A 72,089-nucleotide genomic window follows, 5' to 3' on the forward strand; every position below is an offset into this window, starting at 1 on the left:
AGCAATACGCAATGTACAATTGTCAAGAAATCCTAGGATATACATTAAAAAGCAAAACAATTTTTGAATTAAAACTACGGGATTTGTAAACTACTTAAAATTAAGTGTCAAAAATGTCTAGTTTTAATGGATTTTATATTTAAAATTAGAGTTACTCTACGATAAACATACGTTTAAGACAAATTTATTTATTCTATGTCTACGGCCAATCACATTATATCTATGTAAGTCGTAATTATCCCAGATTCAAATGTATTTACATTGTCTTATTAGCAAAATAGTAAAGCTTCAGTGTTAAAAGCTAAGACATAGCGAGTTATTCATACATTTACTCGTATCAAATTTACACAATGATCTATTGTAGTGAATGAAAAATTTATACTACCTGAATCGTAAAATTTCTACAATTAATGAAATATAAGTGACATATGAATATAAATTTAACTTACAAAGTGATATTGTGAATTCATATGAAAATGATTTATTCCGATATACCGTAGATATAGGACAATGTTTATTGTCGTACGCCATGTGTAAGCACGGCATACGCTTGTGCCGTATTACATTACTTTCGACATTTAACATAGACGAACATATATATTCAAACTAGCGAACTCTAGATTTAAAACGTAATTATGAACATTGTTTTTGTTTGATTTATTGTATATTTCTGTAATTATTTGTATATTAATTGAGATATACTAATGAATATTAACAAAACTTTACGCCAAAAGACAGTCACTACGTGTGTTTTATATAAAATTTGTGAAGGATGAAATTGTCCAAATTAATTAGATTTATTCTTAATATGTACAAAAATTCAGTGCTTTATAATTACTGAATTGGTTTCGATAGACATGAATAAAAACCGTGTTACGTTTCGAAAGATTGATGATGCAATATAATTTAATAAATCTGAAAATCTTTCTCCCACAGTGCGTTGCCAATGTTGAAGATATTGAAAGCGTACCTCGCTGAGTTTATTATTAATTTTGGGACCCTCATGAAAGGAATTGAGTTTCAATATTTTATATTAAAGATCATAAAATATCTTAATCTTATTATCTTAACCTACTTATTTTATGTAAGTCTATTTTGGCTTTAGCAAAATTAAAATCTTTATCGCAGGCTACATTATGTAAATAATTATTCGCCAGAGAAGTCATTTGTGTTGTGTATGTTTCTAAGAGACAAAATATATTCGAATAAATGCTAATATCTGATAGAGCTATATACAAAAAATTAATAATACATTTACAATTTCTTTTTAAATCTAAACACTAGTTTTAGCTCACATTCATATAAAATTTCGCTAACAAAAAGAACAAATAGGTTTGGATACTACATAAATAGATGTAATAATGCATGTACGTGTATAATAAAGAGAAACTGGATTTAAGCTATTTTTCAAATACATTAAAAAAAAAATTATGATTTTTAATTCAAAAAGAGTCTCTATTCAAATATTTACCTTAAAAAGTATTTATTGTGTGAGCAAAATTTTCCTAAGCAAGATAAGTGCTACTGATTTCCTACATAAATTTCTAACATTTTAAAATCTTATTATCTAGATGAGAATGTTTAAGGCAATATTTAAAATAGTATGAGATTAAAACGCGGCTATTTACAAGTTATTTATTTTATATATTTCTTTTTAAATTAGAGGATAAAGACTTTAAAATTGTTTGTCCATTATGTAGGCTCTTCACTTTCAACCCCACCCGACTTCGCTTGTCCTATACCGAAATCAATAAGAGCTTCTTCTATATGTTTTACCTGTTAAAAAAATAAAAATTAAACTAAAATCTAATAAAATTTGCTTTTTACAACATATTAGTTCACAATATGTTATAACACGAAAAGTGTCTATATAATAACAACAAATATCGAATCGTATGCCCGTAGATCAATTATTGGAGTATCAGAAATGTATTGAGTATTAATAATGAAGAAAGAGAACGATAAAATACAAGGACAGTCGTAAAAGTGGAGGTAATATCTGTTAAAATGAATACAGAGGTATATATTTACCTGGGGCGCATTTGGGTCAGTCCCCGGATGCGTGTATTTGTGCAGAAAATAGCATGTTCCGGGAATGTCCTTAGGGAACGAGTTTGGGAGGCACGAGCGGTCACGAGGCTCCATATCGAATCCCGGGAAATTTACGAGCCACCTGCGACATAAATTTTACTGTTACTTTTTAACCGTCGACTAACGAATCGAAAGTATTGCATTTATTTCAGTTTTATATTTATTTATATTTTTCATTTATAGCTTGAAAAACATACAGAAATTAAAATATGAGCAGGTGTAAACTAGTTGATTGATAGACATTGACAAAATTTTCACTTATAGTATTCCAATAGCTCTTTTAAATATCAACAAAAAAGTAAAGCCGCTCTAATGAGATTTAAAACTTGGGTTATAAGTAAAAAGCATTATATACGACATAAATTATATTACAATACAATATAAAAGTGAAACGGCAATAATTATATATATATTTTAAGTTTTATTTAATAATTAGTTTACACCTCATTTAGATATTTAAATCCATTAAAGCAAAAAGTTTAAAAAATTTCTAATAGATTCAGGCGTTACTTTGCGAAAGTCCATCCTAAGTAAGAAAAAGACTAATATATAGCTACTTCCGCTATGTAGCAGTAGTCGTGCAATAAAGTGCACCACCCGCCAGCCCGCTGATAAAGGCGCCCGCGGTAAAAATGCGAATTACAAAACTACCACCGTTAAATCACTCAACACGTGTTTCACCCCTCCACGGGGCATCCTCCGGAGTAATGTTATGCGGGCTGGCGGGCGGTGCACTTTATTGCACGACTACTGCTACATTGCGGAAGTAGCTATATATTAGTCCTTTTCTTACGTATAAAAAATCGTCAAATATTATTTTACTTTAGAAAAAAAATTTTGTTAAAGCTTCTTACGTGTAAGTGGTAGGACTGACGTTAATCTTGAGTGGTTCTGATCCGGATTCGAATTTATTGGCCAGCGTGACGTTATGTCCGAACAGGCAATACTTTAACATCGTTTTTCCGACAACTCCTGCCAGCACTGTACCCGTATGAAGACCTATACGCATCTGTGTAAGGAATATAGATTATCAAACCATACTTTTGTAATTCTAATTTCAATTTTGTGGTGCTAAAAATTATGTAAAACTAGACTTAATACTTCCATAAACACCATGTGATTCCGTGAACAAAACTGGAATCCGTAGATTAGGTATCACTTACGGTTATTACTTCTAGATTTTTGCTCCCGGTCTGTTCTCAGACTACAGTCTCAAACATTGGTCTTGGTATATGGTCTCAATCGCGGTATTTGATTTCAGTTTTTAGGTCTACTGTTTTTGGGTCTTACCCAACAAAAAAAACCATTAACAATACACGTCATTATTTTGTTATCGTATTATTCGTTGTCGTTAGTTAAAATTTTGATATGTAATATTACTTTAAAGCTCAGATGTGACTTAATCACAATTAGAAATAAGGTTATAAATCACATTAATCTAGTTTCTATGGTGTTCTCAATCCGGATAAAGAGATGCTTATGAACAATAAATTCGCAGATAATAATGCTACGGTAATACTTATCTTGACAGCTTAAAGTAAAATTAACTTATCAGCTGATGTAGTACTTACGATTGCGATAACTTTAATATATTTATCATCATCATCATTTTAGCCATAGAACGCCAAGATTTCTGATAGAACCGGTTGAAAGCGGCCTTCATCCAACATCTTTCGATGACCTTAACAAGTTTGTAATATGTAATAATTATGCAAAAGAAAAGTATGATTAAAACCCGACACAAACATCCGAACCATTCTACTAATTGCTTTAAAGATTACATCATTTGTACCTTTATGGGGTTTCCCTCATGCGTAAGATGCTGCGCACAAGTTTCAACCATTCGTAGGGCCATCCAAGCAATTTGCGGAGCATGAGTATCGATCTTCCTGTGCAGTCCACTGGCCACGCAATATGCGTCGCCTATTGTTTCTACCTAAATCATATTTTTCAAAACTGATTTTTATATTTTTACAACTAATGATTAAAGTGTACAAGAACTTTCACAACTCTCTGTTATATCTTAAAGTATACGGGATGATTACAGATTTTAAAGCTTTAAGGCCTATACACCAATTGTCAATCACTCTTGATGATGTAATCAATTCAGGCGAGTAGCTTTTGGCAGTACTAAGTCCGCAGGGACATATAGTAAAGAATCATTAGTTTCATTTGATTACTGAAATATTAATAATGTTTTTTCTGCGTTATTTGTTTTCACTATATTATCATTAAATTATTATTTTTGAACACAATGTAAATATTTGTTAAAAGCTAATGAGCTGTACATTCACCCTACAACCGGTAAACTAGCATCGTTGTCGTGTTCGTTCCTATCCATAGAGGCCCACTACAAGGCAGTGTGATATTATGGTACGCAAAGGAGGCTATTGCTTATCCTCTGGAAACTTCTTTGTGAGCTATGGCAATTATATACATAATTCATGAACAAAGAGTGAATTATGTAAGATTTTTTCCCGGGAATTAAACCCGCGATCTCCAATTGCAAGTCTTAGTCCACTAGTGCTGGGCAACGACTCCTCAATCAATAAAATATATAATATATGTATATATCTTTTCATATACATATAAATATGTATATATATAATGCAAAAACTTGTGTATTAGGTAAACAGATCCTTCTTATACATTTATGGATATTAAATATACCCAATACTAAATAGAATATAAAATGAAAAACACTATGAATCAACAGAAAAACAACTTTACGGGATTGTTTATATAAAAATAGACATTTTGTATATGCTTTATAAGCAATATACTAAACAAACAAATCACCACAGCAATAATGTTTATTGTTTTTGCGACTGCGAAAATTTTACAGCTTAATATATCACATAATTATACCCAGACTTGTAACAAATAGCTGTGGATCGCATAAATATTGGACTCGTAATGGCTCAGAAGTCTAGACGCTTCATAGATCGACCCTATTTGTACATTGTTTGATAGATAATTACCTTGTAGACGTCGAGTTCCTCACAGAAAACATCAAATACGCTGTACAAATCCTCGAGCATAGCAATAACCATCATTGGGGTGGCGGTGGCGCAGATAGAAGTGAAGCCGACGATATCGCTAAACAACATCGTGACGTCATCGTGACTCTTCGCTTCGATTTTCTCTCCTGAAATATTTAACTCATGCTACTCGGAATTTCTCTGAGTATATCAAAGAACTCACCGTCTGCAAACTTAAATTTAAACCAAAGAATATCAAATCTATTTTATATTTATTATGTATAAAAATATAATATATAATAAAAATGAATCGGCAAATGTGTTGCTAAGCGCAAAACACGAGAACGGCTCGAGAAAATCAGCTAATTTCTTTTTATGTTTTTCATTAAGGCACGAGAGTTCTTGCGGAGAGAAAAAATATAAGAGTAAGACAATAAAATTAACATTTTTATTTTCCTACACAAACCTTAGAGTAAATTGAAACATCTGTCTCTTGCTATGAAACATACGACGACGCATTAAATCAAAAAAGGTTTTTTAGCGTTATAATCAAACTAAAACATCGTGTATAATAAATCATTATTACTAATTTTTTGTGAGTAATCATTGTATATTATTAAGAGCTTAAATTTATAAACAAAATCATCACGCCATAATACGTTTTCATGGTAATATTTTTTTTCTATTGCACTGCAACAGGCTTGTAACTATCGAAAGTTGGAAGTCTGTTGGGTCATTTAGTATTTATACGTAAAAGATCTTATTTGTACGATCCAATTAACTACTCCAACTTAGCGTAAGCTAAAGAGAACTCATTCACAACAAAATCCAATCCTGGAATATCGAAACGTCGTCTATCGAATCAATGAATTCGTATTGAAATTTAATGAACCTGTAAATTCTGGAATGAATTGCAGTATAGTATATTTGAAAAAAAAACAACTGTCGGCCATGATCAAAAAAGGTTCTAAAGAGTCATAATTGTAATTCTAAATATGAAAATCCGTTTACGTTTCTTATAATTGGTTTCCGAGCTTATTATTACAAAAGATAATACGTGTCAAGGTATGTATGCCCGGCTTATAATTATATAATTTGATTTCTGTAATTAGTAATTTTATTACACCGGCATGCTTATTTGTTTGAATAAAATTATATAGAAAATTAATTACATGTTAGTGAGTTAGAGAGTGGATAATTTAGATAGTGTAAAATTAGAAAGATCCATAAAATCCACCAAATATAACTAACTATGGATATCATATCGACATTTGCCTCTCTTTAGCATGATCATAATCTATCTCTTAAATCCCATGCCGCCGAGGTTTCTGGAGAACCCTGTCTGAGTAGATTCTAAAAAAGGTTTTTAAAGCCCCTTGTGATGATTTTAAAAATAACTACACACAACCACACTATAAGGTATTCTGTGCACACAAAATATACTGCGATGTGTGACAGTTATAGTTATATGTTATGCTCACGGTATACGGAATTTAATCCGACTAGCAATTGAATGTAGCTAGGTAATGTAGGATATGTTTCTATAGGTTTGAAGTATGCGCTCTCGGTGTTCTCCTATTTGAACCCCCAGAAACTGTGAAAGCCTATTCCACCACTAACAAAAATAATTCAAATAGATCATGATCACTTACCTAACCACAACCTTTTTGCAATGTGCGGCGGAAATATTAAATGTAGTAAGCTGACATTCTTTTCACGTTCTTTATCGACAGCTTTACTGGCTTCTTCGATAGAATTCTTTAGTTTGTCCATTCTCCTTCTAAGTCCATCCTTAAAAATATATTTTTAATTACTTCAAACGATCATTGTAAAAATATGACTATAATATCAGATTTATTAGAAAAATGTATATTAGATTAAAGTAATAATTTAATCATTCTAATGTATGAGTATTACTTGCGCTCTTGCTTGTTCTCCAACTAATATAACATCTCTGGTGGCATCGTGTAAAGGTATGTCAGAAATGAAGAGTCCTCTTCCGGTGAGACCTTCAAGTCCATCGAGAAACGGTGAACCGACAAATAGTAGTGAATCTGATTCGGAACAAAACACCATCTGCCCTTTTATTTCTAAACCCTGCGATAAATGATAATAAATTATATTAAATTTAAAATAAAATACTTAGAATCCTGCGAATAAACATAGTAATATAATCATTAAATTATTTCCTAATGATGCAAAAGCTGCCATTTTACGCTCTTTAATTCAATCTTATTATGTATTTATACATAGCTAACATTTTATGAACCTTACATTTAGTTATAAATCGATACAAAATACATAACAAGATACATAAAAATAGCTGCTTTAGATAAATGAGTCTGTCCAATGCATCGTATCATATGATGGGCGTTATAAGGATGTATCAGACAAAAAGGCATTAACTATATAGAAATGTGTATGACTATGCATACGAAATCGTTCCGTCAGTAGTCCGTCGACTAACACAGTCGAATATTATGTACGAGGCGGCAGTATATTAATGAAAATCTTTATTTTTACCTCTCTCTAATATCCAATACCAAAAAAATATATTTATGTAAACAAAAAATGGGTACAACTCAAAATTTGTGCATGTTTAAATGCCTGATACGTTCCTGTTATGGTTATATTACGATAAAATGACAGTCTATTTTAATTCCACTCTTAAAAATCGCAATATATGTCAATTATATATCGCAATATATGTTAATTATAATCAAACCAGCCATGGGATTGGACACAGGCCTCGGAAATTTCGAATAAGACCCGTAGGGAGCGGTCTACTTCCAGCGTTTCTCAACGCCATCTGCCATCTATCCATCTTGCGGACGAACAATCTCAAATTAAAATTAAGATTCCACCGGCTTGGAATAATGTCACGTGCACTTTGTGGCCTACTCACTACCACTTCGAGTTACTAGTCCGTATGATTATGTTTGCTATTTTTTATTTCTACTAACTTTCTTATTCTTGATTAGAAACCGTAAATAAATCCTGAGCATGGACCTCTGTATTTCTCGTTAAGCAAAGATAGCTTGTTAATAGAGCCTAAAATGAGAGGCCACATTTCTTTGCAGTTAATCACTGCACATATAGCATTAAAAAGTGCTATAATAATGGTACACATTACAAAAGCATTCATTTTCTTTATAATAGTGTGATTTAAACAATCATCGTGTATATTACGTAATTTGTAACGGAACCTTTTATGTAAAATAAGGCTTCCTAAGCCGGTTACATACTGCGGAATTATCCTATCGTTACTTCATTAGTAACGTTAGATTGAAAATGTAAAAGAATAAAAAGCGAAATACATCTCGCACGAATAACATTACGCAAACCGATCGAGGTTTTGTTCAAACACTATCTCATAATCTGGAACGCTTCCAAAATTTGAAAGGGGATATAGAAAATGAGATTTAACGAAAAAATCAACTACAAAAGGAAAGTTGGATGTAGTCCTAAAATACAGTGAAATTTATAGTGTTGACAAGTTTTGTTAACAAAAGTACGTATGTGGTGACAATTCAAAAGCAAGTAATTACCTACGTAGTTGCAATAAAAGTTATTATATCGCATATACGAGATATAATACAAGTGAAAGCACGTGCAATGTACACGTATAAACAATGTACAAGTAGAATTTATAAATAAATATTTTATACAAAATAAAGTGGTAAATAAGAAAATTAAATCTCGTTAAATGTACGGACGAAAAAATTTTACCTTCAGAAAAATCATAGTGTCCGAATTCTGAAAATTACCTCAATAATAAGTGCCTGACATGAAAAATATAGCAATATGAAATGAACAAAACCAATTACTCAAAAAAACCGGTGCTGCTCAGAGAGATCATACACGAAAAAATATGAGCGCGGAAAAATTATTGCGTTTCGTTGATTTATTACTTCGATTTTTTTTTCAAAGCCTACGTATAAAATTTAATTATATAGAATTTTATTTATATGTATGTTAAATCGTAAATAAAAAAATAAGATACGTATCGCAGAGCAATAACCACAGTAGTGTTTTTAAGGACGACATCGCTAACACAACTTCGGTAATTAAAAATCTACTCAATAAACAGGGTAACAATATCTTCAGAGATCTGAACGCTCCAGCGGTTCAAGTCATAACACTTTCTTCGCGCAGTCGTCTATGCGTTTTCATTTATTATCACCAACAAGATAAAAATAGATTTCATCTACTCCCAATAATTGTTTTTTAATATTTAATTATGCTATTTTACATTGTATTCTGGTAACATACAACAATATATTATATTTAATAATAAGTTAACAAAGTAGGAAACCAAAAAAACACCACCGAAGCTAATTATGTAATCTGTACTACTACTTTGGTCATAAATACTGTAATATCTTAAAATAAATAAACAAATTACTTTTGAATTTTCCAACTGACTTTTCTATATGATTGTTCATTGTGTTTTTTTTTTATTATTTTCGCGCCAATATAGTGTAATACATTTTTTTATATTATGATTATGAAGCGGGATGGTGATAAAGAAAAAGGAAAGGTCAGTGATTGCATAGCATTAAGTAGTTATGGTGCCAAAAAGGATTTTTAAAATCCTCCATACGCTTGATAATAGTTAAATGTTAAGGACAGAAAAAGAAAAATGCGATTAAAACAATTCGAGGAAGAATTCGAAATTTTAATAAATCCTATCCGAAAGTAAAAGATTTTATCTCGGGATATATAGAGAGCTCCTAGAACCGTGTGGCGTATTTTAAAAGATAACTAAGGATTTGCTGGCTATAAGAGACGCTCTGGTCATTTTTAAATGGTATCTGATGAATTTTCCAATAAAAAGAGTGCATGCTGCTATTGAAAAATGACCCTAACGTTTATGGAACTATATGCAGCCAATCGATACCACTTCGTATAAGTTTTATGTATTTTTAATGGTTTTGTGTTAATGCATTAAACTAACACACTGTAAGCGTGATAAATGCTAGGTGCAATAAAAAAATGTTTTTCTATTGCAATTAGCGAATTTTACCTTTTTCCTTAAAACAATATTTATGGCAAGACCAAGATGATTTTTTTAAAGATAGATTTTAGAACTGCGTCAGAAATTTATCCAAGGTCAAACTTACAAAAGAGCTGAACGTTCTTTACTCTAACTTTGTCTAAAAAATCCAAGAATAAGTTCTATCAAAATTGCCCGTTAATCTTTTAATTTTGTCATCGTAAAATTTAGTGCTTCTTATATTGTAACGTAAAGTTTTTTTTTAATTCTCTTAAAAGTGGAATCTATGTTTTTAACTTTATATCGATCGATATAAATCCGGTAAAGGATGGTTGTATCAATAAAAAAATTGCAAAGAGTTCCTCATTGACTTATTTATTTATACATTTACACGTTTTAGAAACACTCGTCAAAGGGGACTTAATGTTTATTCTTTATCAGTCAACACTAGATTTCTCTATAACGATTGACAAGGTAAACAATATTAATTGTACGTAATTTTTTTTGGTATTCTGACTAAAAGTTTACAAAGGACTATCACTTCAAGTTGAAGTGTGTACTCTAACCCGTCATCGGTAACAAAGGCATGTATGAAAACGTTACAAAAACATCCCTTTTAACAAAAAAGATAACCCTTTAATGAAGAGCGGCTCTACGATCCTCCAAAATTATAATAAAAATATATTTTCTTTATATCAAAGGTTAAATTAAACAACATTATCAGTGTACATTGTTGTTGATACTGTTGAACACTTTATGTGACATGTTTTAATTTATTTTTTTAATAATGTTCATGATTTGATACTAATATTTTCCCATAAGAGGATATTAAGGCGTATTACGCGTCCCCTTTACTCTGTCCAGAGAACACTACAGTAATATTATATTTTTTGAAAGTTTCAATTTACTAAAGCGAAAAAAGTCCTGGTACATTTACCGATATTTTTTAAGCGTAGAAATATTATAGGACGCCCACTGCAGGGCCAAAAGGTTTACAATAGAATCAGGAGGAAGAGGACTTTAACGCTTGGGGGTACGTGGTCACCACACCAGAACCTTAAATCCCCAGAGGTAGAAAAAGTACACCTAAATTTTAATTAAGTCTTATTAAATAATATTAAAGATGTGTAGTATGAAAACCGGTATTAATAATCGTAAACATAAACAATTAGAAGTTGGAAGCGGCCTGCACGCAGCTTCTTCAGATAACTTTAAACAAGTTCTTTCCGATATTAAAATTAAGTAATGTTTAATTTAGTTGCATCTTTAATACGCAAATGAATAAATTATTAATCAAATTGCAAATGGAATAAAATTTGTTAAATTTACTGACCTCAGCGAGTGAAGCAGAACCAGGAATTTTGAGACAAAACATGAATGGTGTGTTAACTCTTTTTAGTATCTCACGAAAATCCAGCGACACACCCCGGGGACGTAATAATCTGAAATAAGTGCCGAGAGCGGACCCATGCGTCGCCAAGTAAGTTCCAAATAATCTCATAAATCCTCCTCCTGTCAACAAAGTACAGTTTATGAATAACACACGTTAACAGAAAACACACAAAACGGACAGAAACTATGTGATAAAAGTGATAGAAGTGTCCTGATGCTATATCTCATCAACTACCTTAGATATAAAATTAAAATCACACAATTACTTATTTATTTTCTTAATATTTTTTATAGTACACGCTAAAAACATAGAAATAGTTTTATAATAATAAACAAAAAAGTACAATAGCCATTTTTAACACACGAGGCATTTCTTCCAGGCAACAATGGCATGGAAACAGTAGAAGTATAAATAATGGGTAGTTAACATCTACAATATATATATAGATATATAACCATACATACACGTGTACGTAGAACATTTTTACTCATTTCTGTAATCTAAAAGTCTTAAAGGCTATCTTGAAGAAAAGTGTAAGGGTACTAAAAACTTAGACAATACGTAGAAAGATTGATTGACCACAAAAAACTCGTCTGTATTTTTTATGGGATAATGGCGCGTTTAGGAATCCTCGTATCTTTAAGTTTTCTTCTTCTTTTGAGGAGTTGGACGCCCACTGCAATTATATTTATGTATATGTATGTATAATTATATGTTTTAGTGGGCAGAATAATGGTTTTAGTAAAGTCTTGTATGTTGGAATAAACAACAGCGACGGCATGAAGCCCCAATCCGGTAATAAAATAGAATGTAGTGGAACAAGCCATGGCCCCGATGGAGGCTTTGAGCCTTGTGACCTTTAATATTTGCCTCTTGATTTAGTCTAAGTGCTGATCTTGATTCTACATTTATTTAAAATCAATAAAAATTAGAACTTAAACTTCAATAATATCTAATAAAAGTCCTACTTTAAGTGGCAATAAAGTTTTCTGAGAGCTTGAATTAGGAATGTGGGGAGCCTAAGATTAACGAAAGTAACTGATATACCCCATCGCATCGACAAGTTGTTAAGGCTGTCGTAAGACGCTAGATGCAGCCTTATTACTTGAATACAGTGAACAACTTGAGGACCTAATGTGTAACGTAATGATTCTTCAAGAATTTTTAGAACATTAATTTTAACCTTAACTTTTGTCACATATACTATAGTAAACATTACAATTGTTTCAAAGTGCTAAATAAATTGATTAACTGAAATAACCTAAAATATTTTTAAGCAAAGAAATAAACCTCAAAAAGGTAATTCAGAGGACCAGAGTAAAACTTTAATTATGTAATCCAATTTACGATGCATTACATACAAAAGAACAAAAAAAAATTAAAAATGAGAAAATATGAAAACGGTAAAACAGTAAAAGATAGAAAGAAAGTAAAATTGTAAACAAAACACCGGAATAAATAACATTAAATGAAATACCAACTGTGATAATATCTAAAAATTTAAATTGTAAAAATTGTTTAAGCGCTAAATCAATTATGATAAAAAAAGATTAGAAACCCAGTACCTGTGATATTTGAGAAGTAAGGTGAAGGATGAAAGGTGATGAAATGGAGGAAACTAAAAATGGATGAGTGTGTAAGATCATGTGAAGTATGTTAGAAAATTAAATGAATGATCTTAAGAACACTGAAATAGGAGTAAAGACATAAAAAGAGGAATGTGTAACAATTAATTAAAAATTGAAAGCTCCCTGTCCCTAAACAAGATAGGGGAGAATTAGAGGCCTCCAATAACGTAGGCCATAACAAAAAACATAAAAACAAAGACCTTTACTCTTAGCTTGTCTGTGTCCCTAATGCGATCAATATCATGTGCCACATCACATGCCCATATCATAGTCCTTTATCGTATATCTAGCTATTACATTTCCACCGTATCTTGAAACGTTTAGGGGTACGACAAGCATCCATTCTTTTGTAATGGATATTTCTTACGGGCGGGTAGCTCCATCCTTCATAATGCGTATAACAAAGATTGAGTATAATTTTCCATCGTTAATTTCTGGTTGCCTTAAATAAAATATATACTTACTAATAGCTAAATTCATTTTATTATTGAAGAGTGAATATTTTCGTAATGCGGATTGTAGTTTTTTGAAGAATTATTAAAAACATGTTCTATTCGTTAACGGTCTGACCGTTCTATCGTTATATTGATTATAAAGCCAGTTGAGGCATCAAAACTCCTATAATATAAACGTCAAAGCTTGTTTAATAGCATGTATATGTACTTACGATGCCGAGATTTATTTATATACTTACTTTATTGAAGATAAATAGTAACAAAAGGCAGTGAGAAAGTACGAACTTAAAAACATGAAATTATAGAAAATATAAAATTAGTTACAATTGTTACCTTATAACTATCTCACTAAGAACATTTAATGATTTATAGTCAAACAATGACAAAACAAATAAAAACATTACTAAACAGGCATTCTGCATATAACACCGCAATAATTACGAGTCACAGCAAGCCGTCACTTTCCAATGATGTTTAAATTGTATTGTGTGTACTCAATAATTTCGAATGAAATTGTCTTTTAAAAGATTTGAGAGAGCAAGTTATAACATCAATATCACTAATATATGAATACCGATATACACAACATACCGAGCAGATATCCCCATTATAAATGACAAAAGTGATGCTAGAGTTACTTCCAACTCTTTTCTTAGCGCTAATGCTCTCCGAAATTGTAGTAAAGAGAGCTGTAGAAATTCTCCAAAAGTTAAGCCGCGGTATGGACCTCTCGGACGACTTCACATTATTATCTACTAATATTAATTTACAGTACAACATCATAGCCTAATTTAAATTGTAAATACTAGAATCAGATTGAGTTTATATATAACTGGGGTAGCCAACCATCGGCTTGCGAGCGATATGCGGCTCTTTGAAGGAATATTTGTGTATGAGGTTTTTTTTTTAATTTTTGTGAACTAAATATTATCGTGAAATTCAAACATCGATCAATATTGCAGAATATAATTTTTATACACATATTTTGTATTTTTTTATAAATGTTATAAAAGTTAATATATTTTCAACATAAATAATTTCTGTAAAAAATTGTATCTGTTTGTATACATTTTAATTTGTGGCTCGCGATAATGTTAAAAATTTGAAAAATGGCTCAGACTATAAAATAACTCAGCAACCCCTTCTATATAACTTAAAGCAACGAGAGTTCCAAAGGCGTCCTGATTTGAGAAGAGCTCAAAACAATCTCAGACGGAGTTTTTGTGATCACTTTCACAATATCTTTATAATACTGTAGTAAGGCAAGTCATTCCCTACAAAATCAATACAGAATAAAAGCCATCCTCTAGGGAGCAAGGACTTAGTCAATCGTTTGCCTGAACGATCGTTACTTTTACCGCTTTGCAATCAAAGGAAATACATAATTTAAAAGCTACACATTGTTACGTCACCATTTGTCAACCAGAAAAATCCAATAATGCGAAACTGGGTGTCTTAACTCGATAATACTAGTTTTCTGAATAACAAGACAGTTTAATTTTATCTTTATATTGAAAATATTAATTATCATAATTAAAAACCTATATTAGGTATTTTTTTTATATGTATCAGATGTAATCATCTAATCAACTTAGCGAAATGGGACAAAGATATCATCTAAAGGATATTTTACCCTCATTATGGAGAATAGCGACGTCATTTAGACCCTGTAACGTCTAACAAAATGGAGGCTTCGCGGTGAAGGCGACTATTAGTTCTTATCGAACCATTCACTGCCTTAGAAGTGAAATTTTTTTGCTTAATATTATCTTTAACTGACATAGCTCAGGATTCGCCGAATTAAAGTGGCAGTGTACAGATTACATAGCGTACATAACACACTGCCGATGGGGTCCTCAGTGTAGCATCCAATGTCTACCCACCAGGCAGATAGACGACCTATTAAGATTGTCGGAATTCGATGCAGATCGGTTTTATTGGAAAACTATGTACTCGTACTATATCCAACAGTGGACGCCCTCGATGCGATTCCGAACTGCTAGGAAAAAAGATTACAGAGAGTAAAAACAGTATCAAAATGACTCTCTAATAAATGACGATAAAGATAGGCCTGTGTTTTTCAAATACTGCAGGGTCATAGTTTAGGATGTGATCAAAATAAATAGTACTGAAAAATAAATCAGGTCGGGTAAACATGTAAAAACAGGAGGAAATGAAAACAATAGTAAACAAAATGTGAAGATTGTAATAAAATATTTATAAAAAAATTATTTAATTAATTTAAAACCTTGCTGTAAAAAAATGTGATAACGATTATAAAATAATGAAATGAACAGCAAATTAAAAATGTAAAGCCCATTTAAAATTGAAATCCAGATGCGTCGTGATTGAGTACCTACTGCAGATAAACGAGGGCTATTATTATAATTCAGAGTTTTTTCTCCTACATTTTTTTATCTTTCTATGGTAGAAGTCTGAATCTTATGAAATAGTTGATACTTTGTTGGTAATGCAAAATACCCATTAATGCAGTAGTATTTAATGTTAATCATAGAAATAATATGACTACGTCCTTGCCATGACACCCCGAATTTATTAATATAATAAATATAATTTGTTCATCACATACAATGTTCATGTTTCTAAATCTTTTCTCTTTATTCTTTATATATTATTATTTCAATATTCCTACTGTGGCCTATATATTTCGGATAGTATTTTGAACATTTACAATAACAATAATTTTCCAAAAATAAGGGACTATTAAAAAGTGGCTGTACTAAATTTTTACCGCAAAAAGGCTCTAATTAATTAGTAATAAATGGAATCGGATTTTTTAATAAAATTCTGTACAAAATTATTGTACTTCCATTAAAAAACTCAAAACGTAGTACAATCGTTTTCCTTTGTTTTATTTTATTTTCATAATTATATTTTAGTTCATTCCTAATATGTGCTTTTTAAATTCTTAGTTAATACCATGTCGTCACGGCATTATTTTAAATGCAGGTTGTTTTCGTCCGCGTGTTTCCGTACCATTATAAAACACTGTAAATTGCTACTCGGTCAAGGTCCCCAACTTCTATGCAGTCATAAAGTGCGCCTTTAAATTTTACAGCGTTATATGCGCTTGACACCTCAAGGAGATACGCCAAGGGATATAAAAATGTATTCTAGAATATTTAAAAATCAAGATAGTTTATAATTTTGTATCTTCATTTCCAGTATTCGTACATGATAATAATATGAATACATATTTTGCATTTATGATAACATATTATTATGTAGTAATGATAATTAATATTTTTTTTGTATTGCCTCCTCGACTAGCCATGGTTGGCAACGAAATACGGACAGTACATTTTTTTTTACCAGAAATTTCGCAATCTCTGTATGATACAATCTACACGCATTCGTACAACTAAACAAATTACTGCTTTTGTTTTTGGCAACCTATTTTCAATACGATCAGGTCAATACTATTTGGTACAATGCTACATATATATTTGTAAATGCTACAGAAATTTTCAATTGCTCAAATATTTGCTTCAAACAGCACATTCAGTGCTCTGCTTTATTCTTGTTTGAATCGGAATAAGTGGAACGTTTTCAGCTGAATAAAGTTGCTGACATTAATATAGGTGCTAGCTTACATCATTAAAATATTGTATTTATATTTTAGTAGAAAATTTCTACGAAAATTATTTTAGTATATAATTTCATTTGTCTTAGTATAAATTTTAAATTTTCAACTTGTTTTATCGATCTCTTTAATTTAGTATTCACAAAAGTATACCAGAAAAGTTTTATGACTGAGCCGGTATCTCGTATGTACAAATACGTAAAAGAGAATTAAAAATTTTGATGCGTTAATGTACATTTTAGGTAAATTTGTCGGCACTCTCATTTTTTCATTTGAATTGTCTGAAGTAGAATTAATTAAAAAGTAGTTTATAAGTAATATAATTATTGTCGTCTTAGTCGTTTCAGCATCGATGCCCACTGCAAGGCTAACGCCTCTTCCAAAGATATCTATAGGGATACACAATAATCGCCATGCTTGGCAAAAGCGTTGATGATAGCAATGCGGTATTATTGTACGCAGTAGATTTGATGCATCTTCTGAAAACTTGTTTGTGGGCAATGGCAAATATGTATATATAATTAATGCAAAAATTATAAATCATATAAGACTGCATCCCCGAAATCAAACCCGCTATCTACGATCGCAAGTCTCAATTCTCTATCCACCACTGTTCTATATAATTATGTACTTTCTTATTCACAATTAAATTCCATTAAAATATCTTTATTATATGGAGCTATGTTTATGATCGTAGATTCTAACAGCCTTAGGATTTACAAAAATAAATCTTTCTTCCATTAATCACTGAAAACCGAGGCGTGAGAAATGCTAATTCTAAGTGAAGTTCGAGAGAACGGCGAATCCTCAGAGTGTTATTATGTTAATCCAATTTCAAGTAAATCGCTCGAAAACTCGATTATAATTATAGTAAAAATGCTAAAGTCGAAGTGTGTTGTGTAATAGCTTATTGCAAAGATATGAAAAGACGATGTTATAATTTATTGCCGTTATAAATAACTTTCTTTCCAACTTTAATATGATATATCGACTCATGAAGAGAGAATATAAAATAATACAAAAATGTTATTTGTGGTTTGCTTTGAGTCATTGAAATGCTTGTTAGTATAGAAAACACGATTCGATTTAAGCCTTCGTTCGTTTTAACGATCTTCATAAAACCTCGAATACGCACTAACATTAAATATTTATTTAATTATCTAGAGCATATCTAGGCATCATCTATAATGCTGCCTAAACTCCCGTACCACGCCTTAGGAAACCTCGGCAAAGTGGGGACCTAGGAAAAAAAGAGCAAGAGCGCTGCCGCCCCGTACGTTAGCGGCGGAAAGTTTTCAGCGATCTTCATAATTTTTATGCCCTTCTACTTTATTAAACATCTACAAACCTAACCAATAAATATCTTTGTATCAATAACAAATACAGGGAACTTCAAAAGTTATTGATACATAGACAGAGTATTCTCAAGGTTTATCCAAATATGTTTTACAAAATTCTTCCTGACAAAATACTCTTGTTGGTGAATACATTTTAAATAAAACAGTGTGAGAGAGTAACAATTAGTTAAGCAAAGCGTTTAATTATTTTAAATACTTACCCAATTGCACAAGCTCTAGCCGCTTATCCGTAATAAAGTGCCACGGAAATGCCTTACAAAAGCTCGCAACGCCAATGCGTAAGTCTGATACATTGCTCGATGAGGCGACACAGGCGCTGTCACCGGTCGCTTCACAATTATCTCCTTTAGGTGTTTGCAGTAGAGGAACGGCGTTGATTTCATATCTAAAAAAAAATTATTTAATTTATTAACATTTCAACTGTTTTCAACAACCCATTGTTGGGTGTCCAACTCATTGTTGAAAACAATTCTCGCCCAAAGACTTCCAAAAAGACCAGTTGGGAAAGGCTATTCAGCGTATTCCGACTACATTTGCAAAAGCATCTTGGTGGACATCCTACAGGGTTATCTATACATCGACTCAACTCCAAAACCTTTTAATTTCCGACCACTACCATTTTCATTTTCCAATCAGTTGCGTAATGTCGACTATGCGTGAAAAAATATTCACAGCATGCACATGTCATTTATTGTTGAAATGACAGAAAGTATTTAAAGGTTTTCCTAATAATTGATGGTCTACGTAATATGATTATCATTACATTTCCTAAAACACTCGAACAATCCCAAGGTTAATTACTTCTGCTTATAATCAAAAGAAGAGAAATAGAAAAAAATCCTTGAGACAATATATCATGAAAATTGTGTAGCATTTGTATGAATTACTCTTATTTGTATCTCCTACAGGAATTCAATCATTATCACTGCGTATTTAATGCAGTTACATATAACAAATTAAATTTAAGCTAGCTTTTCAATTAGAAGTAGCTTTTTACAAGCCTTATATTGTTAAAACATTTTTAATTTAATTATTCTAACAGCTACAAATATTTATTAATAAAAAAGAAATAATTTTGGGTTTACCTTTAAACATATTTTTACGTCCTACATGTTGACAGACTTAATGCAGCTTTTAAAACTGAATGTATGATAAATAACAAAGGTATACAAACCTAAATCTCCTCGGATCGTTTGTGTAGCTCATCAGTCTTATGTCGGCTTGAGTTTCATAGAGGCGTCTAGCTATCGCTTTCAGGCTTCCAACTAACAAATAGGCGACAGGCTCGCATTCTGTTGTTAGGTATAACTCAATTCTACCTCTCGACGTGGTGCATACGAACGCGGCTTCGTATTCAACAGATTCGTCTTTTAATACGTCATCCTAAAAATATTATTAGTATGACATAAGGGTAATTTTTTATTCCTATTGAATGTATATTTTAAACTACTGGTTTATAGAGTAATTAGACTCCAAAGTACTCAGTGAACAATCACCCACACAGGTCAGATTATCATCATCATCATTTCAGACCTAGGACGTCCACAGATGGACATAGGCTTTCTCTCTTCGATTTCCAATAAGGCAACTTGAAAGTAACCTGCATCCAGCGTCTTCCGACGACCTCAACAAGGTCTTCTACTTTATGGATAGATGTACCAGCTGCGCTTGCCAGTTCATGGTCCAAGCGGTCAGTCCTGCGACGCCATATAGCCACTTGCCAATCTAATGGGCTCTGTCGTCTACGAAATATACAGTTCCTGATTCGATTTCAAAAATCTATCAAACTAGACAAAGCAATATTTTCAAGTTGCAGAGTTTGAAGATTTTGGTTTTAGTAAGGAATCAAGAACAGTAAACCTAACTACAAATTTATCTCAGATCTAATTGACATAATTGCTGTAAATATAATGCATTATTGACGATTACATTATATAAAGAAATATACAGTTATACCTGGTCGTGTAAGACGTCGTGAACACTGTCAAGCGTTGTCAGAAACTCCGTTAAATTCGTACCAAGACACTTAAACGCTCTCTCCAACCGACAGTTATGAGAAAACGCAGTTAATATTAAGTATTCGCCTAATTTCGCCATAAAATCTTCCGTATTCAGACCTGTGGAAGCAATAAATCTTTAACAATGCCGCCTTCGAATTACTTAACAAATATTATTAGCTTCATGACAAAATTTTAAAATAAAAGTGTTTATTTTATCTTGAACCAATTAATTTAAGACTATTTTAATGAGTGTGTAACTTTTTAATATATTTAATCGAACATGAGATGCCTTTATCAATTTAAATTTTCTAAGGCCACACAAAATATTTAATTAAATTATGGTACGAAGCTGTTATTCAGAAGGCGCACAATTTTTTTACTACATTTAATTTTGTTAACATACAAAATATATATTTCGCTTGTAAATATGTTGATAAGCCCCTGAAAGTAGTCTTTTATGAGGGCCAGCACAAGTTACGAAGAAAGTTTTACGCTAAAGTTTTTTTAAAACTTTTGTCGCACACCTGAAAGCTTAGGAACTTCGACTAAGTAACAGAACGCTTTCCACTTCCTTAAATATCTTATTTTAGTAAAAAAAGTACAAAAAGACAAAAATATAAATTTTCTATTGAAAATTCGATTTCAGAAAATCTAAATTTAATCGATTCATAAAAGCATACTGTTAATACGACCTTGCGGTTTATCTGATATTAAGCAATCCGTGCGACCACAGGGAACCGTATCTATAACTGATTATACATACGCACACACATATGTTTACACGTAAATTTATTCATATATTGATGTTACATTTGTTAACATAGTTTAATGCTCGTTGATCTTCTTCGATAAATAAATTTTAAATTACATTCATACATAATTTTCGTAAATGTCTAAATCTTTATTTAAAAGTTAAGTATATACTATTTTGCGTTTCCTCACAGCAGCAATCTTTACTTAGGTGGCATTTATAAAAGAGCTATCACATTTATTAATCGATTAATAAAACCGTTTCATTCCTTTGGCGATGACAAACAATAGAGGCGTGAACAATTACGCTTCAATACATTTCTGCCGCCAAATAGTTAACGATATGTAGGACAGAATTGTATGCTAATGAGGAATGTTTAATATCTCGCATTCAGATCGAATTATTCAGATGATACTGACCTAGAAATAAATATAAAATGCAAATGAAGGAAGGATTAAATATTAAATATTGTTTACCGTGATATAATTTTTAATTAATCGTACGAGTAAATTATTACTCGTACGATTAATTATATAAAGGAAAATCCTTTTTCCTTTTTATCCAGAATTTGACCTGAATAAAATATGATAGATATTGTAGACATAGCTCCAGTAAATACCTACTAATTTAATAATTCACGTAACTTAATGCTAAATTAAGATTAGCTGATCATTTTCGTGACATCTTTAGATCATCATCACCTTAGATCCCGGGTTCGATCTCTGAAGTATAATGCTATGAGATATAACTCAAACTTTGTGCATTAATTATATATGATTGCCACTGCTCACAAACAAATTTCCAGGGGATGGGCAACAGAGCCTTAATCGTACCAATACAACACTGCAATCGCAAACCCGCCTGTCAATTGTTGCGATTATGGTATATCTCCCATAGATATATTTGGAGAGGGCCAATGCCTTGCAATAGGCGTCTATGGGTTGAAACGATGACGACGACGAAGCTTGCTAAACTTCAAGGGCAAGTCAGAAAGAAGGAACGAAAGAAACAAAGTCAATACATTTATGGGATGGTATATACAAAAATACAGACAAAGAAAAATAAATAAGTAAATCATTCTTGGCTTCAAAAAAAATGTATACAAGTTCATGGTTATTAAAACATTTTAATTAGAAACGTTTAATGCCGTAATATTTTAAAAATAACTTAATATACTCACTATCAGTAGCACGAACGGCGTCATAAATTTCTTCTAAATAAGCATAATTCCTCCATGTTTTAACGTCATCGGGCAGTCTTCGTCTGTACAAAATTGAGCTGTTTATTCATTAAAAGCAAAGTAAACACGAATTAATGTCATTTTTGGATTTAAAATATTTCACTCTATATTAGCTAACAAGCTACAAAAATATAAAATTGACTCGAGAATATTTTAGTGACTTAATTAAATTTAAAACATTCGTTACATTTTTATTTACTTACTTATTTTTAGCCTCAAAGCATCTAATTATAATTTACGTTTTTGATAAAATATATATTTTACTATGTAAACTGTTTGTAGATAATTATTATTAAGTTTATTCATAGAACTATATGAATGTATTTTAGCTGAAAAGTAATAGATAAGTGCGTATATCATTTACGAAATAATGACTAACATCAACAATAACACCTCAAAGCAATAGTTTGTGCATGGGCTCATGATGACGTAATCAAGTAAGAGCTACACCAAATCAATCATATAATACGTGACGGTTTAGAAAATTATGAATTAAAACAAATTTTTATATTTCTGACGTTCCGAGAGCTTTGTGGTGCCCATGTTCAAATAGAACTACGCGCTAAATATTCAATACCTAACAGTTACTAAAAGTTACATAACACAAAAATAAGTACAAATGTCCTTATGATATCTATCTGAAAATCTAAGTAGTCCTCGTTGAAGATTATTTATAATCTTTATACGATCGTATCTATTACAGTTCTATGAGTCTACGGTTCCACGTGAAGAGTTAATAAAATTGCGAATACTTACAAGCAATTGTACTTGTCATAATGTTCCGCTTGATTTTTTGTTAAGGACGTTACTGCAGCATGAAGACAATCATTCTAGTAAACAAAGAAAATATTGTTTAAACAAATATTAAATAAGTGCTCTTAATTTTTAATATTTAATAACGTTACTAAAAATATTATGACATTTTTCCATAAACAAAAACAAAATTAGTATAAAAACAAGCAGTAGTCCACATCTAGCGGCCAAGAAAAATTTTGGAGATTCGCCAAATACAAAAAGGGTCTGCTGTAGCATAATTGGATCACGTCCGAACGTTTGGTCTGTGCCTACTATTTTAAATTTAATAAACAGACGTACAAAACCATTTTTAGTATAATACCAAATAATATTCGATAAATTTTATGTTAGGAAAAACTGATACGGTGAGCGCACTTACCTTATTAAGTACACTTTACCTGATACAATTTATAGAATATAAGTATAAATAGCCTTTCCTAGTAAGGTTATATTATTATTAAATAAAATCACTGCTCGCAAACTGTGAACTAAAAGAAGGCGAAGAAAGATCGACGTGATTATCCATTTTAGAAAATACAAAATGATCACTTGTGTACGACATGTGAAGAATTCCAAAAAAGCCCAATGAAAACTAACTTACGTGGTTCTTAACGCGCCCCTTATCTAAGAAGAGCCTTTAAAAAAATCAGTAGGCGTTTTTTATAAGTGTATGCTTAAACCTAATAAACTTTTAAAATTAATGTCGGATAATAATAATTCAGATGCATACAAAAGTAAGTTTAGTAGACTCAATTTTCAATAGAAGGCCGTTAGAGTTAGGGTCCGTAGTGAACGTGGTAGAAGGTGAATAGAGGACCTTGTTACAGTCGTCGACCCTTGTTGCAGGCCGCATCTTACCAGTCTTATTGGAAAGGTTTTATAGGTGCCTATGTCTTGCAGTGCCTGTGGAAATAATAAAAAGACGATACCTTCTAAGAAGGCACATATTTCATTTTATTTTAAACCAATATCTGAAAGTATTGAAGTCTTTACAAACACACTGAACACGTGGTGGGTTAAACCTAATATCTTCCATTGAAGAGGCACTAATATTGACTACATTACAGGGCTTAACATATGTAATTCTGACAGGATTTGGGATATGATATCACAAACCGTATCGTTTCGAATCGAGCATAACTAGATAGCTTATTTTTTCATAACAATTTCCAAGTTAGAATATACATATTAATCTAGAATTCTGCTATAGTATAAATGACTGCCTAGTTTACAGCTTACTTTAGTTATTTTAGTTTAGACGAAACAGACATTAGGAAGAATCGTCGTTGATGCCAGACTATGTATACAATAGACATATAAATACACACAGATGTACAAGCATACTAAAAGCACTAAAGTTATCATTGGTCAAAGTTCTGAATGCATTAGGTCCTTAATAAATTCATTTATCTAAGTAATGCTTTTCTTGGTTGTACACCAGTCATTATATAACTTGGTCATCATCAGAAATCATTGTTTCAGCCATTGGTCATCCACTGCTGTAAATTGAGGACGCCATTCAATATTAATAATAGAACCAGTCGGTGACGGCCTGCATTTAACGTCTTCCGATGACCTTAAATAGATCGTCTGTCTACCTAAAAATATCATCAGAAATATGTTTCGTTTTATTTAGTTCTACGAGTTTTAAAGAATTTGAATCCTTATAAATAACTAATCCGTATTAAATATGTACCACTGTAAAAACGTACATCTTTTATGTACACATATCGAATTATATTTGATAAGTCAATCGTAACAGCTTGTGTTTACCCGTGTCAAGATTTATAAGCACTCTTTAACATTAAAAGCGTAAATAAATTTCTCGGTAACATAATTTAATTTTCTTTATCATTGCTTCATTGGATACCAAATGCTTGGGTCCGGAACGATTTAGGAAACTCTGTATAATATTATTATCATTTGTATGATAATATTATTTAGGGTTCGGTATAAATATTTAATAATATTTATATCACTTGATCATCCTTTTTTTTAAGCTTTGCAAAAAGTTTGCATTGTGGTGCCATTTAAGATATTATATTTAAAAATACAATATTTTGGTCGCTTGCCACGTTTATTAAAAGGGGGGAACATCTAAAACTACTTACGATTTATTTTCAGTGTACCCCGTAAATAAACGTAAAGCCGTAACGCGATTATAATGCAGGACTTTTTTTTTTCAAACAGATACAGAAATCACATAGTCTTATATTCTCTATCTATTGCTCTAATTTTTGATCAAAATCTAGTAACGTTAATCTAAAATCTGACTGGTATCGCTTGAGTAAACACTTGAAAAAATAATAAAATAAGTATCAAAAACGTGTAACTTTTTGTTGTTGTAAATGAATTTAAGTCTAATATGGCAGAACTTTCCAGGATATACTTTGACTTAGTGTTATTTTTATTTGACAATCAGACTATTGCAGTATGATTTTTCATGATAAAGAAAATGTGGAGGAAAAAAAAGGGTGCATTTGTACGAACAAATACGAAGTACTGCTTCCTTAAATTTTCATAATGTCAATTATTTTATGACATTTCTTACATGACACGGTATTTTAATTGATTTTCTGGTGAAAGCCACTGATTTATGACGTTATCTTTATTTTTTTTATTTGCATACATGATTTTTTAATTTATTTTTAATTGGATACATACCTAATTAACTTTTCAACACCAGCAGTATATTTCAGCTAATTGCAATCACGTAAATTATAGGAATAATATTATTATTATATTTTAACATCATCCTATATATAACAAATTTCTACAAAATATCTTAGACCTTACTTTTTTTAGTTTAAATATAAAATTAATAATAATTTATTGAAAATTCTAAAAGCATTCAAGTGTTTTATGTTGATCGAAATGTGTGGAACTTCATTTGTTAACTCATTTACATAGTTAATATTATAATGTATAAATCAAACATATTTAAATTTCATTTGAAGAGATCAATTATTAAATTTATGGCAAGGTCTTTTTATCACGCATATAAACTCAACATAATTGAGAATTCAAAAGTGTGTTAATGTCTATTTAAATAAAGATTTTCCGAATTTTCAAAATAATTAAATTAATAAAGATACTAGATTGATATCATTACATTTATTTTGTACCACTGTTAAGCCTCTGATAGCCAGTGCTGTATTTATACGGCTTCTTAATAAGTAGCTTGTGAAGACTAGAAATTCCTCCTACTATAGTCATTTGTTTACATAATTTTTTTTATAAACGTTAGTATCAAGATTAAAGTTCAAAAACATTAAACCGTAAATCTTAAAACCTCTTACAGATTATCCCTTACAAAAGATTAAAATTGAACGGAAACGTTTTCTTGGCTTTGTCATTCTTCTAGTATTTTTAGCTATAAATTATTATTTTTTATATGTAGCAATTATATTTTGGAAATTAAAAGCTTTCTCACTTTTTGATTTATTACGTTATTTAGTATTTCTGAAGTCGTGGAATTTTAGATATAGTGTAATGAATGAATTTTAGATGTAGTATATTATATGCTTATTAACAGCAAATGAGATATACATTTATCTTTTCAAAGCTTTTACACTTGGAAGCAATCACTAGGTATATTTAATTTATCTGGCTATATGATTACAAGCTCTTGCTATGTTTAATTTGTTTATACATTTCAACATTTTCTTGTTACTAAGTTATAATACGAGGGTCAAACTGAAAGTTCTTAGAAAATCAAAAACTAAGCATTCTAGCAAGTTATTAGTTTTATTATAACTTTTCAAAATAGCGTCCATTTACATCAATACATCGCTGCATTCGATGGAACCATTGAGAAAAGCACCTTGCCCACTCGGCCTTAGGGGTCTCTTCGACGGCGTTTTGAAACGCAGCCACTGCTTCTTCGGCGTCCATAAAATGTTTTCCTTGAAGTTTTTCTTTTATTTTCGGGAATAAATAAAAATCGCAGGGTGCGAGGTCGGGGTTATACGGCGGGTGACCCAGTAATTCCACGTCTGAGGTCGCCAAATAGTCGATCGTTTGCCTGGCGGTGTGCGACGAGGCATTGTCGTGATGAAGGAGGATCCTGCTGCGAGGTCGTTTCTCTCGAACTTTTTCCAAGACAAGTGGCAAACAGTTGTTAGTGTACCACTCTGCATTAACCGTTTTCTGATCCTCTAAGACAACTGTCGCGTAATGACCTGTCTTTCCGAAGAACGAGGCCACCATCTTTTTTCCAACACTTCGACCTCTCTTCACTTTAGTTGGCAACTCTTCGGAAGGAAACACCCACTGAGCAGACTGTCTTTTGGTTTCCGGATCATAACAGTAAATCCAGCTTTCGTCACCCGTTAGTATGTCGAACACAGCATTTGAGTCACCTCCGTTAAATTTTTGGATCATTTCTCGGCACCAATCAACACGGCGGAGTTTTTGAGCCTCGGTCAAATTATGCGGTATCCAGCGGGCACAAAGCTTCCTGACCGCTAAATGTTCATGGAGGATTTTGTGCACTTGATCGACTTTGTGACTTGATTGAGGTCACTCTTTTGTCAGTCTCTATCATACGCCGCACAACACTGATATTGTCTTCAGTCGTCGCTGTAGAAGGCCGTCCCTCACGCAAATCATCGGTGAGATTAGTTCGACTACGTTTGAATTCATTAAACCAGTTGTAAACTGTGGCACGAGATGGGGCTTCATCGTGAAAAGCCAATCGAAGTCTATCATAACTTTCTTGTTGACTTATATGACATCGAAAGTCATAAAAAATCATTGCACGAAAATTTTCTCGGCTTAAATTCATTCTGACGTGCACAGACAATTTTCAATTTGCCGCCAAATCGTAAAACAAATGACAAATGAATGAAATGTATACTCAATATTATTGGTAAAGAGTTCTATTTTCAAAATTTAAACTTATTTTTTTAAAATAATGCTTTTAAGTTGCCGGTTCTAAAAACTTTCAGTTTGGCCCTCGTAGTGACTCGTGGTAGCCCAGTGGTAGAAGACTGAGTCTTGCGATGGGATACAGTCTCATATATAATTCACACTTTGTGTATATTAACATTTAATTGTCACTGCTTACAAACAAGTGTTTTGAGGATAAATAGCAGCATCTTTTGCGTATCATAATACCACTCTGCGATCGCCAACCTGACAAAAGAGGCTATTATGGTATATGCCATAGATATCTTTGGGGGTGGCTGATGCTCTGGAGTGGGCATTTATGGGCCGAAACAACGAAGCGAGAAAATATTTTATATAAACGCGGCATTAAAACTAAAATTCCAAATTTTTAATCTTGGAATAAACTATTCCACTTCATATCTGCATCTTGTACGATCGTTTTTTCTCAAACAAATAACTTATAACGTTAACACGTCAACTTAAGTAAAAAACATTTAATTGAAATTCACATATTCAAAACCAACATTAAAATACTATTTTAAAAATTACATGTAATAAATTGTTGCACGTAAGTTCTCATGTTCGAAATTAATTGAAGGCCTAATGTAATGCTGATTTTAAAATAATATAATTCGGTAAAAGTATTTGGTAACTAAAGTAAACATGACGTAATTTATGTTAATTTTATTTGAAACTAAATGTTGAACGGACAAAATGCCGGCATAAATATGCCGGTCATGTCCTAGGTCGCCGAAGGTCACGTAACTGCTAACGTGACGTCGCTATTATTCCGCAAGTTCTTGTTTGAACTAATGACGTTACTTCCTTTAACAAAAAAAATACTAATTTATAATACTGACTTAAATTTTCATAATTAATTTCTTCAACTTTTCTAAAGGTTATTCTAAAAAACGTACTAAAGAGAAAAGGCCTTCAAAATTTTACTGCATTAATTTCTATTTTTTAATATTTTGAAGGCTTAAAACTGTCTTTTTAGACAAAGTTTTGAGTACAATTTTTTTTTTTTAAATTGTATATTATAAAAGGATACAGCATAATAAGCTCGTGCAACCAATGGCCATTGAAGCCGAAAGATTCTCAAGTGGTGACCACGAGTCAGTAGAAGCGGCGTGGCGCCCCACTAGGTGGACCGACAATATAGACCGACCGATTATCGCGGCGATCTTTAAGGTAGACCTGTGCCTCTAAGAAGACTGCATAAAGTAAGAAAGGGACTAATTTATAGCTACTTCCACTATGCAGCAGTAGTCATGCAATAAAGTGCTCCGCCAACTTGCTGATAAATGCGCGTGCGGTAAATAATGCGAAACACAAGAACCACCGTTAATTCACTCAACACGTGTTTCACCGGGGCATTCTCAGGAGTAATGTTACACCGACCAGTGTAGACTGCATAAACACCTCCACCACTGAAAAGTGGCATCTCTCGTAGATTTCCAATAGGAGCAGCCTGCATCGAGCATCCTCCGATGAATTCAACAAGTCGTCTGTCCAGCTAATGGTTAGAGGTCCTTGGCTACGCTTGTCGGGCCGGAGTCACTCCAAAAGTAATGTTCCATGTGATACTGCAGCGGACAACATGTTCTGTACGCTATGTCTACCTACCCATTGCTACTTCAACTTGCCAATTCATTGGGCTATGCTGGTACGTTCATAGATCTCGTCATTTCGGATAAGATCTTGTAGTCAAATCCTGATCAAATCATCCTCCGTGGTCATTATGAGCCACTATATGAGAGAGTTTGTCAACGAGGATCAGTATCCTTTCTTAGATTGCCGAGTGATCCACGCTGCCCTCCACACTTAACTCCTCATTCAGCTCACGATCAGTAACAGTGACTCGACTGTCTCAAGCGCGTTAGCCACGAGTTCTGTCGAGTGCTAATGCAGGTTCGGAAACCCAGATTCTTTAATTTTATATAGTTCACGGACCCCTCCGTTCCGTGAACTCATTTCCGATGAAGCTGTAAAAGCCGCAAGGCTAACAGCACAAACATCTCAAGAGACTATAGACTATAGACGAAAAGATGTTTTGTAGATTCTCGAACGCCACTCAGCCAAGTTGGACTCGATGATTGATCTCTTTCAAGAAGTTCGACTTACCTAATTTGCCTGTTTATCCAAGGTGTACGACAACCGGTCCACAACTTCAAGAATCGAGCCTGCGTCTGATATTAGGTGGGCACGACATGGACGTTTTTGTATTATCCAACCAGTCATAAATAGCAAATATTTGCGTCGAAAATAAAATCTCAAGTATATATTTTAAATATAATACATAAAACAAATTTTAATATAGAACAATTTTTATATGACATAAATCGGCATAATAATGAATGCGATTATGAAAAGAACAGAACCGATTAAATATTATATGTAAGCATAAAGCTTAACGGTGCAGTATAATTATTCTTCGGTAAAGAAATACAAATCATACTTTATTCTTTAAAAAAATCAAAGTAGTGGAAATTTTCTAACAATATCATTTATTATTACTAGGTTGGTTACTCTCCGATCCCGAGTTGGGCTACTTCGGAACTACCTTTTCTGTAACGGAACACCTTAAGTGCACGAACAGAGGGATTACGTTACAAAGGTTGTGAACGCTCTCGAAGAAAAGTAAAAATGATCCTACGTCACAGCATATCGGATGACTAATGGCCCGGATTTCTTGTCACAATAAATGATTACGTACGTGCCATGATACAAAATGGGACCAGTCTAATTTATCTACACACGTGCCTTGCCTAGGTTAATAGCCCTGACTGGAGACTATTATTCTTTATCGTCTAACATTTGTGATGCTTTGTTATGCAGACACTAAAGTGTTCTCGGAACTAGGCTTCGTTTTACGTCGGAAAGGGTAATGGCTGGGCAAAGTTCACTCACTTCAAGATTTATAGGAAGATAAATGTAAAAAGCCGATAAAATTCATTGTGCAAGTTTTTGTACATAAAAATAATAAACTTTGTAGCCCACGTAGTACTTTAAATGTAACACTTATGGCATTCTTTTGTTTGAGGGACAGGTTTCAGTATCGCTAGTGTCGATAATAAAAGCAGCATTGTACCTGGCTGCACTTGATTATAGAATTTTACTTATAATATTTATTATACCCTTATATGTATTATACCTTATTTATTATAAGTGTATATGCTATATAGATATGTAAGTAGATAATAAAGAAGAAGAAGAAGAAGTAGATGTGTAAGTTCTACTGTTTAGATACTAAGGTTATCTGGAATAGATTGCCTCGTGAGATAAGATCTCCCATTGTACTTTTTTGTTTATTATTTTAAAGCTTTTTATGTTTTTTTGTGTATACAATAATGAATATTAAATAAATAAAAATGCTATTAGAGTGTAAATAATTTTTAACTATGCTTTAAAATAAGTTATTTTGGCCGTCATATTAAAAAGGTATTAGTAAAGCCGATTACAAAAAAACAACACGACAGATTTTTTTGTGAATTCTTCTCAGACCTGGCTGCATTGTAAACCCTCATAGAATTATAGGAAAATAAGATTTGATTCTAGTTTGTATTAAATAAGGTTTTTATATTCTTTTTCTCTTGACTTTCACAAGTGATATGCAAATGATACAAAGTGAAAAATATTTTGAATAAATGAATAGAATTAAATGCAACGAATACCAGATAACCATTCAAACAGTGTCGTTTTAATTAATTCAATGAAAAACTTTCAATAATTAATTACATTTACATCGGGCCGATATTAATTTGTGTTGTACGAAAAGTTCAAACAAAGAAAGACCTCTGTGAAGCGTAATTGCTTTCACGCAATAAAACGATCATTTCTAACGGCAGGTCGGCTTCGTTATTTAGCATCGACCGCTTTTAATTAACGGGAATTATTTCAAGGGTCAATACGTTTTACTGTTTGATTTTATTTAGAAATTTATTAACAAATGTCATCATCGATGTGTAAAGATCGTTTAATAAAAAATCTAAGCAAGACCATAAAAAATTAGTTTAAAAATATAGTTAAGATTGTGGGAGTCGTATATATACTGATGTGATGTCTGAATGAATAATAGGTGTAAGATTTTGTGGGCGAGCGTAGCCGACGGGCGAACTTAGTGTGCCGAATTAGTGCAGCGAGCACATGCACGCACCGGTGACGCGGGCGCAGACCTTTTGTTACTTTTGTTTCTTTTGTTTCTTTTATTTCTTTTGCGCCTTTGTTCTATTGCCCGCTTTCACTCGGTCGCGGACCACATTGCGCCCCAGAGTTCCACGACGAATGCACGTCCTTTTTGCTCGCACTCAAGCGCTAATAAAAATTTGTTCGTGTGTTAAATAAATTGATAAAGTGTTACAAACATCTTTTAATAAGATACTAACTCTTTAAGATTAACTATGTATTATAAGTCAATGAGGCTAAACAATTAACATATTTAAACAAACGAAGAATTCAGAACCAACAATCAAATATATTTGCAAAATTTTTAATCAAGGATTATTTCGCAGAAATTACTAAAATCTAAACTGTATTTCAAAACTCATAATATAGGTCAAAACTATACTTCATATGTAGGCAAGGATAGGGATGTAATTAATGGCTGCAGGGGCTTTGAGGGTCTGGAACGGAGACCACGGTTCGACAAGCGCATAGTAGGATGACCACCTGTACGGTGAATAGAAGACCTTGTTCAATTTAACCGAAGACGCCTTATGGAGAAAGTTCCAACTGGTACCATTAAAACTATGGGAAATATCTATGTCTAATAGTGGATTTCCTACCGCTGAAATAATAAATTTGAAGTATCTAAACATACAAATTTATTATCCATTTTAAATTCAGTAAAATGAAACTTTCGTAGAACACCACTATCTCAACTATAAAAAATATACATGGACATTATTTTATAGGTCGACAAGTAAGCAATAATGCTAGCAGTTAATAATTTGTAACTTTTCCTTAAATATTCCTAATGTTAGACTAAATTGTTTTATAGTGAAAAAAATGTGTATATAAAATTTGTGCGCAATATTTTCAAATAAAACAGGTATCAAATAAGTATACTGATAAGGTCGTACCACTTCATTAATTAACCACAAATAAGCTGGTTACCTCGTTTAAATTTATTATTAACTATAAAATGAACCGTTTACTTTGAATATAATTAATACTGGAACAATCCGTATTGCAGTATCTAATATTCATCTAGTGTAATATAATCTATTATAAAATTAATCATTAGATTTAAATTAAATTGAAACGCCTTACATCATTGACATATTAAACTTTATTAAAAAAAAAAAAACGTAACAGAAAAAAAATTCTTACAACAAGGCATCGTCGCTTTTTAATTTTACAGAGTGATTGCTTGTAGGTATAAAAGCCTAAAAAAGGCGAATGTAAAGCTAATTTTCTTTTAATTAATGCATGGTAAATACTATGCGAAAATCAATGGTTTTAGAGATATTAAATTAAAAAATGATGATTATGGGATGAAAAAGCTTTTCCAAAATTCAGATTACTATATAATAAAATGTAAGAAGTCATAGGTCTACCGTTTTTCAATATTGGTTGGAAATAGGTGTAAAAGTTTTGTGCTGGAAAATGAACTATACTTTCACCCTTTTAATACTAATATCAATCCAATCATCATGTTTAATAACTTGAACGGTTATTATAGTGCATTTTGAACTTGTATATCGTGCTAAACGAATAAGAACAAAGGATATTCCGAGTATGCAAAATCCTAAGTTACATTAAAGTAAGTTTGGAACTAATTACTATTTAGAATCAATTAATTTTATTATCTGTTCTTTCACGTCTTTCCCTTTAATTATTATGCTTCAATGAATGAGAAGTAAAATTTAAACGTACTTTATTCTGTCTTATGGATAAAAAATGCATTGCTGTAAAAATATTACAAGATAAAATCGTCGTAATTAATTTCTGTAAATCATTATGAAAACTTGTCACACTTGACAATAAGCTAGTGTCACAAAATATTTATTTATTTATTAACAATTTTTTGTACACCATATACAATAAACAGAGGAAAAAAAGATACAATTCTTATGGTACAAGAGGCGGTCTTATCGCTCGAGGCGATAAATATGTAATTAAGTAACCCGGAACCTATTAGAGAATACCTTAAACATCTATAAGTATTGACGAAGCAATAAAACCCCTCAGAATCGGTCTTATTGGAAATCAAAGGGGGACACCTACGTGCGTGTAATATCTGCAGTGTAATATCTGGGTTGAAATAATGACAATGTGAATGCCTTGCAATAAAAAGTCTATACTTTGAAAATATGTACATTAAAAAATATGAAAATATATATCTTTTTCTTTCTAGTCTAAAGATTATCGAAAGTTTTCTCAGAGGATTGGAAATGATTTTTTTTTCAAACAGATTACATCTAGTTTCTTTGTACAATTTTAGCAAAAACAAATGTCTACCTTGGGTGGACATCCTACATTGCGTTTGCCACTCCGTGGACTTTACTCCAGAACATTATTTCCCTAGCCTTTATCTGTTCTGATAGCTATATGGCCTGTCCACTACTACTTTTGTTTATGTCGGCTAATTTAGTTCGTGTCCGGATTTCCAAATTCCTTACATTCGATCTTGTAGAAAAATAAAATACTTCGCCCTCAACACGTAGTCATTGAACGACAGTGAGCTTGCGAATGAAGCCTGAGATAAGAGACCACTTTTCACTGCCGTAAGTATGTTAATCTGTTATATAGTTACAGTATAATGCCCGATGAGATATATCAACGAAAACTTTTTTTCTGATATTTTTGCGCAGTTGGTAGCTACATGTTATTGACGTAAATATCCAATCCAAAAATTTGAACCAGTTCTGGGAGATCGTAAGCTAAAGACTCTAACCTAACCACAAGGCCACAAATGCTTTCGCCTGTGTTAGCATGAATCATACGGTCGCGCTTATATTAAAGTAACCAGGAAACTCGTTACGAAGAGCTTAAACATCTGCTACAGTTAACGAAGTAATATTACCATCTAAAGTTATCAGTTTCATAACATAATTTAGGAAGCTTGTTGGTTGGCCCGCACATATAGCAAAGACTTATAAATTAGTTCGGATTTTATGCGCAGTAAATTAGGATCTGTTGCAATTACATCGCATTGATTTATTCGTGTGGTTATAATGGCATTATCTCAACTATGTATGTATAAACTCAACAATCTAATTTTGTAGATAAAATGATAATTTTTAATACTTCTCCTTCTATTTTAGCCGATAGATACCTACTGTAAGGTATAGGCCTTAACCATCAATCGCTTCCATGACCAGTCTCGCGCTGTCCGGATGCGGCGACTTTCTATGTTGACATTAACTATGTCGTCCGTTCCACCCAGCGGAGAGCCCACCCACGCCGTATCTATCGCCTCGTGGTCACCACTCGAGAACCTTTTTGCCTCAAAAGCCATCGGTTGCATAAGCGATATAGCTTAAAGGCTTTTTAAAGGTAAACTCTTCCGCAAGCATCTTTTTTTAATTATTAGGTACGCAACCAATCTCGTTGTTTGTCAATAGTGGGCGTCTGTGGTAAGTGTTGGTGGATTTTGACATATCCAAATCATTGTTAACCACGCTTATACGTAGAAATAGCACCAACATAGTCAACAAACCGCTAAGACAAGTAATTAATTTTATTGTAGCGTCTTACACTTTAGTTCATCAGAAATCATCATCAGAAAATGTCTAATTTTATGCCAAATAGTAGTCATTCACGAAAAATGTTTCTTTACCACCAACACGGAAACGCTATGATAGGAAGTTCGGCATTACCCACCATATTTCCCAGAAAACGCTGTCAGAGCTGATCAGCAACACACACTTACGTGAAGAAATATAAAAATTACTTAATTAGTGAATAGCTTCAAAATATGATTTTTTATTCTAGTGATATTTAAGCTCTACCAGATATATGAAGCTAGCAATAAGCAATGCTTTGTATAATACGTGTTAAGTATTAAGTTGCATCAAAAAAAAAACAACGAGACTAAGTTGCGCACCCAACACTATTTTCAATTTCAAACGAAAACATCATAAACGTGAATACAATAATAAGAATAGTTCACGGCTCCGCAAATAAGATTGCCCGTGTATTTTAGGACTTAGTTTCCTTCCGTTACATTATGTTTTGTTTATTCCATCATAATACAAAGTTGTTCACAATTCAAAATACGTATTGATGCCAAAACTGCTGCAATACATTAAATAATACTCGTATATACTTCTGAATGTGTGGGCTGTTTCTGAAAGGTTTTATTTTAAATCTGCCGATGAGGCCTTTGTTTAACAAGAAATGTTCTACGGCTACTATGGCGGTGATGACTATGATAAAGCATAATGAGTTTGTATTTAAACAGCGAGAACTTAGTTGCGCAAATAGCTTTCTTTAAATTAATACGCATCAGGCTGGCATTTCAGGGTGACGAACGATAGTCTTAATTCTAAGAGAGGCATACTACATGTGATTTATACTTTATTGCCACTAGTCACAGACTATGAATGACAAAATAAAGAAGAAGCCAATTTTTTATAGGCAAAACTTCTAACGAAATGTTGTTGACGTCCTTCTAAACACAATTTCTACATGTGATGGATTACTACCCTAACCTCCCCTCTCCTATTTTTTATGCTGCAACATATGTTAAAAACACTCTCTACTCTATGAGTCTACAGGTCGAATTATATTCATATTTATCTTATCAAAATAGTGAGTAGATAAGAAATCAAACGTTTAATGTTTAATACCATACGTATATTGATTACAATTTCGTATAATAATTTTTGTTATTGATCATGTATGATATTTAAAAAAAAACGAAACCAATATTTCTAAAGTACGTTTTAAGCGTTATATTAGTTATTTTAGTCAATTTCTACAACAGACGTTGTTAGTTAGTTTTAAGACATTTCTCTTTCAGAAGAACATTATAAGGCTAATATGAAAAGTTTATCATAAAAGGGTGAACTGTAATAAAACAAAAGTAAGATTAATGTGACTTTGTATGGACCAAGACTTGTTTAGTCGAATTTTCGCGACAAGCATTCATTGCACTCATGAGCATTTACTTTTAACGGTCTAAAAAGACAAAGCATCTTGTGTTTCTAAGTAACATATGTAAACTTGGTGTTGGCTGTATTAGTTTTGTCTCAAACAGAAAATATGTTCTCCACACAAAAGTGTTTTTCGTAATATGCTATCGAGCTTGCTTTGATTAAAGTCGTTGGAATGTTTATTTCTTTAAAAAATTCGAAGTATACAAAATTTCGAATTTAAAAACCGAAATGCATTTACAACGTAGAGAATTAAATCGCAAATCGTTGAGTGTTTGTGGGATCCATCTTAAAAAAAACTACGTTTTTTATATAACCAGTAGTATTTACACACGAAAAAAACAGAAATAACACTGTTGCGTATCACAGCGGTCTTGAAGTTAGAAAAATTCTTAGTAAGAAACATTTCGAAGGAATATATACGTATATGAAAATAAGCTGTAAAACGATAGAATCAAATCATATTTCATACAATAAGTTTGGACGAGCCATGTTCGTATCAGGATGAAATATCCTATCTAAACTTCGACTGTAATAAAACTTAACTGCGTCCCAATAAAACCTTATTATATTAAACAACACTATTGTTGTATCTTTATGCGGCACCATAAAGAACGACTGAAATAAAACAGGCGCCCCTTCGTAAATTCAATGGCGCCGTAAAGACCAAGGATGGAAAGCTATCCATATTTCCGAAAACGTAGACAAGATTATTCCCATATTAAGACCATTAAACATAACGTTAGAAATAGAAACAGAAAATAACTGAATATATATGCTTCAAGAGATTATTGAGCAGTAACACTTGAATATTATGTCTATAAAAGTATTAACAATTGATTACAGTGGACATAACCAAAAACTAAACACAGAGAGTAGGCACAGCATTTCCTTAATATAGTCATAGATAATTAGTGATACAATAAGAATCAGTAATGGATCCTCTTACTCTCAATAGTATATGTATTTTACTGGATACGTTTCTTTTAATAACAATATTTATTAGGCACGCACGCAAGATATATCGTATTCACCAAAGTCATTGTCATCCCGTGGATTATCTCGACTACTTTAAAGGACCTCCACATCCTTGATTAGTTCTCGTAGAGAAGTCAAAACATAGTAGCCCTTTCCATGGCTCGTTGAGCAACAGTGAGCTTGGATATGAGGCTCGAAGTGCGAGATCACATGTCAACTTTGGTAACACGCATTGGTTATAGCACCTCGTCTTTAGGCATCCAGGATAATATTTCGTAATTCGAACGCTGCATTTAATTTTTTTTAAATAAATTAGCACCGGCATCTAAACTAGGCTTGTCCTTTCAGGCCAATTCTTAGATTTTATTTATTCATTTACAAACAGTAAATTTATTAATATTCTTACCCAGAATGATTTAATTAATGTAAAGATTTGACTTTCACTTAATTATTTGTCAAAAGTATACGCTCTGTAAAATTAAAACTTTTGAAAAAGACGCATAGCGTTGACAGTTTATAAAATTAAACAATTAAAATATGTATGAACTAGGTTAAAAATTACACCTCCATTAGAGCTTTATTTTTCATGATACAGAGCCTTTTAAATATTATACGTATACATTTTTGTTTATTGCACGGATTTAAGTCTCTGTCTTCCCTTGACCTCTTCTAAGTTTACCCAAGAGAGGAATATTATTCTACTGCGTCAGAGAAATAAAAGAGAAATCTTTTATAACTGATAAATTAATTAATAATCACTGTAACGTTATTCAAGTATAAAAAGATGTCTTTTTTTAATTTATATTGATCTACCAATGATAGTTACAACTACATTATAATGAAACATAATATCAAGAATCATTATAAGTTACAAAACAGTTTAGTAGTTAAAATAATAGTAATAAAAATTGAATTATAAATATGAAGTATATTCAAATTTAAACAACGTACACGATAAAAATGCATTCAATACGATATATGTCCAAAAATTGTGGTTTAAAGATAAATAAATTGAAAATAAGGACAACTATAAATTATTAATAAGTATTAATAAAAATATAGGTATAACAGATTAGAAACCATAATATAAATATAACCATAACATAAAAATTAAAAAAAAAAAACTTTGCGCAGGTTTGAAGCGTTTGAATAAATTAATGCATGTAACGAAGTTTAAATAGTTTTCCTCTGTACAGGTTGATTATCTATAAGTGAATGTATAGTTCATTCGTTAGCAAAAAAACTTAAAGATTTTTTTTTCATATTCCAATTCCACTGTGTACAAGGCGAAAGGCTAATAGCTACTAGCATTAACGCACGTAGTGATCCGAATTTCGAAAATATTTTTTCTCACTATACTATACGAATACTATTACGTCATTTATTATTTCTGATATTATTCATTTGCAAGGATGTAATGTATATTTTTTGACAAATAAGCTATAAATTTATTCTTTTAACGCTTTTGCAAATATAAATAATCACCTTATACAATCAATTTGCTTAATAATTATAGAAATCTTTTATTTATTTTGAATTCTAAATGACTTAATTACAGTGAATTAATTTTTATACGTACAAAGCGAGATTAGAACATATACTCTATATTCATCGTTTAAGATTGAAAAGAGAGATATCTTCAAATAGGATAGATCTATAACCGTTTAAGGCATTGAAAGAAAGTAATCGGAATACAATAACTTACCGATGGAGCAGTTAATAGCTGCAAAGCTTCGCTCAAATTCTTCAACGTCAAGGTGTTCCGTTCCCCTTCCTCTTCATCCGGCCCGGGAAGATGTACAGACGACTGTCGAGACCGAAACTCCGGTTTCTTACCGCCGGAACTGCCGCCGTTTGCAAACTGTTGTTGGGAAGAGGCGCGACGAAACGGGCAAGTCATGTTTTAACGTATATGTACTATCTTATACTTTTGTGACGTCAAGTCATAATAATTATATTCTTTTAAACTCAGGATTAATTAAATTTTAGATGTCCAGAATCTGAAACAAAAGAAAAATGTGTTTTGATATTATTTTATGTATAATGTCACTAGGCACAAAATGACGAGCTATGGTAGCTTTGTGTTTTTGAAGACGCGTTCATTTTTTTTTTCATTTATAAAAATTATCATCCACTCACATGGCAATATTGTAAGGAGGCTTACTCCTAGTAGCGGACGTCGATCAGCTGACATGATGATCAATATCCACTTAGAATTATTTATAGAGATTACTTGTTTGCGTTATGAGAAGTACATTAGTTCAATTTGACAGAAATAAAATTCGAATTGAGTACGTTTATAGTGACATCCTTCAACTTAAAACTACGAAAATTCCGAAACCCATCCTGATAATTTTTTCTTGTTTTCCTTTTTTATAATCTCTTTCACGAAACGGTTATTTATTACGATCATAGGTTGCGCGTTCTATTCCGGGAGTACCGAGCACTTGATCTTGTTGTACCAGGAATCCATTATTAATTATCAAGTATCGCCATTGGTAACAGCGCGAAGGAAAACATCTAGGGGAAACGATGAAAGTCGAATACACCGAAATTTATTTTGAATTACTGATCTTTTTAAAAGAAGTTCTATTTACTAACATAGGCCTCAAATAAATCAATACCACTGAATCAGTGGCATTGTGTTAGTACTGGTCATCATGGCAAGCTTTTGGAAAGGCCTGAAAAAGAAGTGGAAGCAGTAAAAGTAAAATAAATTACTAAAACTTAGTATAAATAACACATTTACACAACCTAGTAAAAACTATTCTTGTAGCAGCCCCAACAGAAGACTTATATTATTATTAGAAGCAGTTGCTTTAAAAATCAGCGCTAATTGTAAAACTTCTTTTATCAGGTACAGATTTAGCAATTTATCTACTCTTCAGTAGATCACATCAACCACAATATGTATGATATTTGTCATTTTAACCCACAGACGCCCACTGCAAGGCATAGGCCTCTCTGAAAGTTATTTATAGGGGGATATAACACAATCACACAAGCAGTATGGTACCGTCTGCGATCGCAGAGGACGTTGCTGCCAATCCTCTGGCATTGACATTGCAGTGACAATTCCATGTAATTAATGCACAGTGTGAATTATCTTAGATTCACCTTCTACCATCGCAAGTCTCAGCCCTATACTGCTAGAATATCACTGATCTGTCACTGTCCATTAGGTTAGTGGGACTGCAAAGTAATGTCGCTTTCTAAAGTTAAATTCACACGTCTACATTTTTAACAAGTTTTTAATTCTAATCAACAATATATTCACCTTTGTTATCAACAACCTTTCGCTATCTAGTATACAAATTTTCAATGACGGAGTGGTAAAAATCAATCGGTTTTTTTTGTAAAATATGTTGACAAAAATGACATTACTTTCTGGTCCCCCTAATAGTTTAATGACAAAAAAAACGAAAGTGTATTTATTCTGAACCATTTGTTATGAGATGGTTCAATACCTAATGAAGTTTTTTATTTTTTATCACTTTCAAACAGAATACACTATCGTTTGTTTCTAAAGTACCGTAAAAGACAAAAAAGCATTTTAAATTCAATATTCTTTGAGAACGAACGTGTTAACACAAATGGGAAAGTTTCAACATCCAGGGAGAATAATTAATTCGCTAGAAAACACAAAGTTTATTCAACAAGAGAGAAGCTCATCCCGGCGCAGACGCCTGTAATGGAGCAAACAAACATATTAAGTGTTAATTAAACATATGAATTATCACGTGTTTGAACTATTATGGTATGTTAATTTTTTTAACCAAAACTAACAACTTACTTTTGAATCTAAAATACGTAAGTGACTAAATTTCATGAATAATAAACAAACGCAAGAAAATTCGCACTTAATTATTATTTTACATATGTATTTTCATTCTATACAATTTTTGTAATTTCTTACCCATCTAATATTTTTTCTGAGTTTTATTTTATGAGTTTCACTAAACTACTCAATTACGTAGTAAAAACAACAATATAAACTAAGGTTATACGTCTACTTTCCAGAAATTTACATTATTTGCAATAAAAGTAAATTTTTAACTAAACTCTCTGTGATTATTTGAAAATCAAAGATGACGAATATCAGTAATTATTACACACTTCTTAATTTGAGTTATTCTAACTTTACATTATACTTATAGTACATAGTGTATGCTTATGTATAATAGAAAGATAGTCATCATCATTTCCGACCTAGGACGTCTTCTGTTGAACATAGGCCTTCCATGGAGAAGAGAAATTGAAAAACTCCATAGTTATTCAATAAGACCAGTAAGTAGTATCCTATGTTTTCCGACGTCCTTAACAGAGCCATCCGTCATCCGTGTAGGTGAACATTCTACGCTGCGGTTGCCGGTCCTTGTTCTCCAATTCGGAACCTCAAGACTCCAGCGACCATTTATTCTTCGCGCTATGTAACTTTCTCATAAACTGATATAATAGTATTTTTATATACTGATGTATTGATATCTTTGGTCACTGTCTACGTCTTTAAGAGATAAGACTCTCTAATAATTTTAATGTATAACATATGAAATTTACTGTTAAAGATTTAAAAGTCATGAAAAATTACGATTAATAGAAAATTAGCGCTTTAATTTTTTTGCAATATGCGAGCGTGGTAGAAACACTAAATAATTAAATGTTTTCGACTTAAACGTTTTTATAGTAAAAAGAACAAGACATCCAAGGCGATGACCAGAAGGTAAGTGACTTGACCATTTCACTGCCTAATTACGCAGAGCTTTAAAAAATTATATCGCCGGTTGCATCAACTATATGGTTTGTATCTACAGACGTCACATTATCTCCGTAAATTCACTAGCAATAATGTCTTTCAACCCTTTGGCTGCTACGCGAAACAAAAGCGCAGCATTATTTTGTTTCGAAAATCGCGCAGGCAGTGCTTTTGCGCTATGTCGCGGTTTTTTTTTTTTGTTTTAGTGTGTCTATTACTCCGTGGGAGTGAACATAGTCTAGCCTCATGCGTAATTTATAACACGAGTAATTATAAAATAACCTTTTGCCATTTTTATATGTTATAGTTTTTAGATAGTATTATCATAACTTATAAGAAAATATGGTTTTAATTTTCAAATAAAACACATTTTCGTTTAGTTTTTTTTTTCATCATACGAAAAGAATTATTATTAAATTATATAATTATAAATTTGTCTGAATGAGAGTGTTTTATTTGACAAAATCGAGTCAAAATAATCCCGAAGTTTTCGTGTGTTCTTGCAAGAATTGCTCAGCAGTCAAACGATTATATTGGTTAACAGGAACACTTCCGCACATGTAAAAGCCGAAAAAGAGTACGTCTCTATTCGATTTAAATATTTATCATTACAGAAGAACGATAAGGTTCTTCTGTGAAGTTTCTTCTGTGAAGGTTTTAAGTGAACATACTAAAGTATGTACATCCGGAATATTTTGAAACAAGGACAAACTTCCTCCGAAGAGGCAAATGTTCGCAGAAGATCCAAATGTTCCGAGCAAAGCAAAACTTTGTCTTTAGGAATGCAGGCGTCGCTTGATACTTTTGACATGTCTTGTTCGAAATTAAATTATGCACTTAGAAATCGAGGAATTGAAAAGTAAGGACTGTTTGCATGTGTAATATATAATAATTAAAATGTTAGAAGCTATCTTTAAAACATTCGTTAACGTTAAAACTCATGTATATTTCATTGCTATGAAATATAAAAATAAAAGCAAATATTTTTTAATTGTACGACTATTTCTATTGTCCTGAGTAGATCTTTTCTCGTCTTTAACTTTAGTAGCAGTAAAATCTTCATTATCAGTAGTTTTTTTTTAATGATAAATTTTTTAATGAAAAAGTATTGATTAAAAAATAAATAGCTGTGTAAAATAAATAGCTTTATTTCGAGTGAAATACAATATTTTGTGTAAAAGTCCTTAAAAAGAACTGTTTTGAAGTACACAACTAATTATTAGTCGTCGAATGATGCTGGATGCAGGTTTTGGTACGGAGACCACAGATGGGCAAACGCAGCGTGAGATGACAAGAAGAAAAGAGGATGGGAACCTTACCTTATTAAGATCATAAGAAAACTCAGCAAGTTGCTTCCGCCGGTCTTAACGGAAATTGGGGTGACCTGGGTCCAGAAATGGACACCCTACAACTGAAATGATGAAGATATCTGCTATTACAGTCTCTGTTTACTCTTTTATAGCTTTGTAGTATATTATATTATATATTTGGTTTAAATGTATTTCTAAAGATTTATTAAATTTACATCAGTTTAGTAGCTTTATTACTGTTTTATTTAGAACATTATTCAATAAAGCAATACTATTTTTCCACCTTTTATCTTTGACGTGATATTGAATAATTAGTTTACACTTCACTCACGTGAAACCAAACATTTTAAACCTCTTTTCGTAATACTATTAACGCGATAGTTCAAGAATAGTTCCCGGTCGAGAATAGCCGCAAGGCCGTAAGTGGAATCGACCTCTCCGAAGAGACCTTAGTAAGTTTAATAACTTAGGAATGCTATTAATTTCCTTGATATTGCATAGTATACTCAATAGTAAATCCATTACGGTCGAGGTCTTGAATGCACTGGAATTCATTTATGATCGTCCTCATTCTATATAAAATTGCAATTTCACTGTTTCATATACGGGGAATAAAATTCGTAACGTTTTATATTTTCTTTTATTTACGATTTATTTTGCAAGGGGTAACTATTCATTCGATAGAATTCTTTCTGCTCTACAAAACTATGTTAATTATATTTTTGAGTCATTTAATTTTTTATTACTTTTGAGGCATAGAAATGTAATACAGAGGAGGCAAAAATCAACATTTTCGTCACCTGTTCTTCTTTGCTTTTCATCGAGATCAAAAAGCTGCCGTAGCAGCCCAGGGACATTTAAACGTGTAAGGACGTGTCATAGGCGAATCTACAGCACGGAAATGGTTTTCAAAGTTTCAAAAATGGCGACTTTGACGCCGATGACACGTCGTGCAGCGGAAAGTCTTCTGAATTCGATGAATGAACTTCTCAAATCACTTTTGAAGGCGAACTCTCACCAAATCTGTCGTGGCGAAAAAAAAATGTACTGCGATGATAAAACGATTCTCAATCACCTTCATTCAATGAAATTTATCGAAAAATTGAAAGCCTGAGTGCCTCAAAAACGTCAACAAAAAAAAAAAAGAAAGTTCGCATCAAAATGCTGCACAGAATTTCGGCAGCCATTGAGTAGCACACGGTCATGAACAGCACTTTTTGTATCGAAACGTCAGGAAGATAGAAAATGTACCCCGTACATCAATATGAAGCAAAGAAAGGAACATCTAATTTATTGTATACAAAATTTTATAAATGTATATGTAACGCTTTTCAAATGTTAAATATGTTTTTTAAATCAACAATTTTCATAATCCATTTACCGTAAAATAGATTAAAATACACTTCTTAATCTGGCCATAAATACTGTTATAATTAAAATAAACGAAATATTGCTTCTAAATTTAGAATATGGCGCTTTTATATGATTATTCATTGTATTTTCTTTTTTTTACGCTGATAATGTTAAATATTTTACGATATTAAAATAGAGTGACATAGAAAACCGAACCGCTATCATTGCATAACTTAAAGTAGGTATGGTCATAAATATAATTTTTAAAATCCTTTATATACTTGGTATTGGTCAAATGTATGTGTAAGCTATTCGTACGTACAATCGTATTCTGTTTGTGACAAGAGATCGATTCGTAAGGAAAAGGCGATTACACTAGTACGGAAAAGAATTGAAAGAAACCCTATCGGAAAGCAAAAGATTTTATCTCGGGAAATCAAAATAGCACCTAGAACCATGTTGCGAATTTTACAAGATAACTTAGAATTGTCAGTCTGTAAAAGACGAGATGAGACTGGCCATTTCTTAACTGATAATTTAAAAAGAATAGGTCGATAAGATCATAACAACAACTTAAGCGGTACGCAAAGAGAGGTCATAATAAATTTGGTTTACGGATGAGAAAATTTTTACAATTTAAATAAACATAACGATCGAATTTAAGCCGAAAGCGCTGAAAAAGCTTCTCAATTAATCAATACAACGTAGGCATTGTCTCACTTGAGTGTTAGCTTTGAAAGAATTACTGACCCATATTTTTGTGAAAAGTGTATCAAAACTTCGGTATAAATCTATCAAGATACCAATCTTAAGAATGTAGTTAAGCTCCAACATAACCATGTTCAATAATCAATATTATTGAACATTGTTATGGCCCTTTCAGCAAGATCTGGCATGTGGTCATAGAGATCCATTCACTTAGTCTTGGTTAGAAACAAATGTTCCGGATTTCATTAGACCTATAGCCAGGCCCTCATCTTGTCCTGATTTTATTCCACTGGATTATGATTTATGGTTTGTTTTAAAGTGTAAAGCCATCTAGACTCTAAAAAGTGTGCGTGTTACTTTTGAAATCTGGGCTAAGCGTTTAAAGGACTGTATTGTAATGGAGACACATCATATTAGCTTTACATATATTTATAATAGTGTCATATTAACGTAATAAACTTAAAGCAATTAACAGTAATAAATATAACGTACAATAAAAAATGTTGTGCTTCTTTGTACTACAACTGAATATATTTTAAGTCATTAATTTTAAAACATATTTAACCTTTACATTACTGTGATTTAATATCTTATGATATACATATCTAGATCGAAGAATCCATATATAATATCATCGAAATTCAATAATAATTATGATGTTCACGTTTATTTTGTCTATGTTTACGTAACTCTGAAGTAGAAAATCGAACGCTATTTCGGATTATTGCAAAAATAACTCATGATTTATATTTAAGAGAGGTAACCGAGATAATTTTACACGCGGATGACCTCGTTTCTCATACTAATCCATCTTGCAGTAACCTGAAATACTTGTTCGTATTATTTAAAGACGTGAGCTTTATTCTTAACTTGATGAGATACAATAACAGATAGATAAATCCTTTTTCGGTCATTGTTGTCCTCATTGCTGAGGATCGGGATGTCATGGACAAGAAGTAATCTCCATCTTCATTAAGTTGCCCGACCTCTTCGCATCCTTAGCATCGTAAAGCACGGGATGAAGAACTGTGTCAAGAGACGGACGGATTCGGTGCTCCCAACGGAAAGGCTACGACCTCTTGGACGTTTGTCTTCGACTGATCCAGTAACCGTCAGTTGTTCAAGATTTAATCCAACGAAAGACAAATACTTTGTTGTAATATAATATTAGCACTGAAACAATTAGGTTAAAGTAAAACTTGTAGCTTTTTACACGGCTACGTTTCATCACGAGTTAATAAATGGGAGCCAGTTATTTATCACTAACCGTAAATGTAAGTCCAATTTGTAATTTAAGATGTTTATAAAATTACAACTCAATCGACGGTTCATTGAAGAAGTAAATTCTGAATTATGTTCTTTATGTTTACTTATACACCGTGTGGTTGAACAATAAACCTTGTAACTTTTAGGAATGAAATCTATAAGGAGATTTCTATTAAGATTCCCCTGAAGCGGTTTCTCATAATTTATGAGATATTTTATAGTCTTTAAGGAAATGATTAATGGCAGCGGAGAATTAATTATGACCGCGGCGAGAACTAACTTCGTCATAAAACTACAATCAAGCTCTTAGTTGCTCTTTCATCTTTCCATAGTTTAATCACTTGATTTATAATGAGAACTTATTTAATAATCATTAAGAATTCTACTTTGTAGCTTTAATTAATGGTTAATCGCAATTTTTTTCTAATTTTTTTCAATCCGCTGTCATTCTTATTGTAGAGTTACTGTATTTTTACGGATTCTTTAGAAAAAAGTCATCGAGGACTGCGATCACTTTATATGATGTAATAAAAAACTAATAAATGCTTCGTCAAAAAATTAATGTCGTATAACTAAACAATCGCATTATTTACTTATGTAGGGAGTGGAAAGAAATGATTTCGCGAACAAGCCACTCACTAAAACACCCTCCATAATTCATCATCCTTATCTTTTAGCAGGGTCACAGCCATAGCTTCGCACTTATCCGCAGACCCCTATCCAAAGGATTTTTCCCGTCTCCGTCAAGGACTCACTGTAAGGTAACAGCCTTCTACACGAATTTTTGACTAGAAATTTGCTTTGCAATAGATATGCAAACAACTGCATGAGACTATAGAGTCTACAAGACAGATTATTGTTCAAAAATTGTAAAATTTCTGCCGGGGCCATGTTACAGACGGTCTATATAAAGCTAATGTCGGTTATGACCTTTAAACTCAAAATGACAATTATACAAATTGACATGCCATTGTGTTCAAATATTGCTAAAAATATGAACGTCGCAATACAATTAAAAACTCCAATACAATTACAACACTTTATTTTATACAGATTTGAAAAACAATGATCAATCTAAAATCTCTCACTAGCCAAGAAGCTGCTTATCATAATTCCAGTTGTTAAAGATTCTCGTCTATAACGACCTACTTAGCTACAAAGAAACAAGGGGCATCACAATACCGATTTATCCATTCTACCATGACATCACACGAACAGCCGAGAAAAAGAAGACAGGACGTCTTCTTTTTCTCGGAGTTTGAGTTGCGCAATTGTAACATAAAGTTTCAATTGCGCAACTCAAACTCCTCCTTCAGTTGCGTATCCTGCTCGCATCGCGTCACACTCTCCATTGTGAATGCCTTCACCGTCTGGTCGTGGTTTATCCCGTATTTTTTAAGGTAACTTCGCTTGTGTTAGACGCATTTCTCCTAGCCCCACTTCAATAAGGCTAAGGTCAGTACCGGCCACGATTCCGTGCATGTGTCGGTAGTCGAATTGTTTATTTTATTTATAATTTCATTAACTCGGACGAGGCTTAGAGAGCCGCCGTCGGACACGAGCGATTTGCTGGGTAGCATTAGACTGGCCTGCCTTGCTCTGCATGTATAGGTAGTCATTCTTCAGAATGAATTATGTATGTCTTTGTTTACTTTAACTTAGGAGTCAATTCGAGTACAGACTATTAATATGGTTTCCCGTTTAATCGTGGAATATTAAAACAATTATTTAAAGCAACCGACATCAGACTGCAACAAAAGCAAACAGGTATAAATATGACATTAAACACGCTAACATTTTATGTCTTGTCCTATGAACCCGAATCTTCTTCATATATAACCCGAAGTATTCTCAAATTTAGCTTTTCCAATTCAAATATTAATTCTGATCGTGTGTCTTTTAATTAATTTATAATTATCAATATAACACACCAGTCTGGTAAGTTTTAACTAAAATTAATAAAGGTTTAATATCAATTAGCAAAGTGACTTTATTAAATATATCTTCTATATACAACTATTCCGTCCACGAGTATTAATTTTAGGAAATATCTCCGTCTGAAGGTCTCATGTGACCTATTTTCTAAATTAGAAATTCCTATTAGATCACCGTTCGTCTTGATTAATCGATTTATAACTTGATTATTAGTGTAAAGTATTAGATGAAAGTATCTAAAATAAATATAAACTTTGTGTATAGCATATAGGTGTAAGTTAATACTCTAGCAATCAATTTAAAGTGTTATTGAGAAGTTAGCAGGTGTGTAAAAGGTGTGATAAAAGAAAATAAAAGACACATACTTAAATAGGGGGCATAATATATACATAAATTATACATATACTGTATATAACAAAAGTAAAGTTTAAATCTTTCGAGAACAGTTCGAACTTTCTTTTTAAACATTTAACAATTTACTGATTGCAATTCTTAAGTAGGATGCTTTGCTGGATTGAAAAAGAAGAATGAACCCAATTTTTCTTTTTTAATTTTTTTGAATTATGGGACGGTAGTGAAAGATAATAAAGTCGTACAAGATTAATTAAAAACTAGTAAATTATTAATTTAAAATATTGCATGTATTTTATAGTCACGGAGAAATAAACAAGAAAATTAAAGGTACTGATCGGTAATGAGTTTGCTATAGCGTCGTATTGGCTGAACGTTTATGGCAAATTTGGGTTCAAATGAAGTTCTATTTTGTATCTATTTGTATGTTTGACGAAAGAATTTATTTTTCTTCTTCATAACATTTATTCCAACTGATATAGGATTCTATTTGTTTATCGTGAAATTATTATTTATAATATAAATAAAAAATTACAAACATTTCAAGTTTATTATAATTTAACACTGGCCTAATTGTCACAACGTAAGAATTTAGAAAGAACACGCGAAAAAAAAATCAACATTACTATAATTACTCCAAATTAACAAGAGAATAGATTTAAAATCAAGTTTCAAACAACACCGGGTATTTTTAGTAAAAGTTACTTCTAATTTATAACTTGAAATCTGATGAGCGACAGAAGACGACTTTGAAAATTTAAACCTTTATTTAACACGGGGCGGTCTTCTTTAATTGTAATTTTAACTAATTTGTAATATGAACAGTTCAAATGGATTTTATATCATGAAAATAGAATTCTAAATTATAGATAAATGAGCTCTTTCGCTAATGATATATCAAAGTTCTATAGCCGTAAAATTTGTAAACTGGGATTTCTTTATTAACATTAGATGGTTCCTTTTGTCCATTCTTTGACCAAAGAGGTGTTTATTGTAATTCATATAATAGAACCTATTTTTTGAATATTTACAAAATACTATAGTTTTGTAAATATTCAAATTTTTTGATTAATAAAAGTATGTCCTAAAAATGTATAAAAAGGTAAGTACAACTTCGAGAAAGAGGTCAACAGTCGAATCAAAATTAGCTGGTTATCATTCGGTAAACTACAAAATATACTATCGTCCCATATTCCTTAGTCCCTAATAATATGAAGGTGTGATGACTTCCGGCAGTGAAGCTGTCTTGTTAGTAGACAGGCCACATAACGCGCAGTACAAATGACAGCTAGGGCCTTAAGATATTAAAATGCATACAATGTTATATAATTTATATTTTTTGCATTTATTGTATAGGATTGCTACTACTCACAAACAAGTTTCCTGAGGATGGGCAGCAGCATCCTCTACGTACGATAATACCATACGGTGAATGCCCACACGCCTGCCAAGGTTGGCGATTATAGTACAACCCCCAGGAGTTATCTTTGAGGGAGGCCTTGGCACTGGGCATCTATGGGCTGAAACGACAAAGAATTGACCTAAACCATTTACAAAACTAGCGAATGACGAGTCTTTTTTAATTAAATATCATAGCTATTTTAGTATAACATACAAGTCACGTCCCTTTAGTAATTATTATTAAATAGTATTTCAAACACATCGCATGTTATGAACATTACACTACGATTTACTGAAGCGTTTACTTACAAAAACATTAAGGCCAGTTTAAAGGTTTAAGTGGCTCCTGTGTAGGTACCCGACGCGTAATCGGTAGTAAAGTATGTTTCAGCGTTGCCAAATAACTAGATTCAACAGACCTTGAGATAATGTACGCTATTCACATTTCTGCCGAGTGTACAAAAATATTTGCAGCCATTTATTTCAACTGATAACAATACGAAGACACTTTTGGGTTCGTTTTCAAATGTAATTTTCTTTTTCTCTTCAATGTCGAATAAGCGATTTGTAAAATCACTGCTAAATGTATATATGTATACACAAACACACACACACACACACACACACACACACACACACACACACACACATGTGTATCCACGGGCTGAGGTGTACTGCTACGTGGCGCGTCCCCAAGGTTGCGGATAGGGGAAAGCCCGAGAGTCGCAATTTGCGAAACAGGGTAGGGGTGAAATAAAATAGCCCTCGCGGACAAAACACAACCCGATGTCAGTGGTCTAGCGTGCCCAGGACTGGAAGGCGACAGGGAATGGTCGTCGCAAGCGCTCCCCTGAGGGTACCAGGTCCCACCTCAGGCGTACTTAAGTGGCCTTACTTCGGTAACCGGGGCTCTGCCGAAGCGGACTGTATATTTCCCTAGGTTCTCGTGGGAACAGCATGGATAAATTAATCAAAAAAACAAACGAAAATGAAAGTAATATGGAGCTGAAGAAGGCATTACAGCTCCACGAAAATACAATCACTGCCCTGGCGGAGTACATAAAGGGCAAATTAAACGTTCATGGAGAGATCCGCAAACATGTGGCCGCGCTAGGTACATCGTTTGCAAAGATCACCAGGGAAATTGGAAGCGTCGGAAAATCAAACGCCACCACATCTGTAGGAGAAGTGCAAACGTCACCGTCTCTTTACAGATTGTATTCGGACACGACTGTAAAAGAAACCGAAGAAGAAAGCAAATCGGCAACACCGAAGAGCCGAAAAACGCGAAAAGTCAAAAGGACGGAACGCTCTTCACCCTTGGAGATCAGCCAGGCACCGAAACTGCGAAAAGCTAATACAACGGACTTAGCAGTTACGGTAAGGCCAGAGCTGAAGCCAAAGCCGCCACTTCCACACGATCACTCGGAGTGGAAAGAGGTAAAAAAGAAGAAGCAACCCAAGAAAAAAGTAGTAACGCGTCCGAGTGCTCTTATCATTCGCCCAAGCCAGAAGGATCAGTACGCCGAGATCCTTAAGCGGGTCAAAAAAGATGCTTCCGCGGATGATATAGGCAAATGTGTTGATAAAATTAGAAGGACGGCTACGGGCAATATGCTTCTTATCCTAGCGAAAAATCAAAAAGATAAAACGCAGGAGATAAGAAACACCATTTCCACAGTTCTTGGAAAAGATGCTACGGTAGTATGCAAAGTACCTGAACAGGAATTAGAGATTAAGGACCTAGACGAAACCACGACGGTGCCTGAAATCGCAGAAGCCCTTCAGAAAATAACTGGCGGAGGAAGCCATATTTCTGAACACTGCGTCAAGTCCCTTCGCAAAGCATACGGAGGAACACTTACGGCTTCTATTAAAGTAGCAGCAGAATTGGCCAGAACCTTAACAGAGCGGCAAAACATCAAGATAGGTTGGGTCAATTGTAGAATAAGAGCTACTCAAAGGCCTATAAAATGCTTCAGGTGCTGGCACTATGGTCACGTTGCAAACAAATGCAGCAACAAACATGACAGATCGAAGAGCTGCATCAAATGTGGGGAAATAGGCCACAAAGCCAAAGAGTGCGGTAAGGAAGCCCGATGTATCCTCTGTGTGGATAATGGGAATTCCGAAGACTGTGCTCACATTGCAGGATGTGGTCATTGCCCTGTATTTAAAAAAGCACTTCAGATGTTAAGACAGCCTCAAAAATGATCAAGGTACTACAAATTAATCTTAATCATTGTGAGGTTGCCCAAGACCTACTCATGCAGACTGTACGGGAGCTAAAATTAGACATAGTACTAATTTCGGAACCCTATAAGCACATCAGTGGCCTAAACTGGATCACCGATAAGGAAGGAAAAGCTGTCATCTGGGCATGTGGCACTAAACCTCTCCAGGGTAATCAAAATAATTGTTCTGGATTTGTAAGAGCCAAATTTAATGGAATACATTTCTACAGTTGCTATGCACCACCTAGCCTAACACACGATGAGTTCGTCCGGTTCCTGGCCAAATAAGTGGAGGATGCCCGAATGTACTCCCCGGTAGCTATAGCTGGAGATTTTAACGCTTGGGCAGTGGACTGGGGTAGTAAAGCTACTAACACTAGAGGTTGCCAGCTTCTGGAAGCGATGTCACTGTTGGACGTCGCCTTACTTAATACAGGCGATAAACCCACGTTCACAAGAGGCGAGGCGAGCTCAATTGTGGATCTCACTTTCGTCAGCAGTACACTGGCAAGAGGAAATAGCAGTTGGGAGATCTCGGATACTTACACCGCCAGCGACCACTGCGCAATATACTGGGAGGTATCATGTAAGCCAAATACAAATAGAGTACCACACACAAGAACTGGTTTAGTGGGTTGGAGGACTAGCATGTATGATCCCGGCCTGTTCAAGATAGCACTCGAGGATCGACCACTGCTTTCCAAAAGTGCCAGTGAAAAGGCGGTTGAAATCATAAGGAGGCTGACTGAGGCCTGCGATGCAACAATGCCAAGGCGACGCAACAACAACCGAACCCCACCGGTGTACTGGTGGAATGATAACATTGCTGAGCTTAGGAAAATATGTGTTAAGGCGCGTAGAACCTCCCAACGGGCTCGGAAAACACCACAATTCGAGCAGCTCTACGACAAATATAAGGAAGCGCGATTAAAATTAAATAAATCCATTAAAGAGAGCAAGAGAAACGCGTGGAAAATATTGTTGGAAGAGGTTGAAAAGAATCCATGGGGCAAGCCGTACCAGGTTGTAGTTAAACAACTGAGACATGAGAATACAACGCCCACTTGTCCTATTCTACTAGGAAGAATTGTAAGAGCTCTGTTCCCCACGCAACCAAAATCCTCCTTTCAACTAGGGATTGTGGATCCGAATGAAATCCCCCCTATTACCGAGAAGGAGCTAACGGTAGCATGCGGTAGGGTTGTAAACAACAAAGCTCCGGGACCGGATGGGATCCCCAACGTAGCTCTTAAACAAGCTATTGTAGCAACACCAGGAGTCTTCTTGGAGGCCTACAATAGCTGCTTACTGGAAGGGACCTTTCCTACCGCGTGGAAACGACAGAGACTGGTACTTCTCCCTAAAGGTAAGAAGCCACCAGACGAGCCATCGTCATACCGGCCCCTCTGTATGCTGGATACTGCGGGGAAAATACTAGAACGTATTATCCACAGCAGGATCGAAGCAGCAGTTGAACCCCATCTAGCTAACTCACAGTATGGGTTCAGAAAAGGCCGGTCTACGCTAGACGCTATAGAGCAAGTAGTCAATATAGCAAAACTAGCAGTGTCTGGGAAAAGATGGAAGAGAGGTTCGATAAAATACTGCCTGGTTGCCACCTTGGACATTAAAAACGCCTTTAACTCAGCAAAATGGGAGGTCATCATGGGGGCACTTAGCTCACTGAATGTACCTCTATACCTACGTAAAATAGTCGCTAGTTACTTCTCTGATAGGGTCCTCATATACACTACGGAAATCGGGACGGAGGAGTACAAAGTCACTGGAGGCGTCCCACAGGGGTCAGTACTAGGGCCACTTTTGTGGAACGCTATGTACGATGGACTCCTAAAGAAACATCTACCCAGCGAAACTAAACTCGTCGCATTCGCTGATGATCTAGCAGTCGTTATAGTAGCGAAACACGTGGAGGAAGTGAAGTGGGCATTTGAAAGATCCTTCCAAATAATCACCCTGTGGATGAGGTCAGTCGGACTAGAACTGGCTGAGCAGAAGACGGAAGCAGTGCTCATTACTGGCAGGAGAGTTGCGGAGACCATCACACTCAATGTCGGCAGCTGTGAAATCGCAACTCAACCAGCTATACGGTACCTTGGAGTAATGATCGACTATAGGCTAAACTTTAAAGATCAGGCTGAGAGAGCAGCAGCGAAAGCGTCTCTGGTGACAGCTAAACTCTGCCGACTCATGCCGGAGGATATATATAATGTCGGAGGTCCCAAACAAAACAGAAGGAAGTTATTAGCGTCGGTGACTACGTCAGTGCTTATGTACGGAGTACCCATATGGTCCGACGCACTGAGCAAACAGGAGTCCCGACGGAAAATCGCCTCTGTTTATAGAGTCAGCACTCTACGGGTAGCTAGCGCCTTTCGTACAGTATCGGAGGATGCGGCATGCGTGATAGCAGGTATGGTTCCTGTTGCGCTTCTTGCAGACGAAAGAACTGATCTGTACCGTAGCAAAAAAAGCAAATCAGACCCAACTTCAGCTGAACTCAGAATTCGGGAAAGACTGAAAAGCTTGCAACAGTGGCAATCGTCCTGGGATAAGTCGACGAAAGGAAAATGGACGCGTAAGCTTATACCAAACCTAGAGTCATGGGTGAACCGAGATCATGGAGAGTTGAACTACTACCTGACTCAGATGATATCCGGCCACGGCTGTTATCGAGCGTATCTCCATAGGTTCAAATACGAAGATTCCCCTGACTGTCCTAATTGTGTCGGAATGATTGAAGATGCAGAGCATGTCTTTTTCGTCTGCCCCCGATTTAACGAAGCCAGGAGGTCTTGGGAAGAAGGTGTAGGATGCAAAATCTATCCTGAAACTCTGATAGCTACAATGCTATCCTCGCCTTCGGCCTGGGAACTTACGAGCGCGTACTGTACGACGGTGCTGAAGGAGTTGCGTAAAATAGAGCAAGAGCGGAGGAAGTTGGCCTGAACAGCCACTCTATCAGAGAAAGCTGCGGCTAAATCCCCCCCGCGAAGTAATGCCTAACGGCCATGCCGTGGGGACCAGGGATACCGAAGAGAGAGGATTGTTTTTAGTCGGTATTGATCTAGATCGAGTCCGACATACGGGGCACCAACATCAGGCCCTATGATACGTAAAAGTATTTTTAAACCTCTATAAAAAAAAAAAAAAACACACACACACATGTGTATATATATGTGTGTGTATTGTTTATACAAACGTTTACATTTATTATACTTATATATGTATCTATATAGATATTAATATATAAATATATACACGTGTAAAATGACTATGGATTTAAATATAAGCTTTTGCAATTACTCTGGAATTAATTCTGCGACAATTTACTTAAGCATTCATTTAAGATCGTTGAGATTAGAATTTGAAACACTTTTATTAAAATCATCTGACGTTAAAGTAAGGAACGTTTTGATAATTTCAAAGAAGATTATTTTGAAATGAAGGATTAGTTAGAGTATAAAGCCTACTGACTGATGAAAAACGCCTTTAAGATAATAATACCAAGTGATATTTTTTAGCATTCAATTATAATGTTGCAATAAGGTAAAACGTCAAAACTGTCTAAATTAAATCTTACTTAGTAACTGTACTATGAAATTGTTTGATGTTACATTACGTAATACAGTCGTGTAAGGCAAAAAAAAAAAACAACAATTTACAATGGCATATATTAAAGTATGTTTAATTATATTGAACGAAAACAGTAGCAAAAAGAACTTTTTTCAATCTTTATATGCTTTTTTAACAAAAAAAACCATTTGTAAAAAAAAATCATTCAATGAGATTGACACTTGAATTGGAAAATTTTAATATTTTTCAATGATATGCCAACTCTGTTTTTATTAAATTTAAAAAGGGTACTATATCTTCTAAAAGTCTTTTCTAACAAAATAACATGACGTTAATACGTATATTTGTGTACATATTTATATTTAAAACATTTGTCCTTGAATAAACTTTGAAATAGGTATATGATACAATAAATTTTATGGCCTATATTGTGATTTAATTTAGTATCAGAAAGATTTATTTATAAATTTATATGGCACAAAATAGCCTCTATTTTATTATGTTTTTGTTAGGATTTTGTTATAACGTTAATCGTAACTCTTTTCAGTAAATCTGGACATTTAACCTCAAAATAATTTTCCTTATGCTTTGTCGGGTATTAATTATAACAATAACTATATTATTTGTTAAGTTCTATTATTAAAAGGTGTTACGGAAATTGCTAGTTAAATAATGCGCGGCTATCATTTCTTTGTAAGTGAGACGAAGTGTCTGAAGGTGGTAGCGAATATAGACCTGCATAGAATTTTATGTATTAAACTTGGCTTATGATAGAAGATTTAGATTAGATAGAAGAATTCGGCGCCCGGTTTATTTCGTCACTGTCGTGTAAAAACAACATAAAACACTGCGACAATAAAACATGTTATTTTTAAAAAATATAAGCAGTAAACTATTGAGCTATGGTAGTAGATAAAAACCGTTATAGAAAAATATAGTCTCCCTTAAAAAAATCATCGATTAATGAATTGATTAAAAAATTTTCCCGTTAAAAATTTTTATATTCCATCTTCATTTTGGGATTATTCTTTATTGCTACCGATTTTCTCAAGCCAGATCGACCGGGTCGTATTAACCGAGCAATTTGCTTCACAACTAGATGGTATCTGAGAATTTTTTCTCGCTAAGTTTAGCAATGTTCTCCGAGCTACCAAAAGTATTGCCATAAATCACATCCACTTTAATTCATTGTAGACGTGTCTTTGATAAATCGTGCCTTAAAGTCTTAAGTAAGAAATTTCATCTAAAATCATTGGCACTCAAGAAATTTTTGGTTGTGAATGAGTGGTCTTTGTTCGGGATTTCTCGAGATTGAATTAAAAGTGAAAAGGTCTGTAGATGAACAAAAGTATCTGACATAGCTTTACAGATTGGCAAGTTCATACGACAGTTGGCAGGTCACATAACACGCAGGCTTGATGGTCACTAACACCTTATGGTCGTAAAATGCAATATGACCAGAAAGCGCAGTGTGAAAGGGCCGCCCACAAGGTTGACAGAGGACCTTGTTAGGATCGTCGCAAGACGCTGGATGTCACTTCGAACAGATCCTTTTGGATATTGATGAGCGATGCCTATGTCCAGTAGTGAACGTTCTCTAGCTGAAACATGATATTGATTTAAATAAAATTTTTACCAATAATAAAATCCAACAAGCAAAAGTATATTATTTCTATATATTTCATACACAAATTTGATATTTGTGTAGGTTCATTATATAAAACATTTCACTGAATTTAGATGGTCTAGTTTAGTTCGATATATCACTGTTACATTTCTTAGAAATTATTCATCTATCATCATTCCCGTTCTCTGAAGGCAGAATATAAGAAGGGGACGGATTAGTTCCCTAACTTAATTAACTGAAGGGCGATGAAACGACGTTGCTCTTGTTTTGGGGTCCACTTCTTATATTATATCTGTCCTTAGAGCTCTCGGGACACAATGTAATCAATATTTACCATCGAAACAGTTTGACAAGATGTATTGTCTGACGCAAAAACAATAAGAGGATATCAGATTACTGCGGTTATTCACTCTTTACGAGCTCACTTCTATTTACTTTATTGCCTTTTTGAGACACTGGGCAGAAAATTCAAAATGCTTTTTGAAGTTAAAATGAAATTATATTAAAGGCTTTGAAATTCAAAGCTTTAGGAGAAGAGTTATAAATTTTACTAGCGCATTTATTGAAAATCTTTTAAATCAATACGTAGTTAGAATTGCAAATAATTTTTAAAGTAGAAATGGGCATCGGTAGTGATAATTATTTTATCATCATTTCAACTGAAGCTGGCTTATAACCATCAGTGGAATGGATTTCTAATAAGACCATAAAGCGTCAGCATTAACGACAACAAAATATCTTTACTAGGTCTTCTGACCACTTTATGCGTGGACGATGACGATGCACTTGCCAGTGCGTTGTCTCCACTACCACTATAATATCAAATGACCATTGTAATAGCAAGACGAAATTGGTAGTATTTTTTCGAAAACCTACTTACTTTTTAGTAGATATGTTACAAGTACTCTCGTTTACATAATGTTTGTAAAAGTATTAACGAAGCAAGAACTACACAAGCTTTATTTTCTATTTTTATTAAGTCGGTTTTGTACTATTTAGGACGATTTTGTGCTTAATGTGGCAGGATTGCCTGATTAATGAAAATACAGGACTAATGGATTGGACTGTCTTGGTCATAGGTAGTAAAAACAAAGACAGTGAGGTATAGATAAAAAATAATCTATCCTCACAAGAGTAAAGATACCAGTCAAGACAATGTGGTTAGATAATAAAACGGAATAACCCGAAAGCAAACTTAATTTCTCTAGAGACTTACTGGAGTCTGAAACAAGCTTTGAATGCATTTATTTGCTAAATTTAGTTCCGTTTACTCACTCCTTGACAACATCGTGCTGCATTAGAAATGTTTGTGGCTTAAAATTGTGGCTTAGAATTTGAATCTGTTTTCGGTAGATAGTTCGAAACATAGTCCAAGGAGTTCGATTTTTAAATACCGAATTTTCGCTTGATATACAGGGTGATAAGTGATAGGTATAAAAGCTTTATAGGGCTTAACAAAACATATATCAAGAAAAAACATTAAACCTTTACACATATTACCATCCATTTTAAAAACTTGATCACTCTAAAATATTATTTTTTTCAAGTGGAATGCGACAGGCCAATAACTTCAACGAGTATAAAGTCTGCAGGAACAGATAATAAACAATAAATAAAGCTAATATGTAGAAAACACAAATTTTGATGTTTTTCTTACTATATTACTATATACGTTATTTATTTATTTCTAAAAACATTGTTTTTTGGATATGGTGTATCATATATTAATTAACAGCAAACACTTCTCGTATAAAGCGTTTACATGAAAAACCAATCACTATGTAAAACTATCGATTGATCATAAAATTTTACTAACTTTCAAGACATCCTTATAAGAGAATTGAAATAAATAATTTAACAGTCACAAAAAAAGAAATTCGTAAAAGAGAAACCATTTTCGCGATAAAATAAATTATTTGAAAAACTGTGCTAGAGACTTGAGTCCTTGAGAAGATAAGTTCTTCACATCTGAAGCCTTTAAAACATCTCATTTCCTGCTACGTCTTCGCTTTCTTCACATTAAATCTTTCACATTTTTACAAAAGGTGTATGCTTTTAAAAGTTAAATGTTATAAAACGCATTAGTAGCTTTGTACATTTAAGTATCATTCTTTCTACCTTCTAATTATTAATTCATTTTTAAAAATACTGATCAATTGTCTTAGTTGTTTTGCATTAAAGTGACTATATAAATTGCAGCTTAGCTTTTTTAATTATCTAAAAACACAAATAACGAAAATTAAAACAATCTTCACTCGTGAAAGACGCCATAATCCAATCTTGATCGGTCACATTATACTACGAGCGATTCAGTTCATAATCATTTTTACACATAAGAATCTTATTCTCAGCATGTTCTATTATCTCGCAAAATTGCTTCTAGTTCAATTATTATCTTTCATTTGGATGCAATGATTGAAGGTATATGACTTGATTGCGATTTTGGAATATCACAAAACACTTGTAGCGTGTATAATTAATTTAAGTATGCTTGTGTGTCTGGACACATACATTCGATATTTATTATCTATATTCTATTTGCATGACAGAGATAATACATCGCTCTTCCTATTGTTCTCTTATAAGCAAGTAAAAGGTACAAATAATAAGATGAATAAGTGTCCGTAATTGTGAATATTTGAACAAACGCATTCACATATACCAGTTTTTTTAAAGATGATTCCCAGAAACGAACATGTCATAAATTGTCTACATTGAAATCATATGTGTAGTACCATCAACAGTAGTACAAATACGTGTTTACACCGTGCAGGAAATATATACATGTAAACGCATCCTTAATAATAAGCTTTATTTTATCTTGTATTAACTCTCTTCAGCAAATACAGTATAGTGGAACCGCGATATAATAGCGCGTTTAAAAAAGTTTTTTATAAACAAAACACCATAAACATGTCTCTAGCTTTGTCGAATAAAAAGATTAAACTGTATTTAAAAAGTAGAGCAGGAATTCCTACAGACAGTCAACGTGGCAGACAAATAAAAGTTCGTGTTTAATCGTCCGGCTCGAGTGGAAACAGTTTGTACTGCAACAATACGACAGTACGTTGCAGAAGCTTAACATTTGCTGTGACGGTAAGCCTCGTGCACTCATAAGTAGCCTTTATTCTATCGCTTTGTATTTATTGTTTTATTTACGTAAATCTACTTTGTCGTTTATTTGTATCTTCTTTTATTCAGCCCGTTCTTAAGGAATCAGGATTGTGACTTTCGTTTTCCAATGACTCCTGTTTTCATTTTACTTTTGTCACCTGAGAAAAAGTGTGTCTAGAGTTGAGATAATATAGTCTATCCACCGCCTGTGTCAGCATTCTTGTTTAATTTTTTCGTGAAATAACAGTTTAAATGCATACTTCACAGAAAATTAAGTCATAAAATATGAATGTTATTATAAACTAAAAAATAGTATTTTTTATTTTTCTTTCTACACGACACAAGTACATAGTTTGCTGATGACAACAGTTTACTTTTAGGAAATTTTGATTTAAATGTTAAAAAGGAATAAAAATATTCTTTTCAATGTTAAATCCGTGAAATTAACCTATTTTACTTTTTTCACCAGCTCCCTATTACTCCCTATAAATATAAAAAGAACTTTAGATCTTATCTTTATACGTATCTGGTAATTTAATTATGTTATTAGCTGTTTGTGTCAATGAAAAAGTCGATTTCCTTAAAATAAAAGTGTATTCATGAAGAATGTTGATGAAACTTTGATAGCTAATTAAAAAAAAAAACTATCGTTTTGTTAATACATTTTTTTTGGCCTCTAGATCTAGCATGAATAGTAGAAATGAAAAAAGTAACACAATTCTAAAAAGCTAATAGCTGTATAGTTAGAAGCTATTTATAAGAGCAATGGGTTTTCCGTGAGGACAGAGATAAATGTTGTAAACATAATGAGCTGTTAGATAAATGAATCGGTATTGTCAAAGGGATCAGTACAGATAAAGATCAGTTTTTTAAAAAGGAAAATGGAGACTGAAGTCTATTTTAGTCTCTCACTTTTTAATGCATGTTTTCAAAGAATTACATGAATTATTTCTCTTGTCATCCTAACAGAAACTAGAAAGATATTAATCCGATAATAAGAGATAGCTTCAAAGAGGTTTATTAAAAAAAATGTTTATGTGAGTAATTTCACTAACTTGGACTTTTGTTTAGCAATACATAAGCGTATTGTCCTTTTTAAATGGCTTCAAGCAAGATAATTTTTTTAGCATGTACACATATCATCATTATCATTAAAATATTCTGTAATTCACGTGGTATTCCATTAAATGTATATTTTTTTGTGATCAACAATTATTTAATAATATATATCCTTTGCTAGGTTTTAGCACATATATAGGGACATCAACCTATGTCGACAATCAGAAATAATACGTAGGTATCACAGACTTTCAGATCAAGAGAGCAAGAAAATTGAGTTATAAGGCAATCCATTTCACGTCTCAAGACATTGTATATCAAAACTGAATAGTACCACATTGCTATAGCCGCCGTTTGAAATGCTTTTATGTGAACGAACTGTCAGTTTTGTCTTTTTTAAGTATTAAATTAAAACCTAACTTTATTCATGAAAATCATACATTGCTTGTTTGAGATGTATGCTAGCCCAAGGTAACTGCTTTGAATAGGTACCGCGGACCCCAAAGGTGATTGCTTGTATATGATCTTATGCCTAAGGGATTTACCACAGTCAAATTTTTATTCGTGGTGGAGCCAAAAACTAAATCCGGTGTAGGGGGTTGACATCAGTTTGTGCTTACCTATTCCCTTTGCGTTGGTTGTCTTGAACATTAGGTGACTGATTTAGGGTTATTCATAACCCGTTTTCGGTCAAAAGGACAAGGATTGAAGTTGAGAAAAGACGAAAAATTTATTATTCCCAGAAACGATCTTCAACTTTTTTGAAAATTAAAATAATAGAGACCTGCGATAATATTAAAGTGAACCCATAAAAATAACGACGTGAAGTGGTCTCGTTGTGCAGTTGCAAAATAATAATGACAAAGATACTTGAGTGAGAATTTCTGGGCGTCTTTCTCCTGGCGTTTGCGATAAATATATTCAATGGGTTCAAAGAATTAAGAACGGGGTTTCCATTCATAGGTAATGGTATAGGTTCTGGGCTTCACATTAGTTGATTCAGATTATAACCCGCTTAACATCATCTACGGTGACTATTTGTTAACATCCAAAGAAGATTGTCAGAAGAGTCTTATTGAATATAAATAAGAATTAGTTCCTCTACAATGGTATCCTTCAATTTAAAGCTACGAATGTTCCTAAAAGCCATGATCTGTCAAGAGCTAACAATTAACTCAGACAGTTTTTTTGTTTGTGATCACTAATATTTTCTTCAAAAAGTACTAATTCATTCGAGGTTAATCATTATATAAAAAAAATTCTGTACATTTTTAAAGTCTCTTTTACAAATCTTCTCTAATATGGTCCTTAAAATTTATCATCTTTGTTTCACATTATTATTCAAATGAAAATACCCGATACAAACTGAATAAATGAAGTAGTAATGGTCACATAACAGATGGCCACTGGGAACTAAGGGTTCTTGAGCGAAAACCACGGATCCGCAAGCTTAGTGTAAGATGTCCGCCCACAAGGCATCCTATGTTAAAGTCATTAGGCATCAACACGCTGGACGCAGCTGCTTTCGACCGGTCTTATTGAAATTTTGTGGGGATTGTCTTTGTCCAGTAGTTCTATTACTGAAATGATGGTATACATTGTATCTACATGTATTTTATGTACGGTATTTTGCGTAAAAACCAATTTGCCTTTTGTGTGTTTATTTTTATATAAAAAATACAAATAAATATAATATAAGAAAAAGTGCTGTAATAGAATTTGAGGAATTGACAGTTACGCAACCTATGTTCAGAAATTGGCACTGTTCCATTTAATACAGTAGGGATGGCAAATTCCCCGATCGTTTTGCTCCTATAAAATTCACTGCCTTTTGAATACACGCTTTTAGTAAATCTATCTGACAGTATTAGATTTGAAACTAACCGTGGAACTTTTATGTATATCCAATAAAGAAACATAGTAACAATATACCGGATAATTGATTATGAATATAAAATCTACAGAAATAAAGCTGATTTACTATTAAAAATACTAAATATCGTAATGATAAAATTTTATGAAAAAGCGAACTAAAAATTTGGATTACTGCATATCAAAATTTAATTATTGTTTTCTTAATAAACACTAGTCAAAATTTACTTGCAGGAGTTACAGGCCTGTCGTATTTTAATAGGAAATGTATACTGATTTAACATGTTTCAGAGTGACCCTTTTATACAGTGTTATTGGCAAAATTGTAAAAGCTATATCAATATCCAAAATAAAGATCAATAACCCCTCATCTAATGTAGCCAATATAATAAATCAAATAATACTGGAATGTTTCACAATACACGAAGAATCTTCAATACAAAATGTAAAGCAATAATTAATAAAGCTCTTTGATAGGTAACCTAGTTACTTTGATCAATCGCAATTGTTCAGATCCAATGCTGGAAGACCACACTTCTTCAAGTGTATTAATGTAGAAGTTACCACTATATGACAAAGACCTGAAATATTGCATCAAGCCTATTCAACTATACTTTTGCATTAATGTCTGTTCATAAACTCGATTAATATCTACCGAGTATTTAAATTTGTTAAAAAAATGCTAATATACGGGTATCGCTTTGACAAACATGTGTTGAATACTTCGTTTACATTTTTATGGTTTTGTCATCATCGTCTTAAATCCCTAGAGGTATTAGAAACATAAGGTGTCTTTTCTTATAGAAATCTAAAAAATATAGGCTCGTATTTATTATTCTTAGCAAAATAGATGTTTTTCAACCACGAAAATTTTAAATTTGGTATTTTTATGCCAAGTCTTATCAAGGTAGTTTCGAGCAGAAACAAGAACGATTATACTAGTAATGTGGAATTAGTAAAGTCTAGTAATGGAAGTTCTTTGTAAACCGGTATACGCCTAATTTTTTATTTGGACATGAGACGTAGTCACGCCATGTTCACATGACACGACAAAAAATTCAGCGAAAACGCTATTTAGAAAATAAATGTTCTGTCGGTCTAAAACTTATAGACTAAAATGGCAAATTCATTATCAATCAGTTTAATCTAGTTTTGCATTCTTTCGATTCCAATTCCATTTACTTTTTTATTAAAAGGCTTTACTTACGTCTCTTTAATCTAAAGATCATCGATAGAGATATCTAATGAATACATATTTATTACAATTTGTAATTTATTGAAACTGAACTTTTTTATAATACTGGTAGTCTGATGTTTGACATAAATAGACTATAAATTCTGTGAAGTTAACTACAAAAGTCTTAAAAATAATTTCTAGAATAATTTATTGAAATTAATACAACTAAAAAAAGACACAAGTGTTATGAAACACATAGATTTAATTATTTAAATAATTAATAATTATAAGAAAAATACTTACAGGTAAGAGATTTTGAACTATTAAAGGAAATATGCTTTGATTTATTATTTTGCAAAGATTCTGCAAGATTTTTAAAAAATAATGAGGTTGCTAAGAGCAAGTTATGCAGCTTTAAATTTATGCTTCGAGAAACTGCACTTCGCAATTCAAATCAACGTTCGAATCGTAAAATACTCAGAAAACAAATAATAAGAATTTCACAAACGCGTAATTCAAAAATCATATTTCAAATCAGAAGGTATTTAAATATATATAAATAGATATTTAATTTATTGTTATTACTAATAACCGAAACTTACATAACTCATGATATACATTCAAATCATGATATAACTATATATATTTATCTGCATTATGTAGTTGCGTCGACTCTTAATTTTATATCGTAATTATCTGTAATTTTGTATATTTTAATTAAATGAATTTATAAATATTTTGAAATAAAAACATTTCAGTGTCGGGTGTCTTATTTACAAAAACATATAACACATTTTTAGGTTTTTAATAATAATAAAAAAATATTTATTTTAGTAATTGTTTGAGATTTAAATATAATTTAGTTTATTATATTAGTATTATTCACCTTAACAAATTAAAAAAGTATTGCAATATAGTAAAAATATAATGAACACTTTCGAAAAAACCACTAGTCTTACTTTAAAATTTATTAAAACTTACCTAATTTATAACAGCTCCAACTTTTCTTTAAAAGTAAAAGAAATAAATAAAATAAATCACCTATCACCACATTAAAAAAGTTACGGAAAAAAATTATGAAATGTTTACACAAGTCACGGAAAATTATTTACATTAACACGATTGACATTTACAAACAGTTATGTATACAAGACGTAGCGCTCGAAGTGGAGTCTACACGGCACTGCCGCTACGTAGAGAATTTGACGGACTGCGCGCGCTTCGTAGGAATTGCGTGTTCCTTGCTGAGTGCGGCCATGGAAAACTCTTTTCAAGCCAAAGAAAACATTATTTTACAACATTTTTAAGAAGCACTTAGTAAAAGAAAATGAAACTCCGTGCGTTAAGTAATGAATCGGTTGCATATATGTGTTGTAATGAGATGTAATTTAGGAGATTTGACAATGATTACGATTTTCATACATAACTTATAATTATAGTCGTATTTTTATAGTGGTCTCTCTAAGACCTACAAACGCGGATTGGTTACACATACCTTTCCTATTTTTTGTTCAAACTAAATACCGCCTTTCCAATTAAATTCGTTAACAACCACTTATATAATTATTAAAGTTAACTGAAATTAAAATACAAATCATTGTTTTTTTTTCGCATTAGGAACATCGAGTCGTCGTTGTCGCTCAGCTTAGCCACAGCTTTAGACCAATTAAATCAAAGTAAGTTAGAAAAAGTAAAAGTCGCGAGGGGAAGCTGGATACGAGTAGTGCAAGACCGATCATTGTCGTGATCTTTCAGGAAGGCATATGCCTTACAGTGGGCGTTTATCGTATGACATGTTGATGTAGTTAGATAAATGCGATCATTTACTAATTTAAATAGCTAAATAACATAACAAAATAGTAGTTGAAGAGAATGTGTCAAGTATATCGGTGGTTTGTTAATAGTTTTTTTTTAAATAATACATAAATAAATAAAATTTGTTTTAGGAGTCACAGTATATTTTTGGTTATTAGAAAGGCAGAGGGACGGCAACCATGGCCGAAGCCCCATGTGTTGTTACCATCAAGTCCGAACCACAATTATCGTCACAGTGAATAGGCAATGCTCACCGTCATAGACCGGATATAAATAGCGTAACATATGTAGTACGTCATAAACTTTAAAAAAGTGACATGATCCTCAGTAGTGAGAAAAATGACGCAGGAAGAGCTGGTGTAGTAGTAATCACGGACTTAGACTTTCGAACACAAGTAGATACCTAAGTCTTGCAGTAGACATCTATCGACTTAAAAAAAGAAGATAGCTTCGTTAAACATACTCGTTCTTAATTGATATTTAAAAATTATGTTTTAATATATACAATTTTAATCAAATATATAATAATAAATTATGTGACTTATCCATTCTTTAATATTAAATTACAATTTTCTACCACTGCAGCGAAGTATTTAGAAAGAATCACAAAAGGAATTCGATTTTAAGTTAATCCCCAAACTTCTGACATAAAAGATATAATAATATTTAAGTTAGGCCAATTCTTATGATTGTTGAAAGCCGTATAATAATAGGTTAAGCATTGTTGTTATAATTCGTTGAAGAACAAAAACCTTTCAAAAGAAAAAATGGGATTAGGTGTCTTTTAATTAAACTTTATTATTTTTTGTACGCTTTCCGTCTTTTTTCGAAAGTTTTATAAAATTTATTATTAATATTGAAATTTATTGAATGGTTTAGTAATAATAATAAAATTGCGTAATAATTTTTTGTAATAATTTAAAGTAGTTACTTATGACATAATTTAAACATGACTCTGTCTAAAAAGACATTCTCTGACATTTTATTACGTAATAGTTTAAACTATTTCTCAAGTTTTATTTTGTTTATTTACATTTTTATATCAGAATGTTTGAGACATTTTGAGTAATATGTTCTGTCTTATTGTGGAACTGCTCGATTGTATTAGAATTAATTTTAGGTAATTTTTATTCTATTAAATTTTCTATTCCATATATAAAACATAAAAAACATATGTATATGTATAACCGTAATTTTTAATGATAATCAATTCGAATAGTTTTAACTATTACTTTAATATTATAGAATCGGCGCAAGACTCCTACATTTCATTTCTGCTACCAAGCATAATGTAACGATATAATTTAGTTTTAAGACACCTGCAGCTAGTTACCTAAAATGTTCCGTTTTATATCGATAAACGACAGATTTATGAATTTAAAAGCCAATCTGCCTTTTATTATAGTTGGGTCATTTATTTTATATTATTATATATTTATCGCTCTCATTTCGATGGCCCGAGGCAATAACAAAATTATGAACGAAGAAACAGGAGACTTTTAACTTAAACTTGCAGGTATACAAAACTTACAAATATAACTTGCTGCAATAACACTAGAGAGTAAATAAATACACTTATATGTAATACATATTTAAGTGAAATTATGCGCAAGAAATCGCGGAATACATTGACACCGAAAATTATTTCATCTGGGTTTTTGGGCCAATTTTATATTTATTTCTGGGTGGAGAATTGTCAGTAAAATCAGGTTATCGCAAATATTCGATTGCTTGTTTAACGACATTTTCGTAATTACTAATTTTTCATTAAAACACAGTTTCAGCAGTTTCTACTTATATTGGACTAACAGCTTAATATTTTTACGTTAGAAATCGTTTTCTATACCGATGAAGCTTTGTTACTTATACGCCTATTATTTGTATATTCAACTAGGCTCAATGAATGCTTACCCTCTTGCCATTTATGTTTATCAATGCAGTGATGTGATTTTAGACGCCAATATTCCGACCATACGCATTCACACTGATTACACAAAAAACTATGTAAAAAAAATGTTTTTGAAAAACAGAATAAAAATGCTATCACTGTGCACTTTTATGGTTTTTAAAAAACATTTTTTTAACATAGTTTATTGTATATTTAGTGTGAATGCACCCTACAATATTTAGTACGAATACAAAAATACGTGTAACTTCGGTCACGAGGTACATTTATTGCACCATAAATAATTTAATTTATTTACTTTATAGGAGATAGACAGTAACAAAAGGCAGTAAGAAAGTACAAACATAGAAGCTTAGAAATATAAAATTAATTACAGTTGTTACCTTATAACTATCTCACTGAGAACACATAATGATTTATAGTCAAACAATGAAAAAACAAATAAAAATAAAAACATTACTAGACAGGGATCAAAGACTACGGTTTATACATTTATATTATGTTTGTTTATATATTTATATTATGGTTTAAATTGCCTTGTATGTACTCAGTAATTTGGAACGAAATTGTTTTTTAAAAGATACGAGAGAGCACGAGAATATATCAATATCACTAACATATGAATTGTGGAGGTCACACATTCTGTATAAGGGTGCACGTTTACCGATATTTGTCCTAGCCATTGATAAAAAAAGAGAGATCTAGAACGCGTTCTTGCTGCAGGAATTCGTAAGTTTACCTCGGACAACAGTTCCGAACAGTTAACATTGCCACCTCAAATATTTTTAAGTGTAGTGGCGTCCATTAGAGAACGTCGATCCTTTAATGATAACATTCGGTGTCTGTTTAAAAACATTTTATAAGAATCCCGGGGCAATGCATTCGGTAGTTCAGAATACGAACGAATTATTTTTGTACTCTTTCAATTTTATTTTCGTAGACTGCTTACAGTGGATTCCAAAAGGGGGATAGATACTCTAAGTGAGATCTTACTAGAGATTGATAAAGTTAGATGAAAGTGTCTCTGCGCTTAAAGGATTTTGTTATACGTGTAACTAAACCCAGCATACGATAAGATTTATTAATAACTTCGTCAATGTGTCTGTCGAGAGTGAGTTTTAAGTCCAGATACAGCCCCAAATCCCGTATGGTGTTATCAGAAGTGAGATGGTTACCACCTATGTGAAAATCAGCCGGTATTATATTAACCTTTCTGGTATAAGTTATGTGTTTACATTTATTATAAGCTAGAAACAACTTATTAGTTTTACAGTATACATCGTCTAAATCATCCTGTATTAAATTTAAGTCATTCAAACAGGTGACCTTAGAGTATAACTTAAGGTCATCCGCATATAATAAAAATTTGCAATTGATAAAACAAGACGATATGTCAATAATAAATAAGATGAATAGTAATAATTTACTAAAAAAAATAATTACGCATAATCTGCGCGAGGACCTTTTCCGCCTGCGTTGGTAGGGCCATGTTATGAAAAGAGATGAAGATCACCGGGAAGATTTTCTAGACCTCTTAATCAAAAAGGAGGATTCCAAGGCACTAGTTGATGGCATGGTCATAAATGTACATGAAAAAAATTAAAATGGAAAGAGTTTAACCTGAGATATATCAGCAGGGACACCTAAAAGAAATAGGACCTAACAACACGGGAGAATAAGAAGCTGTATTTGAGAATCAATTGTAAGTTCACAATTATAATATAATTTAATTATTATCTAACTTAAGTTTGACAAAAATATTATTTAATAGTTGATTAATAATTGTAACATCACGAAAAGAAATCAAATCAAATCAAAACTATAGAAACTACTTATGAACCATAGGCCAAGATCTTTTACTGTCCAAGTTAATGGACAAGTGAATCCGCGTCAACAACACATAAACAGTATCATGACAGACAGAAATGAACCGCAAAAACAAAGTCGTTCCATATAATTGACTTATTTTTACGATACTCTTTTTGAACTTTTTTATTTAAATACTCTTTTCAATGTTTATTATTATTTTAATATGTTAGAGTTACACATTTTATCATACATAAATTTTATCGGATCGCCAGATAATTTTATAATTGCATAATTAATATGACATTTTATAATTGCATAATTAGGGTAACATGGCCGAATAATTTCTCAGTATAGTCGTGTAAAATATAACATGAATATGTCAGCTTGTATATTAAAAAACAAGGTCTTAACAGATCGTTTTTAAACCGGAGAATTTGAATATACTATGGAATCATCATCATTATTTCAACCGAAGTACATCTAGTGCTGGACCCAGGCCATCCTTACAAATTTCCAGTAGAAGCGCCCAGCGTCTTCCGATGTT

At 32.7% G+C, this 72,089-nt stretch overlaps 1 protein-coding gene across 1 annotated transcript; it reads right to left on the bottom strand.

The window, feature by feature from the left end:
* Window positions 1-1,692: 1,692 nt before the first annotated feature.
* On the bottom strand, window positions 1,693-40,161 carry Gycalpha99B (guanylate cyclase 1 soluble subunit alpha 2). The gene is made up of 14 exons (XM_068767026.1): window positions 39,967-40,161; window positions 23,254-23,327; window positions 22,438-22,520; window positions 20,463-20,623; window positions 19,681-19,889; window positions 18,707-18,891; window positions 11,402-11,580; window positions 6,990-7,169; window positions 6,725-6,863; window positions 5,073-5,239; window positions 3,884-4,027; window positions 2,946-3,100; window positions 2,032-2,173; window positions 1,693-1,776 (listed from the first exon to the last, which is right to left on the bottom strand). Exons 1-14 carry the CDS (start codon window positions 40,159-40,161, stop codon window positions 1,693-1,695), a joined length of 2,097 nt encoding a protein of 698 aa, XP_068623127.1.
* Between the last annotated feature and the right edge of the window lie 31,928 nt (window positions 40,162-72,089).

The sequence above is a fragment of the Battus philenor genome, unplaced genomic scaffold, assembly GCF_028537555.1.
Source record: "Battus philenor isolate CCGP_79_NKW_IND1 unplaced genomic scaffold, ilBatPhil1.0.hap1 SCAF_22, whole genome shotgun sequence".
Lineage (NCBI taxonomy): Eukaryota > Metazoa > Arthropoda > Insecta > Lepidoptera > Papilionidae > Battus > Battus philenor.

Excerpts from the sequence above, each read along its gene's own strand:
- Gycalpha99B (XM_068767026.1), bottom strand. The coding sequence starts at position 40,161 with ATGACTTGCCCGTTTCGTCGCGCCTCTTCCCAACAACAGTTTGCAAAC. Across the intron at positions 4,028-5,072 it reads AGGAACTCGACGTCTACAAG|GTAGAAACAATAGGCGACGC; the intron begins GTAATTATCTAT and ends AATATGATTTAG. Across the intron at positions 1,777-2,031 it reads CTGACCCAAATGCGCCCCAG|GTAAAACATATAGAAGAAGC; the intron begins GTAAATATATAC and ends TTTTTTTAACAG.